At 31.9% G+C, this 72,089-nt stretch overlaps 1 protein-coding gene across 2 annotated transcripts; it reads right to left on the bottom strand.

Annotated features, from left to right (window-relative positions):
• Positions 1-34,484: 34,484 nt before the first annotated feature.
• Positions 34,485-41,375, bottom strand: LOC110860904 (trypsin alpha-3). Of its 2 annotated transcripts, none has more exons than XM_022110023.2 (4): positions 41,217-41,375; positions 39,252-39,528; positions 36,143-36,480; positions 34,485-34,722 (listed from the first exon to the last, which is right to left on the bottom strand). In XM_022110023.2, exons 1-4 carry the CDS (start codon positions 41,260-41,262, stop codon positions 34,634-34,636), a joined length of 750 nt encoding a protein of 249 aa, XP_021965715.1. In that variant the 5' UTR covers positions 41,263-41,375; the 3' UTR covers positions 34,485-34,633. The 2 variants fall into 2 exon arrangements, with proteins under 2 accessions (XP_021965715.1, XP_021965716.1); XM_022110024.2 differs by having other exon boundaries at positions 39,351-39,528.
• Between the last annotated feature and the right edge of the window lie 30,714 nt (positions 41,376-72,089).

Raw genomic sequence — 72,089 nt, 5'->3', positions numbered from 1 at the left:
GGTTAGGAAAACCCTGGGATTTTGCTGTTTAAAACCTGTCCATGGTTTTTGGAATAGTCGTGATTTTTGTAGTAAAATGATTCTGTATGTTGTGTATTAAGTTCTGAAAATAATTTACTTTTCAGTAATTTCGCAGCAAACCAGGTTATTAATTCAATTTTAAAAACTAATGAATTTGTATAACTGTCAGCAATGTCGTGTTGTGCACTTCAATTTTTAAAACCCAACTACCCAGAAATCACCAAAAACCCAAAGAACTAGGGGCCTACATACATATGTACCTGTTCACTTTCATTCATTTGAGTGATTATGGTTTTGAATGATAATGAATGAAAATGAATTTCTAGTCGTTTGAATAAGAACGATTGAAGAATTCCGTCATTTAAGATGAGTGGAAGTGTGTGAATGAAAAGATTTCTCACTCCTTTCATTTTTCACCCTATACTTAATACATGGAGCGATGTAAGAAATGAAGTCAGATGAAGTGATGTGAAATAAATTTAACGAAAATGACTTAAGATTAACGAAAATCTTCAGTTAGAAATCGGGATGAATAACTTGTGAATGAAAACTAAATTTTTGAACAGGTACTGGGACATACCTTGTTTTTGACCAAGAGTTATTAGAACTTAACTTAGAGAGAAATTAGAACTTAAATCATGTTAAATTATAGTTTATTGTTGCTAGATTCGGTTGTGTACGTCTTGAAGTTTAAGTTTTACCGAAATCTGTTAAAATTTCAATGCTTCAGAAATATAAAACCTTAAACGGAACTCTTAATTTGACCAATTACCCACGTATTTTAAAAATATGGAGGGAAAATCGAAAAGCTTGCTAATGTGTTACATTAGTATACATTTACATTTGTTACTAAATTGTTTTCAATTTTAATATTTGTCATTAATGAAAGATTATTTCAGTAAAAAATTAGCCGGGTTATGCGCCGTTTGCGATGATTTGTTAAGGTTAACCAAAATTAGTAGTGTTTAGATGACTTCTACCCCTATTGTAAGTTTTATGGATTAAAAAAAAAACATTCTTTCAGAAACATGGAAGTTTATAAACTTTGTGTCATTATTGCGTTGTAGAGAAGTCAACCAGACGGAATTTCTACGCGTGCCAACTTGATTGACATGGGATGCGGCCTGAAATTCAAATCAAATCCATCCGGTTGATTTCGCCGCACCGCAATAGAAGATTCGCAAATTATGATTTCGCATGCTAATCTTAACAAAATTCTGTTATCCTATTTCAATTTGGTTTTCATGGATCGTTTGTAATTTTTGGAGTATTTAATAAATTGGGCAAGGTAACATTGCGAAATAGAAACATGGAAATTTACATGGTAAATATGTGCAAAAAAAATATATTTGCAAATTTGTAAAGAAATTAAAATGAGTAGATTTAAGTGCGGAAATTAACCGATTTATTTAGTTTTAAAGATCTTTTAAAATGGGGTAAATTTTACAAGTTCAATTAGTTGAATCGCTTTACATATCCTTTTTGAATCATGTTCGGTACTACTATCTAAAATAAAGGATACTTGTAATGTATAATTTTCTCAGAATTCGTGCCTTGGCATCATAACTATTCAATTCTACATTTTGTTGTCAGCAATCTGGTTATAAAATTATTGATAGTTCTTTTGAAAATACAGGCAAAAAACATGGCAAATTCTAAAGAATTTAATAGCAACAAATTCGTCCACTAGAATTAAACTCGTTAACACAAATCTATACATTTTTTAAATCATGTGCACTTCTCAACCCACCTAATATGAATGTTAAAAGGGGTAGATTTTTTGTCTAAACTTGTAATGGCGTCGACGATATTCAAATATTTTTAAAACAATTTACCTAAAAATTGAAATTATGAAGCTGTCTAAACAAATGTGATTGTTTTTCCCCAACCATGGAAAAATTTCTTGGGTTGTTTTACTTTCTGGGGGAAGAATATTTTTGCGAACTTAATTATATATATTGGAAATTAAATTGTAAAGACATACTTTTTTGGTTATGAAATGTATAAATTTTACTTTAATATAGATTTTTTTAAAGTTGTGCTCATTTCATATTAATTGTAGACTACCAAAAATTCTTCGATGATTCTGGATTGGTCGAAAAAAAATTCTGTTTTCACAAAATTTCATATTATTTTATTTGCGGTGGTAACAATCTCTTTTTACTTTACGTTTTACAAATTTGAATTTCATCGAAATTTTTGCTGTCGTTATGCTGTGAAACTTCATTTAGACAGATTTCAAGCAGCGGTGACACGTTTATGACCAGGGTAAGGATAACCCCGGGGTTTTACTTCTAAAACCCCATATCCAGGGGTTTTACCCGGGTTTTTGGAGTAGATCATATGTTGCGTATAAAGTTCTGAAAACAATTTGCTTTTCAGTAATTTCGCAACAAGGCGCTATTAATTATTTTCGCAACAAGGCGCTATTAATTATTTTCGCAACAAGGCGCTATTAATTATTTTCGCAACAAGGCGCTATTAATTATTTTCGCAACAAGGGGCTATTAATTATTTTCGCAACAAGGCGCTTATTAATTATTTTCGCAACAAGGCGCTATTAATTCTTTTCGCAACAAGGGGCTATTAATTATTTTCGCAACAAGGCGCTTATTAATTATTTTCGCAACAAGGCGCTATTAATTATTTTCGCAACAAGGCGCTATTAATTATTTTCGCAACAAGGCGCTATTAATTATTTTCGCAACAAGGCGCTTATTAATTCAATTTTAAAAACTAATCAACTTGTAGGATTGTCATTAGCATATTTTTGTCTTATATTGTGCAATTAAATTTTAAGACCCCGACTACCCCGAATACCCCCAAAAACCGGGTAGCATACCCCGTTTATGCCCAACTTATTTTAAATCTTAATTTTAGTAAAGCTAAAACGCCGCAGGTGATTTAAAAACAAGTTAAATAAAACTTTGTTATGGCTAGGTTCGGATGAGTACAAATTGAAGTTTAAGTTTTACCGAAATCTGTTTAAATTAATTCCTTCAGAAATGTCAAATTTGAAATGGAAATCATAATTTCACTAGTTACCTACATGTCTGAAAAATATGGAGGGAAAATAGAAAACCTTGTAAATGAGTTACATTAGCAGGAAAGATTATTTCTGTAAAAATTTTGCGGGTTATGCGCCGTTTGCAATGTTTTTTTTGTTAAACTCAGCTAAAATTAATAATATTTAGGTCACTTTATTATAATAAGTTTTGTGGGTTAAAAAAACACTTCTACAGAAACATAGAAGTTAATAAAATTTGTGTCGTTAGAAAATTCGCAAAGTATGATTTCGCATGCAAATCTGTATAAAGAATTCTGTTATCCTATTGCAATTTGGTTTCCATGGATCATTTGCACTTGTTGAATATTTAATAAAGAGAACAAGTTTCAAAAGTAATCTTGCGAGATAAAAGGATAGTAAGTTTCTGGGTAAAAGATGATTTGAGTAAGCTAATTGATTATCAGAGAAAGATTTCAATAAAAATTACAGGTTTACGCGCCGTTTTTGATTATTTGATGAATTCAGCTAGATTTAACATTACTGTGTGATTTTTTTCTGGGATTAAAGATTAAGGATTAATTTTATTCCGGGATTAGATTCATCTAGGATTAATTGAATACCGTAAAACCTCTATTTATAGCCGGGGCTAAAATCCAAAACGGAGGGTCACGGACCCGGCTAAAATTAGAGACCGGCTATAATTAGAGACCCGGCTAAATTTTGTTGCTCCAAAAATTTTAGATGTTACAAAATCAAATATAATTCATGTTGACTCAAGTTTGGTTTTCTAATTTAGCAAGATAAGCCATAAGTAACCCATTCTCTTTTAATCTACATCTTGAAACGAAGTCTAGTAGGTTTTTTAAATTTCCTGTCATGATTATATCCATTATTAACCTGAAATTAATAGGAAAAAATTAGTAGTTCAACTTATTCGTTGATTGGCATAATGTGCAACATTTTTCTTTAATGGACTATGAACAGGGACACAGCGGACAAGACAGGTCATAATTAGAGACCCGGCCATAATTGGGGACCCGGCTAAAATTTGGTAATCTTGGTCTCTAGACCCGGCTATATTTGGAGACCGGCTATAATTAGAAGAGGGCTATAAATAGAGGTTTTACGGTAATTCAATTTGCTGGTATTAAGGATTAACTCATAATGCCCTTGAATTCTAGATTAAGGATTAATTAATGCTGATTAATTTTTTATTAAGGATTAGTTAATCTTGATTAATTCATGATTAAGGATTAATGTGACTTTTATTTTCCTGCATTTAATGACTGCAATCAAATTAATTATAATCATGATTAAGGAAGGATAAATAATTTAGCTACGCTTCGACGGGATTATTTGCGTGCAAATTTCGGTTAAATTTCGTTCCTTCAGAAATATAAAATTTGAGATGGAATCCTTAATTTGACTGGTTACGGATATATCTTATTAATTTATGACCATGGAGGGAAAATTACAAAATCTCTGAAACATCTTGTTACTAAATTATTTTCAATCTATGTATTAACTATTGGTCAAAAATTTCAATAAAAATGCAGATTTGTGCGCCGTATTAGATTTTTTTGGTGAGTAAGTGGCATTAATTGCTTTGAATTTAGGTAACATTTGCATGATGTTGACAGAATTACAAACGATTTCTTTCCTTCAGAAACATAAAATTTTAGGTGGAAATTATCGGTTACTGCGATCTTAGGGCGTACTCATTAGAACGTCTTATTTCGCACCGCAGCTCATTTGGCAAACTTGCGAAGATCAAAATTTTCTGTGAGTGGATACGCAAAATATGACTGCAAATCTCGTAATTCTACTGAAAAACACCTATTTTAATGTTATTCCCATAAATTTCTGCAATGTCTCTTGCTGGAGGATGGCTTTGCGAAATAATTTTCCGAAATTAGAACATACCAAATTTCTGGGTAAATTTGGGAAAACAAATCCCATGATTTTCCAGCACAATTTTGCGAAATTTCGCATATCTCTCAAAACTTCGCAAGTTATATTGTTATGCCCATTTTGCGAGATATGCGAAGGTTGACGTGAGTATGCACAGAAACGATTCAGTGAAAGATTACCATAACGGTGGCAGGTTTTAGAGTTTTTGGTAAATTAACTAAATTTAATTGCATTCAGGTGACATTGCAAATACGATGAAGTTATAATGATCCTAAATTTTAAAAAAATCATTCCTTCATATACACAACATTTTAATTGCAAGTCATAATTTATCAGTTACATACTCTAAAATCTGGATTCGTACGAGTAATTTATTTCAGTAGAACATTTTATTTTTGTCTTCTGATTGCAAAACCATATTTTTAAATTAAAATAAAATGAATATTTATTTCTAGTGGAATTTAGCAGCGTCTATTTTTAGGGTAGATTTTACACGTAAAAAATACAATGAAAGTCCTACAATTAATTTATCCCAATTTTAACTTTTCTTTATTTTCACATATTTTTTGTTTGTTAACCTGAATCAAGAATGTGATTACAAATTTCGTTTAAACCCGGATAAATTTACTTCATTTTTAATTCTCACAATTTTTGACAAGATTTTATCTTTCAACTTAGCCTTAGAAAAAAGGATGTAATCTTTAAGTCTTTAATGAAATCAAATACATGGGAATATTTTAACCGGCGTTGGAGAATTTCATTTTCTTTGATCACTCATTTTTTTCGCATAATTCTAATTTGTATTTTTAAAATAATCTGGTAACAAAATCATCACCGCGTATACAATAGTCATTATGTGGCTCTACCACGTTGGTAAAGATGTAACACAGATAATAATTTCCTAGATTTTATAAAAAAAAAGTTTTCATCACGTTTTACTAAATTTCTAGCTAAAACGTGTCAAATTTGAGTTTCACAGAAATTTTTGTTACCGCTCAGTCACATATTTATTATCATCGTGACTGCATGACTGTATTGGGTGAATATTTTGCTACCAAATTATGCATATCGAAATAGATCACTGCATTTAACATTATATAAGTGCCTCATAAAAAATGGATTTACTATCTAAAATTCAACATAATTTGTCGGAGAGATTTATTTCGATAATTATGAAATTTTACCTTGCAATTTAAATCATTAAAAAATGAAATTATATTTCTACTATTTCCATCATATTTTAACCCCAAAATAATATGCAACCGTATGCGTGTCATTTAGGTTTTTTTTGCAGAAGGGTCACTTGCCGAAATGGTTGTACCATATTTTTTTTGACAATTTTATCAATCTCTAAAACCGATCAGATCCGAAATTTGTGCAGTCATAAAGCCAACAGAAAATATTTTCCACTTTTTTTATACAACAGTGACCAAAAACAGATAGTTCCTGCGGATTTGAAATTCGTATTTCACACACTCAAAACAGACAACTTGGTAACAAAAACATCACCGGGTTTTACAGTTTGATATTAAAATTATATCAGTCGGTAAAAATTTGCTACCGATATGGTAAAACTTTAATATCGCGCTATAACTACTTCGTGTTACAGACTAATTAATACCACTTTTTTTAGAGCCGTAGATATATAAGAATACCGTTTTGTATTATTTTAATACTGGATTTCTAATAGTTCACCAAAAAGCTTCGTTTTAAATGGCATGTAAGAAACACAAAAATTAAACTGTTTTTGTCAAATTTCAATTTTTTCGCAAAAAAAACGACAAATTCACTTCCTATTTTACAAAATACTTCAAATTTTCCACCTCAAAATTAAGTAATTTCAACTCGTTCACCTTCACTTTCATCTCCGCCGTAGATTAAGCGATTAGTATGCATAGTGACGAGAAATCCACCGCACTTTCACCAAAACCAGTCACATTCCCTCCCTAATTTACCTCTTCTGAGGGGAATAACAATCATGCAACGTCGTCAAGAGCAATGGGCAGGCTCACATCAAATTATTTCGAATTTCGAATCGGCAAAAATTCACAAATTTATGAGATTCGTCAAATTTTATATATTAAAGAACATCCGGTTCGAGATAGAAATATTAGTAAATTCCCTAAAAAATCATGTGATTTTTGCAATTCAGTAAACTGTTCAAAATTATACAAATTATTTTTTCATTTTTTTCAAATTTCAAAATCAAATTATAAATTTTTCATATTTCGAAGAACATGCCGTTTCACCTTGTTTTTTTAAATAGGAATACGAATAAATTTCAATACAAAGCGTCAAATTTTTGTAATTCGGTAAATTGTAAAGTTTAAGACAAATATATATTTTTTAATTAGTTCGTTTTCAAATTTTAAATTTAGAAATAGAAACTTCTAGATTCGGCGTACGTTACATTGAAACATGTTTATGATAGCTTATCCTCAGATTAGGTATATACGATTTTACCAACTTGGTAGTATTGTAACACCATACTTTTTCCCAAAGCGAATACTTGTATGCAAATAATTTCCACAAGAATTACACAGAAATCGATTCAGGTCACCAGTTTATAAAAAATATTATTATTTATAAGAAATTATAATTATAATATAATAATTATAATTATGTAAGATTATAAGAAACAAAAAATCCTAAATTATTTCCCTAGATCTAGGACTGCCAATGAGTTGAGTTGAGCTGAGTTGAGGGTTAACTCAACTCAACTCAATAACAAAAATCACCGACTCAAACTCAAGTCGAATCAAATTAGTCTCAACTCAAACTCGACTCAACTCAAATGTTAGCGACTCAAACTGAACTCGTATCATATTAGTCGACTCACCTTTTTTAGAGTTAAATATTTATTTAAATAAATACGTTCAAAAGGGGTTAAAAATCTCATTGAACTTTTGATTTTTAAATACACTTTCCGTTGAGAACGATATTGGCACCACCAATTAAAATTCTCATGATTTCCTACAGAAGATTAAAATCTACAAATATAAAATTGTTGTGATAATTTCAATAGGCTATTCAAGAAATCGGTAGGTATATGATGACAATGTATGGGAGGACAGCTTACTATGGGTATTTAACAGTATAATTTGTCATTTTAAAAATCTTTGACAATTGCACATTTTTCCATTTTTTATTTCAACCAGCCCAGCAGTTTCAAGCTTAAGATATTTGAGGAGAAAGTTATTGATGATGATGTGAATGTGAATAATCGAAAAATGTGAATAGTTTTATCACAAATCGCTGACTAGAGATTTAGAAGCTTGCTTTAATCAAGGTTAAAATCTCGAAATGGACAAACTGCCAGTAAAAAGTCGTTAATGAGTTGACTCTTGAGTCAGCTCGAATTCGTTTTCCGTAACTCAACTCAAACTCACTATTTTTCAACTCACTCATTTCAAAGTGAGTCGAGTTACACTCTCGACTCAAACTCAACTCAACTCACTAACTCAATGAGTCAAATGAGTTGAGTCGAACTCATTGGCAGTCCTACTAGATCAAATCTTCTTTATTTCACCAAGTGTATCAAATTTTGTTAAGTTCGTTCAGGCAATTCACGCAATCATTGGTAACTTGGTAAAATCTGTAAACTTGCAAACTTTTATAAAATTTTACACATTTAAGTATTTCTAAAGAAAATTGGCTTACAGATTTTGTAAGCTTACTCTGATCAAGAGAGCCTTATTTTGGAAGTTTGTAAAATTACGAATTTTACAAGGTACCCCTGACTGCATGAATTTCCTCAACATTTGTCAATTTTGAATAAAATTTTTGTTATCTTTCAGTGACAAATATTTACCAGGGTGGTAGAGCAACGCACTAAACGCTATAAAATTTTATTTTTAGAGCAAATAATCACCCTCTGGACATTTTAATCGTCAATTGCCAATAGGAAATGTGTAGGCAAAAATTCACGAAGTTCTTTACCATGAATTTGTTTTTAAATTTCGTCTCAAATCATGTGATTAATCTCGTAGGTTGAAATATTTACAGAATTTACCCCTACTTTTTAAAAAATATGTGAAAGATTTCAATATCTTTCATATAATAACGGAAATATTTACAACCTAAATATGTTTATCACACGAAAAAATATACAATTTTGCAAAAATGCGTATCTAAACTAGTGGTCTCAACGGTTCTCGGTTCTCATAGAACCGAACCGGAACCGATGGCTCGGTTCGGTTCCGGTTTATACGGAGAACCGAACCGAACCGAAACTTTTATTACCGGTTCGGTTCCGGTTCCAAGTCTTTGAGAACCGAACCGGCCGGTTCGGGTTGAACCGAACTTCATACATAAATACATTAGCGAAGTTAATCATATTTTCGAAAAAGTTTTACGAATTTCCCGAAATACACATAGTTTCCAAAATGAAATTTTGACGTGGCCACACCCCCAAAGTTCCCAAAATGAAACTTTGACATGGCCACACCCCCAAAGTTCCCGAAATGAAACTTTGACTTGGTCACACCCCCAATGTTTCCAAAACCAAATTTTGACTTGATGACACGCCCAAAGTTCCCAAAATGAAACTTTTATTTGGTCACACCCCCAATGTTTCCAAAACGAAATTTTGACCTGGTTACATCCCCAATGTTTCCAAAACCAAATTTTGACTTGATGACACCTCCAAAGTTTCCAAAATGAAATTTTCATCCCCAAAGTTTCCTAAAAGAAATTTTTACCCCCAAAGTTTCTAAAATGAAATCTTTACTTGGTCACACCCCAAAGTTTCCAAAATGAAATTTTGACTTGGTTACACCCCCAATGTTTCCAAAATGAAATTTTTACTTGGTCACACCCCAAATGTTTCCAAAATGAAATTTTTACTTGGTCACACCCCAAATGTTTCCAAAATGAAATTTTGACTTGGTTACACCCCCAATGTTTCCAAAATGAAATTTTGACTTGGTTGCACCCCAAACTTGGAATTGTTTTCTAACTTCAATAATATATATATACATAAGTGGTTTTGCTGTTGACATGTATTAGAATTTGCTTGTTTAAATACAGATAAGTTATTGGCTTATATGTGAAATTTCATCAGAAACACGTCAATTAGCATTGTTTGTTGTTTATTGCATATTAATAACACTACCGGTTTGACCCGAACCGCCGGTTCGGTCACGGTTTGGTCCGGTTCCGGTTCGGTTCCAACTAAAAAAAGTTCGGTTCTGTTTCGGTTCTTCAATTCTGGTTCTCGGTTCTAAACCGGTTCTTCCAAGAACCGAACCGAACCGCACCGTTGAGACCACTAATCTAAACGCCATAATTACAAAAAGTAATATTTTAGTTGCCACAAACATTATTAAGATTTGAATCTTTGGTTTGTGAAAATTCCAAGTTATGAAATTATGCTGGAAGTAGATAACTTATGCATTTTATTACAAGTTGCGGGATAGAATTTCCTCAATGCTATTAAGGCCCTACCACATGCGGGTTTTGAGTTTGAAATTTTTCCGTTCTTCCATTATTCAAATTTCAAATAGCGATTTTCAAACCTGTTCATTAATTACAAAATGAAGATTTTAATGTATCTAAAAATCGATAACTTTTAGTTAGGAGGAGGTTAGAATTTTGACCTTTTTTCTTTTTGAGAAAATATTAAATTTTACTATTATTTTTTCTACCTATTTTATATGTATTAAAAAATCCTTGCATCTTTAAAATATTTGCAAATTTGAAACAGAAGTTCGCGAAAAAAATTATGTTTTGCGACCAGTTAAATTTATACTATTCACCAAAGTTCCCGTGTTTCCAATACGAACATGAATTTTGTCTCTATTTCTACACTGCGCATTCCTAAAAATTCCAAATTCTCCCAAAATTTCGATTTTACCGTGAGTCCGCCCTTTATTCCCACTCACTTTCTCCTCTATCTTAACAATGCCGTGCAGAAATTTGGGCACTTTTTGCCCTTAAATTAAAACGAAGCTCATCTCCTCCTACAGACATAGGTTTGTTTGAGTCGTGGAGGAAATTTAAATTATCAATCGAACGAAATCCTGGTGAGGAAAGGGACAAGGTTTTGGTGGCTTTGGGGATTTCGTGATCTATGAGAAGACAGGCTTTCTCTCTTCCCGGATGCTTTCTCCCTCGGAGGAATACTGATCAAGATGAGATGACGAAATCAACTCGGAGAAATGGCTGACTTCAATTATTTATACTTTTCCGGACCCTGCAGAAAAAATGTGGTTGATTCTGTTGCGTACTTTTTTTTAGAAATCTGGTAGGTACTGATTTCTCGGTTACTACCGCCTGGGTATTAAATTTATACCGGTTTGTAAAAATTTGGTATAACTTGAATATCAAGGTATTCACGGTTACTTATCAATACCTCTATGGCAGAGTCAGATATATATATATGAATACCGCTTGGTATTATGTTAATACAGGATTTACACGCGGTGATGATTTTATTACCGGCTTATATTGAGTACGATATATGGAATGGGACCTGTGTAAAAGTAGTGATCGAATTGTGCGACGCCGATTAAAATATTGCCGTGAATTTTAATATTTTAAAGACTTACATTGAACATACATTCATATAGAATATGCAGTGTATTAAGAATGCATAAGCCACGTTGAACAGCCAGGACCAATAACAGACAACGGCGTGGTTTTCGACCCCTCCCACCCATTGACAGCCAATCAGAAAAATTTGTTAATTAAATAATATCAATTACGTATTTTTTAATTTTCGGAGTCCAACTTAATCAAAAATGCAGTAAATTGTAGAGGTTGGATGCCAAAATCGAAGCAAATGTATATTTGTGATTGTTTAAGAAGCTGGAAAAACTGAGAGGTTATGGTGAAAAGGTCGAAAAACCTCGCCGTCGTCTGCCATTGGCTCTCAACATGGCTTATGCTTCCTTATGGAGTTGAGTCTTCTAGGTCTCCTTTAGGAGGCTTATCCACTTTTCTCTGAAAGACTTAAAGGTCTGCATCTTCTCAGTTGAACAAAGATTAATTTTTATGGTGAAATTCAAGCACAGTTAGAAATCTGGTATTGTCACGTAGGTATTGACTTTTCGGGATTAAAGTTGCCACCGTTTGGCATTAAAATTATGTCGACCAGTAAAAATTTGCTATCGATACGGTACAACTTTAAAATCCAATTATTACTACAAGGTATTAATTATCAATACCACTTTGGTTGAACTATATATGAATTCTGGATTTTTAAGCGTGTACTTTTCCCGACGGTGCAGAAAAAATGACTTTGGACATAATTTCATAATTTGAAATTTACCCACAGAAGGGAGTAATGGCGGAACCTTAATTAAATTTTTTACAACTAAATTATTACTCGTAAGAAATATGGCGTCAATATTGCGCAACTTTTTTCAAAATTTTATATTTATGATGAATATAATTTTTATTCTTACAATCTCTTATAAAACAAATAGATGCCCTTGATCTGACAAAGTTTGCAAAAATTTGTGAGCCAATTTGCATCAGAAATATTTGCAAAATTTTGTAGAAGTAAATAGGTAAGTATACAGAATTTACGGATTTTACAATGTTACCAAATCCTGCGTGAATTACCTCCTTTGAATTTCGCAATTATTATTGTTACCTTTCCCGTGGTAACTCTTTACCAGTGTGGTACATGACTTTGTTACCAACTTATTTTGATTATAGTTTCCCGAGATGTTGCAAATTTCTGAAAAAATTGGCAACCTTTGCGAACCCTGCCTGCATCTTGATTGATCTCTCAAAGAAGAGATCACTCGATGGAATCGGGACTGAGGAGCTTGGTGAAAGCAGCGTGACATCCGTCACTTGTATCTCGCTCAGACTTTCACTCTACATTATAAATCCATTCTTCGTTTAAATTAAGCCTTCACGGGATTGGATCCCTTTATCTCCTTAATTAATCTATCCGATTCACTCACTCCGGCAAGATTTGGAAGGGTCTTCAAACTGAAAGGGGGAAAATCAGGGAGAAAATTTATTTAATTATTGTAATACGGGGCAGAGGTCGACGACGACTAATTTTGCGGGGGCGGTGGCGGGGGCTCCAATTTTGGTGATTTTTCGACGGTATCGGCGGCTGATCATCGAAATGTTGAAGGAATATGAAAGTAAGTTGATCGACTTCCAGAATCGTGTACTTTCTTAAATCGCGGACTCCTTAAAATAAATCTTGAAAACTCTAGAAAGTCGTGGAATTGTCAAAATTGTATGCTCGCTATAAATTCGCATACTCGCTAAAATTCCGTGTTTGCAAAAATTGCACAAATTTACTTGTTAGAATTTGATATTCGCACAAATCGTTTACAAAATCACATACTCTATAAAATCGAATATTTGCAAAAATTGTATACTTGCAAAAATTGATAAAATTCAGTACTCGCGAAAATCTTATAGAAATTCGCATACTTGATAAAATCACCTACACGTAAAAATCGCGTACTTACAAAATATTCGCATACTCGTTAAAAGCTGCCTAAATCTCCGACCTATGATTTCTACCCTGACTTTCTCCACGATACGTGTATTTGTTAAACCTTAACCTTCAATCTTTCTCTCGCTCTCTTTATGTCAAACTTTCTCCTTTCTCTCTCCTGATTTGTCATATTTTACGAAAATCAAGACGATTTCTCTCCTCCATTCACTCTTTACTTTCACTCCTTTCACTGTTTACTGACCTCATTAAGTAAGAAGCAAGACGAAGCGGACGCGTCAAGTCGAGACACATCTCGGTTTTGTGTCATCTTGATTATTTCGAGAAGAGAGAAAGTAACCCTTCAACTTTCACCAGACGTGAGACACATTTTCCTCCATATGGTCCAAACTGTCGGTGCTTTGACTTGATGGTTTCTCCTACTAATTATGTTTTACTCTAAATAATCCGGTAACAAAATTGTTACCTGATCGGGACCATAAATTGTTTGGTAACAAAAGTAATCATCTAGTGGTACCTTTGGTAACGATTACCAAAATTGGGAAAGTTTCGGGTGGAATTAGTGGTAGTTTTTCACAGACAAATTTGAATTTTCTGATAATCTCGTTTTTTTTGCACATGCAAATTATTAGCAAATTCTTTGTACCATTTTTTAAACATAAAAATTGTTATTAGGTCGTGACCATAAATTATTATCAAGTGGTAGCTTTCATTTCGGTAACGAAATGTTATTAACAAAACTTTCTTGTAGATTTAGACAAAAAAGTTTAAATTTATGATAATCTCATTTTTGCACATATCTGTAAATAGTTAACAAATTCTCGGTAACAGATTGCTACCACATTGGTCAAAGTTGGGTTGGTAACGATTTTCAAGTTTTTTGTTAATCTCTGAACCCGATTTTTATATTTTTTAGTAATAACTTATCTATTTCGTTTGCAAATTTTAGGTAACAAATTGCCAAGCCACCCGGTAATACTTTTACTACCGCATTATTTCATGTGTATCCCTTCCCGAAATAAACTTGCTTTCACTCTTCTAAATTACGTCAAACTTGCGAAGATCAAAGTTTCCTTTGGAAAGCTTGCAAACATTAAAAATGTTTCGAGTCTAAAAATTCCCTACAAATTTACTTACCTTAAATTTACCTTCATCTTCATCTTCACCATCTGAACGAACTTTGATTTTCTGTCAATTTCTACAAGGAGGGCATCTTCAAAGGGAAAATTACACAGAAATTAATTTACTAATTAAATTTTCATCGGGGAGAAACTTTCTATTTTTGGAGGGAAAATTTGTCTCATTTGCATTTTATTTAGTCATGTCACCAACAAAAAAAAACAAGCAACACTTCAAAAAAGGAAGAAATCTAGGCAAAACGTCAAAGTTGAAGGCATGGACGAAGTTAAATTTGATAATCAATGTTCCCAAAAATTCAATTTTTTAAGAAATTCAAATTCAAATTTTTACAACGCAACAAATCCAGAATGACACATGATGTAACTGAAAAGAATCTATTAACTAATTTTTCTGTACATAAACATTTTTTCCGGTAATTATTGACGTCCATGTAACAATTTAGGGGTCAGGCTAGGCTGAACTCTTCTTCTTTTTATTATTTTGTAAATTTTTCATTAATTTTTCGATGAAAATAACGAAGAAAACACATTTTTATCTCTAAGTTTTGTGCATATGGTCACGGCTTAATTTTTAATAATTTGAATTTTTTTAAATATTTTTTTATCATAATTTTAAGAGTGTAATAATATAGTGTGTAAGTTTCCGGATAAAAAAAAAATAAAAAAAAATTGGCAACATAAAAAAAAAAAAATTATCAAAATATAAGTGCGTTTCTACAATATTTAATTAATTGTACAACTTTAACTCGTGTAAATACAATTAAATTGTTACATTCAAAAAGAAACCTGACGATTTTTTTCAAAAAATTTGTGCAACTTGATTTTGTAAAGATAAGGTGAGTTTTTAGGACAATTTAATTTTAAATTTTCGAACAGTTTTCATATTAGCAAAATTATGATTTTAAAATTATGTAGTACAATAACGAAATAAAATATTAAGTGAATTATTAAAAAAAAAAAAAAAAAAGGAAGAAATCTAGGCAAAACGTCAAAGTTGAAGGCATGGACGAAGTTAAATTTGATAATCAATGTTCCCAAAAATTCAATTTTTTAAGAAATTCAAATTCAAATTTTTACAACGCAACAAATCCAGAATGACACATGATGTAACTGAAAAGAATCTATTAACTAATTTTTCTGTACATAAACATTTTTTCCGGTAATTATTGACGTCCATGTAACACGAAAAAATCTAAAATGCAAACATACCACAGGGAAATATCAACTTTTTTATTTGAGATTTTATAATCGCATGAAATTCTCGTGGAAATTTTTCATTATTATTTCTGTATCTTAATTTCAGTAACGATTTATCAATGAATGGTTATAGTAATTTAATAAAAAAAGTCACAAATCATGCACTAATTTTGCAAATTACTAAAAAAACAAAAACAAGATAGTGACCAATGGACCTGTTAACATCTTTGTATTAATGGTTAAAAAGAAGATTTCTACTTGACGTCGTGATCATCTAAATTTTTTTTAACTTCATACAGTCCTATTAATTGCAAAAATTAAACTTAATATTGTCTTTTTGAACCTTGCGCATCAAAATTTGAAAAAATTAGATTTACTTACAAATTTTATAGGTATATAATATATATTCATTTTACAAATGTAATTGTTCCGGCTTTTACGGGACTTAATTTTGAGGTTGTATATATACAAGCTCAAAATAAGTCCCGAGTAATCCTATAGCATTTCTCGTTGGTGTTTCATAGATTTTTAATCTCAAACTTCTAAAATGTTATGAATTTCATGAGTTTTGAGGTGAATGCAACTTTTAACTCTATAATTAGTTAATTATTAGTGTTACAAAGCCAAAAAAATTGTTAATTTAGTTGCGGTTTTAGGCCTTTTAAGATGGCCTTATAGATTTGTCACGATGTCTGTCTGTCCGTCTGTAGGCACGATAACTCTTTTTAAACAAAAGCTATCGGCTCGAAATTTTGCATACTTCATCTTCGGGCAAAAAGTAAGGTTGAGTTCGTAGATGGGCATGATCGGTCAAGTGGTTAGTCAGTGAGGTCATTTAGGTGGATCAGGTGGACCTCATAAAAATTTAAATGTCATATAAACGTTCCGAAATTGTCGTGGGAGGCTGACACTTGGCGAAGTTAATTATATTTCAAGAAATTATATTCAAATCATTAGGAGTCCGACTTTCAGTGAATAATGCCATCTTAGAAGTTGCTTGGAGTAGGTTTTTTACAGTAAATTTCCTCGGAAATAATTGGACTTTTTTTGTGTCGATAGTTTCCTCGTACCAAAAATTAATTTTACATTTAATTATCAAAAGTTGTACCTGAAAACTAGTGAAATTTGTCATTTTAGAAATAAGCATTTAAAGACATTTCATTTTATTGTATGGATGATGAATCTTAAGATAACTTTAGTTACTGACCAGTACAAAATAATAATTTAGCCGTGTAACCTATACAATTTCATTATTTTGATTTAATCAAATTTAATCTTCTAAATTATTTGATAATCTTTGTAAAATGATTTAAAGACCGAGAAAAATTTATTAAATACAATCGGAATCAATCAAATGCATAAATATTGCAAAATTGTGAGCATAAAATGCGAGTCCGATCTTCATATTTGCTAATCCATTCTTTTTACTATAAATTTCTTCGAAAATTAATTCGCAATTTTTTTTAGATCGATAGTTTTACAGTACTAGAAATTAGCTTTACTTTATAACTATGCAAATTTACATTTTTCTGAAAACTCATGAAATTGATGCCACCTTTGAAATTTTCATTTAAAGACATTGAATTGGGTAAAGTGAGATCAAAATTAACTTAAGATAACAAAAATTGATTTTTGCTTTTCCAAATTTTGTATCAGATTCGAATTTCATAAAAATCTCGTCTTTCCATAAATATTTCTTCTACTAAAAAAATCAATTTGTTCCCTAAGGAAATCTTATCATTTTTTACCACCCCTGAAATTTTGTCACTCATAACTTTCGCCCATAACTTTCACTTTTACTGTCATGACTTGGATCTTACATAAGTGACAAAAACAGCAACAATCACTTATGTAGGTGAAAAATGTCTTCGTTGCATAATCCACACGTGCACGAAGGATGTCATAAATCAAGACAATATTTCAAAACCTGACCAAAAAAATTGAGAGTTGGTCAGTTTTTGGCGAAACCTCCCCTAAAAAAATCGCCATAAATAATCAATTTGGGGAAAAAAATTGCCAATTTTCAGACACGTTCAAAGTATCATTTGACGAAAATAATGGCACCTTCGGTGAAAATTACCATTTTGCGCAAATATCCAAATTACCATTTTGCCCAAATTCTGAGAAATGCATTGCTAGAAATCTGGTACAGTCAAGCAGGTATATTGATTGCGGGGTATTAACGTTGCTACAGCTTGGTATTAAAATTATATCGGTCCGTAAAAATTTGGTACCGATACGGTGAAACTTTACTACCGAGCTATTACTACACCGAATGACTTATTAATACCGGTTTGTTAGAGTCATATATGAATACCGCTTGGTATTATTTTAATACTGGATTTCTAAGAGTGTACCACAAAAATCTGAATATCCTCATTACTTTTGCATCTGCAAATAAAATCTACCTAAAACTGGTCACATCCTTTAGTTTTAGTTTTATTAGAAATAAGTCGCATATTTTTTTGCAGCAGAATTCATATTGATGAATCTGAATTTGCGGCTTAATAACGTCCCTATAGATATTTTTTAGATAATGGTAATACATTAATTAAAGAGATCCTTAGAAAATTTTGTTTTGAGTAGATTAAAATTAACCAAAAAAGTGTCTACGTTTTTTATACTTTTACTTAATTTTTGCAAATTTTGTAATCCAAATTTATCAAAATTTAATCAAAATAAAAATTTAATCAAAATTTTATTATTACCAAGTAACATATTGTTAATTTTTTTAATTAAAAATTATTTATACTTTTCAACTACCTAAACATCAGCATATTTACTTATAACACAAACTCTGAAAATTTCCTAAAAAATTATGTTCCCAGATTGTATATATAAATTCCAAACATTCCTTTATTTAAGTCGGCCAGCATCCATCACAACATCACAATAATAATTTGTTTGACAAACAGAACAAGAAATAAAGTTACGTATGTGGGGAGCATTTGTTTTATTTTATTGGCACAATTTTTTTACGATGGTGTAAAACTTGCGAAAAATAGTGGTCATAAAACATGGAATCCTTTTCCTTTGTTCAGTATTCTCATTTTCTTGCTTGTTCTTCAGGGAGGAACAGACAAAGCAGAAACGTATGGGAAAGGAAGACAGGGTTCGGAAATTTTGATTTTTGAGGATTTCGTATTTTTGCATGTTTTGCAATTTTTTTAAAAGACCGAGTTTTTTGGAATTTGGTTTTTTGGATTGTTTGAAATGTTTGATTTTTGTATTGCCAAAAATTCGGGGTTTGGAAATTTTGTCTTTGTATCTTACAATTTAAAGCAATTTTTATAGCATTTTATGAGATTTTATGACACCCTTATAATTTCAAATTTTACCTAGATTAATACATTTTTAAGAAATGCATGCATGAAAATTAAGAAATTTGAAATTTTGTATTAAAAATGGCGAAAAACATTCAATCTAATTTTACAACTTTATAAAATAACAAAATCTTACCTAATTTTACAAAAAAAAATCAAGTCTTAAATCTGTCAAATTTTATCAAATCATTGGAAATCTATTCATACAAACATTTATTTAACCGATTCTCAATTTCGGTAACAATTTGTCACCGAAGGCTTATTTATGTATTCACCACCTCTCAATTTTTAATCCGGGCTAAAAACCCTGTAGAGCGGAATTTCTTTAAAAACACTTTCTGTTTGAAAGCCTGGGCCGAATTGGATGCAGATGTGGCATGTTCAACTTTACGATTATTTTACGATCGCCTTTTCTCTCCTCGCATCGCATGTGGGAAAGTGGGCAGCTCATCTCGCTCACGATTACTTTCTCCCTGGAGCAAAGGGAAGAGGAGGACCCTGCATAAGGCATGTCATCGATTAGATACAGGTCAAGGCATCATATGGTAACAAAACCACTCCTTGTTACCGAATGGTTGCAAAAATTTCCAGGAAAGTCGAATTTGACACGTTCCCATTAGAAAAATTGAAGCAATTCCCGCAGGCCTTGGTAACTTTGTAAAATCTCTAAATTCCGTAAAATTTATCAACTTTCACAAAAATTTTGCAAATATTTCTACGGAAAATTAGCTCCCAACCTTTTTGTAAACTTGTTATTTTGCAAAACGAGCGGATTTTACTAGATTTATAAATATCTACGCGAAATGCCTTGAATGTATATAATTTAATCTGATTAATAAACTTAACATGAAGTTTTTATTTGCAAATGTTTGTAAAATTACTTTACGGATTTTACAAGGTTGCCAAGGACTGCGTGAATAATTGAATTGACGGTGTAGAATTCAACTCATTTTGCAACCCATTTCATCGAGAAATTATATTTTCATTATGTTTAAACTCAAAATAAATTGGTAAAAAAAACCCTGTACTCGGGAAATCATTTGATTGATTATGATGGTGAATGAAAATGAATTTTCTGCTTTTTGAGTAAAAATGGCTGAAGGATTCAGTCATTTCAGATGAATAACTGTGAATGAAAATTGTTCACTTTTTTAATTTTCCACCCTACGCTTAATGCATGGAGTGAAGTAAGAAATGAAGTCGGATGAAGTGAAATGAAATGAATTTGAACCAAAATGACTGAATGTGAATGAAAATCTTCAGTCAGAAATTGGGATGGCTGACTTTGGAATGAAAACTAACTTTTGAGCATGTGTGGTTAGGAATATCGTAAAAAGTTTGAATCTCTTGGAAGTTATTGTTTCCTTTGGGTGGGACATTTTCACCAATGTGGAAGACTCGTATATGTAGTATCTACACGCGGTAATGATTTGTTACCAAATTCTTGGAATGTAACATAAACTGTCCAAAAATGAATGACACCTTAATTTCCCTCTACGTTATTGTACATGATAAAATATTTTAAATCGGCGTTCGAGTTTACAATTTTTAAAAAAGTTTTCATTTTTGAACAATGAAAATTTCAAATTCTTTAAAAATTTATTACATCCCTTTTGCACGGCGCCATAACAAATTCTGTCCTCTTTACTGGCCCGGCCAATGAAAGTAAATACGAAATTCTTCCGTATAACATAATCCGTGAATTGTGTGACCACTCGAACAGAAAGTTGTGTCAGAAAAGCTTGTGTTCAAATCAAACAAACAAATTTGAAAAATTGCAAAAAGCTGGCGTCCAAAGTATATGGCGACATGTTGCAATTTATTACCGCGTGGTGATAATGTGCAATCGCTTGAAAGCTCCCAGTTCAAAAGTTCGCAAAAAATTGTAGCTTAAAAATTTATTTGCGAACATCTGCAATTTAAAAAAAATTATTTTGCAACCTTGTAGACGAATTTTTTTCAAAATTATTTTGCGATATGAACTCGTAATGAATTATGAAATGAATGCTTTTGGAAGCCTTTTGGAAATTAATTTTGCCACTGATTTTTCTTATTATTCGCAAACGAAATCCTATAATAATTCATCATTTCCTAACACATTGTTCAATTTTTTTAACGATAGTCATACTTTTGGAGTCCAAAAACGTGCACAAATTGCGTGAAAATTTCGCTAAATATTTTTATATTTTCAAGGATTTCTTTACCACGTGATGAATAATTTTTTCCGTCACCGAAACAGTGATGGTTTTGTTACCGAAGGGAAATCAATAAATTGTAAGCGAAGTCACTAATTAAATGTGTCATTCGCTGTGCAGATCGTAAAACAAATTACTAATTGGCAGGCAACAGTTCGTTACCACCGTAAAAGAAAGTAGAAATTCACAGAAAAAGGCCACAGACAAATATCATTAAAAGTCCCTATAATGTTACTAATTGCCCTAGTAGCTCAGAGGTCAGAGCACTTGACATGAATTCAAGGGAGCCGTGGTTCGATTCCCGGCTGGGTAACAATTTTTGGCATTATTCGGGTTTTACGTATTTGATTTACAAATTACTAATTTTAATTACAGAGACGAAAATTTATCCCCTTTTTCATTCTCAAGTGTAGGAAGTAGGAACGATGTTTAATTTTTGTCATAACATTTTTGAAATTCATCAACACCGATTCCAAGTTTTGGTCGAATTTCATATCGTGAAATTAAGATTTAAGATAGGATGCACTGGATACCAAAATCTCTGTAATTTCTTTGCGAGTGATAGCTACTAAATTATAATAAATTCAGCTTTACATTAATATTTACCTGGAATGAAGCTTGAAATTACGTTTTGCACAGATTCCTTGTGCCAAAGTCAAACAAATAATTATGAAAAACTTCCAAAAATGATATGCTCTAGGAAATGTTACCTCCGAATTATCATCGACGGGTGAGTATATGTGATTTTATTATTTATTACCTGCCCGTAATAATTTACTCGCAACGTAAGAAATTCAGGTACTGTTACTGACTTGGTAGTGATTTCCTACCGGATTCGTGATGTTTTTTTACTACTGATTACGGTCAAACCTTGTAGGTGTATTCCCTACACTATTAGAAATCTGGTATATTTGTAGTCAGGCAGGTATTGATTTCTTGGTATTAAAGTTACTACCGCTTGGTATTGAAATTATAATTTGATACCAATATTGTAAAACCTTAATACCCGGTTATTACTGCACCGTATTATTTATCAATACCACTCTGATAGAGTCATATATGAATACCGCCTGGTATTATTTTAATACTGGATAATAAAAATTTTAGTTACATATTTCTTGGTTTTCACACATGTAAATACTTATAAATATTTCCGCTGTTATCTGAAAAATAGGAGAATTATTTGTACGTGTCACCTCATTTGGAAATTTTAATGTGGAGTTTATTCAACACGGAACGCCCGTGATATTTCCGAAAATGGGGAATTTATGAATATTGAATTTATGAATTAATGAATAATGAAATTTATGAATATCAGGTGACAAGCTAAAGGAAGAGCACAGCACGTCTTAAATTTTTATGCAAATATTTATGCAAATATTTTTGAAATTCATCTACGCCGATTCCAAGTTTTGGTCAAATTTCTGATTTCTTACAGATCACAGGTGAATGGTGTCGTCAATCCTAAGATTTTTCTCGATTGAATTACCGAATTGTCAAAATTTAAAAAAAATGTCTATAAATGGTGCATATTTAAAAAAATGTTTACATCATTCGTTTCGAATGTTGACAAAAATCTTACGAATTCTGTCAACATGATAATCGGCGTATTCACGACAACGTCTTATTTCGTATCGCAACGCATTTAGCAAAATTGCGAAGATCAAAATATTTCGGTCGTGAGGGGATTCGCAAATTATGACTTCGCAAATCTAGCCAATCTACTGAAAAATACCTATTCTGGTATTTTATTCATGGATTTCTTTAATTTCTCTTGCTGGCGATTGTGAGGATGAGTTTGCGAAATAATTTTGTGAGATAAGAACATGCCCAATTGTTGGGTAAATTTGCGAAAAAAATCCCACTGTTTTCCAGTCAAATATTTGCGAACTCTCACATATCTCGCACAACTTTTACAAAATAAAGGGATGCCTCTGATCTGTGCAAGTTTATAAAATTTGGATGCTAATTTTCCTTCGAAATATTAGTAAAACTCTGTAAAAGATGTAGAATTTACTTCGCAATGTTACCAAAACCTAAGAAAAATTGCGTTCGAAAATATCGAGGCAATTCACGTACACTCTAAGAAACTCGGTAACTAAGTTCTTACCAGGCGGAGAATCTATGTGACTCTACCGCATGGTAATTTATTTATTATTCAGCGGTAGACATTTTGTTACCAACCCGGTGATAACCCTGGTCGCGAAATTTGAAAATATTCCCAGTTGGTAACTAATTTTTTCCCACTCAATAATAAATAAATTACCATGCGGTAGAGTCACATAGATACCCCGCCTGGTAATAACTTAGTTACCGGGTTTCTTAGAGTGTAGTCCTTAGTAACTTTGTGAAACTATTTTACAAACTTTTGCAAAATAAATGGACGCCCGAACTGAGCAATTTTTCCTAATATTCTCATAGATGTTAGCCAACAATTTGCACAAAAGTATTGCTCTAATTTGTTCCCGCTCACGTGGTAGAGTACGGGAAAATTTAAACAAATTAAGATGGGCCCCTATTGTCCAAATTTGTAGACTAATTGTCATTTGAAATATGGGAAAATTTTGTAAAAAGTTTACAGATTTTACGGATTTTGCAATGGTACCAAGACGTGCGTGAGTGGCCACAATGTTTCCAGCATTCTTACGTATTTTGACAATAAAATTTCCGCAAAATTTTTTATTATTTCAAATCATGCATTCAAATTAGATATTTTTTTACAATTTGTAAAGTTTTGTGGAGACAAGACTTAAATTTTTATTCCGGCCAAATTTATGTTCCGGTGTGTTGTGAGATCCAGTTTCGGTAGTAGGGAACGGATGCGTAAACTCCAGGATATCCAGCAACGGCACAGCAATATCCTAAAAATAAATAGAAATAAAATTAACTTTTAAAAATTGAACCGTCTAAAATTGATATATTTCTCGCAATCTGCAGAATTTTGGATGAACAAAAATCATGTAAATTTTCTGCATGTCGATTTTCATACGTTGCGTTTTACTTGGTATTTCTGTTGTATGAAAGTTTTTCAAAATTGTGAAAATCAATTTTTTCAATAATAAAATTAATTTTGAGATGTTTTCGTCAAATTGAGATATAAATTAAATTAAGTTTAGGAAATTTTAAGAAACACAGATATTACGACCTGTTTAAAATTGAGATAAATTTCGTTACACATAAATCTACGGAATTTTGGATGAGAAAAAATCGTGAAAATTTTCAAGTTGCTTTTATGCATTTCATTTTACTTACTTGATATTTCTGTTTTACGAAACTTCTCGAAAAGTTTAGGGCACCCGTTTGAAAATCATTTCTTGTCGGAATATGTTTCATTTTGATATAGATTTTGAGATATTTTGACGTCAAGTTGAGATTTAAATTAAATTAACTAAACGTAAAGGTTAATAGATTCGTCTACACCGTACATGGATTGCAAGTATAAATTAATCCAAATTTGACATTTCTTATGATACATTTTCGTTTTTTAAGTAGTTAAAATAGTTAAAAATGTAAATGTGTAAAATTGATACAATTTTCGTTACACAGGAATCTGCAGAATTTTGACAGAAAAAATTATCTGAATTTTCCCTACGTCGATTTTCACACGTTGTGACTACCAGATTTGTAACAGTGTATTAAAGTTGCTACCGTTCGGTATTAAAATAATTTTAATACCTAGTAGAAAATTCCTGTATAATTTTATCAAAATTGAAACTTAAATACCGAGCTGTCACTACAAGGTACACTCTTAGAAAACTGGTATTAAATCATTACCGACCGTAGTACATATGTGACTCTACCGGCACTAGCATTAAAATAACGGAAATTACCATTCAGTAATGTTTTGGTAATGAAAAATTTACCACTAAGGAACAATTTACTACCAACCCGGTAAATCTCGGGTTAACTGTTGAGTAGAGTGGACGTGTCCTCTCTCGCTCTATGTAATACGCCTACTTTTTAAGTTAGTCTGAGATCTACCTATGATCTCTATCACTCATTTGTCCTGCCTGGGTGTCTCTGTAGTCAGAGCCGAATGGACCTCTGGGCCACATTCCCAGAGGTGATAGTGGTTTTCCTAGCTCTCCATCCTAGCTAGGTTTTCCCACTATTCCTCTGACTACTCTCTACATTACATTTACGATTACATTCACATTTACATATCTAACTCTGTAATATTTAATGTTGATGAGGGCTGCTGGCCATATATCAATAAATACTATACTATATATACTACGAATGTAGGGGAGAAAGTGAAAGCAATAAAATATGAGCGGATTACATGGCCATGATGTAAGCACTTTATAAGTAAAGCCACTGCTGGAGTGAACAATCTCTTTTCAATATTTTATCGGAGTAAGATAAAGACATTGGATAGTAGAATAAAGCTCTTCGATAGTTTAGTTAGGTCTTTAATCATGTACTGTGCCACTGTATGGGGAGTGCAGCATGTAGATAAATTAAATATCCTTCAAACGAAGTTTTTAAGAAGACTGTTTCAATTACCACAGAAAACTCCAAACTGGTTCCTCTGTATTGAAGCATATGTAAATTCCCTTGAGTGTGTATTAGTCAAAAATATAATGTACTTTAATGCAAGAATTATGAGTAAGACAGAAGATAGCTTAATTCGACAATGTTACACATCGTTAAAATTAAGCAGTACAAATATAAAAATGAAGCATAATTGGTATAAAAATGTGGAAACTTTATTAACCAAATGGGGTGTGAGGGAGGCATTATTTGTACCAAAAAATATGTTAAGAATATATGTATCACGAGTTTTTGATAATGATCTCAACAAAAATGTATCAGCCATGCAGTGTAGCACATCAATGAAAAATTATTGTAAAGTTAGAACGCATTGTAAAAGAGAAGTGTATCTTAACCTGCCAATCAGTTGGAATCAAATCTGTACAATAACTCAATTACGAGCGTGTTTGTCAAAAATCCGTAATGTAAACCTTCTTGAATTGGAGACCTTCTATGATATAATGAACGACCCTATATGTAAATGCTGCTCAATCGAAAAATCCGAAAATTTGTATCACTTCATGTTTGAATGCCCTAGGTACAGCATAATTCGATCTGAATTTCTAAAAGACTATGACCAGCCAAGGGAAAGTAGCAATTATCACAATTTCTTTATAGATTTAAATGAAACTAAAATTAAAAATATTTATTTGTTCGTATGTAAAGCCCTAGACATTAGAAGTAAAATCGTTGGAGTAGGACAAAATTAAAACTGTCAACTGAGACTAATGTTATCTCTAATTTAATTATTTGATTGTAAAGGCGTCCGCTGTATCAATCTGAGGAATAAACTATTTATCTATCTACTACCAACCCGATAAGAGGTTATTACCAAACCAATACCAGCACGGAGTATCTATGTGACTTTACCAGATTTTAAACAGAGTAGTACTTATTAACATTATCATTTTCGTTGCGTAATACATGGACACCACTTGGTATTATTCTAACTTTGGATTTCTAAAGTGTAACGACGAAGTCAGCTTTACATTAATATTTACCTCGAATTATTGCACGTAAGATTGGGGCTTGAAATTATGCTTTGCAAGATTCCTTGTGCCAAAATACAACGAACAATTCTGAAAATTTTGCGCATTCTGTTATAATTAATAATCAATCATTAGTTTATGTCGCAAAGATAATTTACTCCTAAACTACATTTTACAAAAATTCAGGTAAAAATGGTACCTGCTTGAGAATGATTTCCTACGAATTATTTATGATTTTTTTTACTAATTACTGTAAAACTTTGTAGTTGTGCTTGCTAATAAAAATTTCGAAATATTTTTACTTAAGGAGGAATTTTACGAAAGCTTGTAACTACATGAGATTTGTAAGTTTACACACATTTGAGGTGAGTTGACTATGTAAACATTTGCTTAATAATTTTTTGCTAAAAATATGTCTCATAAATGTAACCTTGATTTCAACCGAAAATACAAGTATGAAACATTTGAATTATTTTTGAAAACTTTTGTAAAAGTTCGTAAGTAAAGGTTCGTAAGCCTACAAACCTGACGCAGTTACGAAGGTTACAAACTTTTATATGAGTTCCCTAATTGTTCATATCTCTTGTCAGACATTGAATGTTTATAAAAATTTCCGCAATTATTTGTAAAAACTTTTCTGAATTTTTCTGCAAATATTTTTGAAATCTATTGAGGCCGATTTGTTGTTTTAGTCAAATTTCACATTCTTTAATTACAATTTAAGGTTAAATGGTTATTTTATTCATAAGAAAATTCCCGATTGGATTGTTAATTGTCATAATTGAAAAAAATGTCTACAAATTGTGCACGTTTTTTAAGAAGAAACGTTTACATTCGTTTCGAGGCTTGACAAAAATCTTACGACGTGTGACAATTACCCTAATTTATTACTTTCTTCCTTTAACAGTCTGGTAATAAAAATTGTTACCAACTCGAGTAATAATGGTTAATTATCTTTGAAAATCTTTCAAAATTTCGTTACTATATACATTGAGGCAATTCACGGAGTCATTGAGAACTTGTAAAATTCATGCGTTTTCTAAATTACAATTTCAAATTTTTTTAAAATAAAACGACGGCCTCCGTGAATGGCTGTAATGTTTGTTTCCAACCGTCTTACGTATTTTGACAATAAAATTTCAGCACAATTTTTTATTCTTTAAAATAATCCATTCAAATTATTCTTTTTACAATTTGTACAATTTTGTCGAAACAAGACTTCAATTTTTAGTCCGGCCAGATTTAGGTTCCGGTTCCTAAAACTAAATGAAACTTAAAGACTTCAATTTTTAGTCCGGCCAGATTTAGGTTCCGGTTCCTAAAACTAAATGAAACTTAATTAATTTTTTCGTAAATACTTGTAAAAATCGAACCGTGTAAAATTGTTATATTTCTCGCAATCTTGGCGCAGAACAAAAATCGTGAAGATTTTCGATTTTTATACGTTGCGTTTTACTTGATATTTCTGTCTTATGAAAATTTTCTAAACTTTTGTGTATACGTGTGAAAATCAATTTTTTCGAACAATAAAATAAATTTTGAGATATTTTCGTCAAATTGAGGTATAAATTAAATTCAGCTAAGAAAATTTTAAGAGACACAAATATTACGAACGCAGGATGGGTTCGCAAATATAAATCAACCCAGATTTAATTTCGTTATTTAAGTACTTCAAACTCGATCTGTCTAAAATTCGTGATAAATAGGTCTGCAGAATTTTGAAAGAAAACAAAAATCGTGAAAATTTTCTAATCACTTCCAAAAGGTAGGTTTTACTTACAAGATAAGTTTTATGAAACTTATCAAAAATTTTAGTGTGTACGTTAGCAAATCATTTTTTGGCGGATCGTGTTTCATTTTGAAGTAAATTTTGAGATATTTTGACGTCAAGTTGAGATTTGAATTAAATTAGCAAAAGGTAACAGTTAATAGATTGATTCATTGACTTAATACAATGGTTGCAAATGAAAATTAATCCAGAACTGAAATTTCGCAGTACATTTTTTTCGTTTTATAAGTACTTCAAAATCGACCTGTCTAAAATTGATAGAATTTTCGTCACACAAGAATCTGCAGAAAGAAATCCAGAAAATTTTTCTCACGTCGATTTTCATATGATATTTCTGTTTTATGACACTTGCCTAAAATTTTGCCTGGTTCGTTTTAACATAAATTTTTGTCGAGTAATGTTTTCTGTTTGAAATAAAGTTTGAGATATGTTGACGCCAAGTTGAAGTTTAAACTAAATTAATGCAAAGTAAAGATCTACAGTTGTGTCGATCTCAAGGAACTTTCTTACCAGTTGGTATTTTACAATTTGAAATTAAATCGAATATAAAAAGTAGAAAGTTGAAATGTTAATTATTTTGAACTCGTGGCAAATTCCAAATTTTGATTAAATTTCACCAAAAAAAGCAAACGGCATAAATTTGCGATCACCCAAAAAAGCAAACGGCATACAAAGATCTTTGTAAATTCAGCCTTCGTAAATCTGTAACCCACACTATTAGAAATCCGGTATAGTAACGCAGGTATAGATTTCTCGGTATTGAAGTTGCTATACCGCTTGGTATTAAAATTATACCGGCAGTAAAAATTTTAAACCAATGTTTTAAAATTTGAATAATACCGGGTTATTATTAAAATAATACACGGTATTATTTATTAATACCACGCTGGTAAAGTCATATATGAATACCGCATGTTTTTGTTTCGGAAGCTGATCTTCGTAAACTTACGTTGTTACAGATTTGCAAAGGCTGACGCAAAATGCCTCTATGACCCCACAATAATTTCTATATTTTTAAAAATAATCATTTTGCCATTTTTTAAAAACATTTTTCAGAAATGCATAGACATACGATTTCAACGATTTTAACTTATTTGCGACATTTCAATTGAATAACAAATTCTAAAATTAGCCGATTTAAAACTACATTTCAAAAATTCATGCAATTAAAAATGTTTTTGTAAATTTTAAATCTTATAAATTTAAATTACTTCCAAAGAGAGTGATAACCAAAACGGTATGCTATCTATATTTTTAAATTATTTATAAACTTTAGAAAATAATAATTGCGGCGTGTAACGTGCGCAATAAATTAAAATTGCTATCTATATTTTTAAATTATTTATAAACTTTAGAAAATAATAATTGCGGCGTGTAACGTGCGCAATAAATTAAAATTGTTGTAAATATCGCTAAAAAATTACTCAATTCTTTTTTTCGAATTTACGTGACAAACTTTTTACTTTCATCTAATTTTATAGTCTGAAAATCTAAATTTTGTGAGTGATAAACCTTCAAAAAAATTTGAAAATAAACAACCACCTTATTAACTATCTACAAGGTAAAGTTATCGAATCTTCATGTTTCAAGTCAATTGTGCACAAAATTTAAAAAATTATTAATTGAGACGTATAAAACTTTCAATGAATTAGAAAATCTTATACCTGTATATTTTTTAGAAATGCCGATTAATAATTACACAAATAAATAATTTTCGAATTTATGTCAAGTAAGGGACACAATTTTAATAAAATTATACTCAAGTTTAACACTTTCAAATCTATGTCCTTATTCTACTACCAGTTACAACTTTCGACGGAATCGGTGTGGAAATGCAACAAATTATAAAATGATACATTTTTAAAGAAATATCGTTTAAAAATCATTCATAAAAATTTATTCTCGATTAAACTAGCATAATTTTCATACTTTATTACTTTCACATAATTTACACCCTGGGCGTACTCACGACGATATTTTGGAAAGTCTAACAAATTTGCGAAGCTTAACAAATTTATGTCATGAGACTAAATATGACTTCTAAAATCTCACAAAGCTGCTTATAAGAACATTGATTTTGATGTTTTGCCTACACTTTGTCCATGTGCTCACGGCTAATGTTGAGGATGGGTGTGCGAAATAATTTTGCTAAATAGAAATATGCCCAATGTCAAGGTAAATTTGGAGAAAAAATCCAACATTTTTCCAGTAAAAATTTTGTAAAATCCCACAATCTTCGCAAGACTTGTCAAGTTAGATGCTAAATTTGCGAAATATGCAAAGTTTGACGTTAGTGCGCTCTATTAAAACCTCAATTTTTCGATGTTCTCAGACTACGAAAAATTCTAAAATTACAAAGTTGGGCGGGCATCTTAAAAATTCAAACCGTAAAAATATCTAACAAAGTCTCCCGCTTAAAAATTACAGCTTTTTCCCAACTTCTTCAATTTTTTTTCAAAATTATTTTGCAATGTCAATGTTTAATGTGAATGTTTAGCATAAAGAATGTTTCAGGACCTATTGCAAATTAATTTTGCTCAATTTTGCACGAAATTATTTATAATTTCGAACGAATCCTCTCATCATTCCTTAACACATTGTTCAGTATCAAACTTTTAGAAAATGCATGGAGTCCAAAAACGTGTACAAATTATGAGAAAATTTCATCAAAGATGTTTACATTTTTATGAAGTTTTTACCACGTGATTATTAATTTTTCGCCGTCACCGAAACAGTGACGATTTTGTTATCGAAGGGAAATCAATAAATTGTAAACCAAGCCAATAATAATAAATGTGTCATTTGTATGTATGAAGTTTCGCTGTACAGACTGTGCAGCAGCACAGTTCGTAATTACTAATTTTAATTAGAAAGACGAAAAATCGTCATCTTTTAAAAATGTATGAAATTCTTCAACGCCGTTTCCAAGTTTTGGTGGATTTTAGCATTTGCAAATTACAAGTGAAGATAAAGTTCGTGGGAACGCACTGTCTGTGTACTACGTATTACGTAGGTGATCCAAGGTTTTTGCAATTAGGGGGTTGCTGGAGATGAATTCGATGCTACTACAGTTTATTCAACTAAAAAATAATTTTTTAAAAAATTAAAAAATCCGGACTTCCGCTCGATTTTTAATTTGGTAATCTTGACAAAGTAAAAAATAGAGCGTAAATTTTACGAATTCTCAAAGTCCGGATTTTTTATTTAAATCGAATAAACTGACACAACCTGTAGTATTTAGCATCGAATTAATCTCCAAAGCAACCCAAGTGCAAAAACCTTGTAGCAAATATCTTTGTAATTGATGGGTAAATACTTAACTGTAATAAATACACTGTTAGAAATCTGGTAAAGTCGGGCAGGCATTGATCTCTCGGTATTAAAGTTACTACCGCATGGTATTAAAATTATTCATGGACGTAAAAATTTACCATCGATATGGTAAAACTTTAATACCGATATATTACTACGCGGTATTACTTATCAATCATACATTGGTTGGTAGAGTCATATACGAATACCGCTTGGTATTAATTTAATATACTGGATTTCTCAGACTGTAACGCCGATGTCAGATTTACATTAATATTTACCTCGAATAATTGCACCACAGATTTAGATTAAGCGTTGTACAGATTATTTGTGCCAAAATCAAACAAACAATTGTCAAAAATCTAACAAAAATTGTATTCGAAATAATAGCCTGCTACATATAATTATTAATTTTACTTCGTGATAATTTACTCCCAAAGTACGTACAAAGTGTAAAAAATTGGCTAATAGTACCGGCTTGGTGATGATTTCCTCCCTGATTCGTTGTTATGGTTTTTTTATAATTACGATCAAACTTTGCAGGTGTGTTCACTAACTCGTACAAATAATAAAAATTTGAAACGATTTTTTTTATTTTTTTTTAAATATTTTTATTTTTACATATTTCAGGTTTTTTATTCAAACTGTAAATATCTGTGAATATTTCGGCTACTGTTCAAAAAATATGTAGTCGAATTAGTTGTGCGTTACACCTCATTTGCATATTTTGACGTAGAGTTTATTCAACATGGAAAGCCTGCATCGTTGAAAATAGGCATAATAAGAAATGAGGTTACAGGCATGGTTACAAGCATTTTTTTGCAAATATTTTTGAAATTCATCGAGGCCGATTTCAAGTTTTGGTCAAATTTCACATGCTAAAGTTACTACTTTAGGTAAATTGTGGCATCAATGTTGCGATTTTTCTCGATTGAAGTGCCAAATTGTGAAAATTGAAAAAATGATCATATTTTCAAGAATACCTAAATGTTTACATTCGTTTCGAACGTTGAAAAAATTCATTGCTAAATACATTACTAGGGTTGCCCCGGGTACCGGGTAGCTACCCGGTACCCGGCATACCCGGCCTGTTTTAGGATGCCCGGTACCCGGCCGGGTATACTTAAGTACCCGGTCTACCCGGCCGGGTAATTTAAATATTCAATTTTCTTACTTAAAATGTGAAACCCTACAAAAAAACATAATCCGTTGGATTACATTTTTATACTTGGTATAAAATAATATATTTGGAAATAATGGGTGCAACCTTGGCCAACGCTTATTTGGAAATTATCAACTTACAAATTTTAAAATTTGTATGAACTTTGAGCGCACTCACGTTAATGAATTATCAATCAGGTTCATTTTCATTTATGAAATAAATGAAAGAATAAATAAATGTATCATTAGCCTGAGAACTTGAAATTTTTACATATGTCTATTGGACAAAAATATAGGAAACAAGTTCAAAGATAGGCTACATCAGTCACCTACACTCTAAGAAACCCGGTAACTAAGTTATTACCAGGCGGAGTATCTATGTGACTCTACCGCATGGTAATTAATTTATTATTGAGTGGTAGACATTTTGTTACCAACTGGTAATATTTTCAAATTTCGCGACCAGGGTTATTACCAGTTTGGAAACAAAAACCACTCAATAATAAATTAATTACCATGCAGTAGAGTCACATAGATACTCCGCCTGGTAATAACTCATCCTTAGTTACCAGGTTTCTTAGAGTGTAGCTGACCTTGTGGGGGTCGTGTTGGACTGGGGGAGCAAAGTATTACCCTAGTGAGTAAAACCAGAGAAGGCGACCCATACCAATTTTTACAAAATGTTACTTTCATCTTAAATTTGGTGTGGAGGTTAAAAATGAAGTATGCAGTGTAGAAATTTAACTTGTAATTTTTAAAACTTATAAAATTGTAGCAAATTCTTGAAGAAGTAGAAAAATTCCCGTTATTTTGAATATATAAATATTACCCGGTACCCGGCCGGGTAGCCGGGTACCCGGTAGAAATTTTAGGCCGAGTACCGGGTAGCCGGGTACCGGGTAGTACCACTACCTGGGGCAACCCTATATTACATTTTACACTCTAATTATTTTTAACAGTTTGGTACAGAGCCTAATCACACAACTTTTTCCCAGAACATGCAATCTTGATGAAAACTTGAAACTATTTTATAAAATCACTCAAGGGGAGAGAAACAACTGGCAGTTGAAAAAAATGTACTTTTTCACCCTAAAAATACAAAAAAAACTCAAAAAATGTATTTTGGGCGTATGTAACTGTACAACAATTTTTTTATTGTAGTACCAACTCGACAAACTCGAGTAATAATGTTTAATTATACTCGCTCCAATTCACGCAATCATTGATAACTTGTAAAATTCGTTAGTTTCGTAAAATCAGTATGTAAACTTTTACAAAATAAAAGGACGCCCTTGATCTGAGTAAGTCTACACAAATTTGGAAGCTAATTTTTCTCAGAAATATTTGTAAAATTTTGTAAATATTGGTTAGTTTACGGGTTTCTTATATTTACGAAGGACATATTTTATAAAAGTTTGTAAGTTTACAGAATTTACGGATTTTAGAATGTTATAAAGATATCCATGAATGGTCAAAATGTATGTTTTCAGCATTCTTATATATTTTGAGAATAAATTTTCGGCATAATTTATTACTATTTTAAATAATCAATTCGAATTAGATATTTTTTTACAATTTGTACAATTTTGTCGAAACAAATTCGACTTAAATTTTTAATCCGGTCAAATTTATGTTCCGGTGTGTTGCGAGATCCAGTTTCGGTAGTAGGGAACGGATGCGTAGACTCCAGGATATCCAGCAACGGCACAACCATATCCTAATAAAAATAAATTGAGATTGATTAATTTGTTCGTAAATAGTTCATGAAAATAGAGCCATCTAAAATTTATATATTTTGCGGAATCTGCAGAACTTTGACAGAAAAAACATGAACATTTTCCGCGAGCCGACTCTTACACATTGCATTTTAAATGGTGTTCTGTTTTATTAAAGTTATAGAAAAATTAACGTTGGAAAATCAAATCAATTTTTCTCGAATGATGTTTACTTTTTGTAATGAATTTTGAGATATTTTGACGTCGAGACGAGGTCCAAATTAAATTAAGGAAGTTTCACACGAAACACAGATCCAACAATCTTCTCAAATAGATAAATGGTTGCAAATGTAAATCAATCCAAATTTGATATTTCTTACAACATATTTGCGTCTTTAAGTAATTCAAAAAATTCAAAAATTGATTTTTGTCACAGGAATTTGCAGAACTTTGGCGAAAAAAACAAAAAATTTTCACAAGTCAATTTTCATACGTTGTGATATGTCGTTCTTACAGAACTTTTCGAACATTTTAGCATGTACGTTTCAAAATAATTTTTTTTGTCGGATGATATTTACTTTTTGAATAAATTTTGAGAGATTTTCACGTCAAGGTGAGATTTAAATTAAATTAAGGAAATTCAAAAAATTTATAGGTCAATCTTCGGAGAAGTATTTTTGCACAAGTTCATATTTTATCAATTATAAAATATGAAAATCATTAATTATAATTTCAAATTAAATTATAGTTCTAAAAAGTTCCTCAATTTGTGTGCGTGTCACTGCTGCAAGGCTCTGTCGCGGTGGTGACGCCATAAATAGCGTAAATTTACGTAAATTTACGAAAACTCGAGGCTTTCACAGCTTTGTAAATATACGCGTCGTTTTCTTTCGTAAAAATGAATTTGAAGTAAGGATAATTCAATTCAATGCTATTTTACAAAAGGTAAATGGCGAATTAAAAAAACTTTACGAAACTACTTTGTGAATTGGCGAATATTGCGGCATTTCACGTCAGCTTTCGTAACTCCGTAACCTCGTAAACTTACGAACTTCTGATAAAACTTGGGAACATCTCGCTTACGAAGTTACAAAACCTTATGCAGATAAACGAAATGTTTCTTGTTCGTAAGTTGATCTTCGTAAGCTTATCTGGTTCCAGGTTTGACGTGAAATGCCTCCATGACTCCACAATATTTTCTATGTTTTTTAAAAACAACTATTCTGCCATTTTTTTCAAAAACATTTTTCAGAGATGTATAAACACGATTTTAACTAATTCTTGAATTTTCTTGTAAAAATTGAAACAACAAAAGATGGAAGATAAAAGCATGGTTGACGTGAACTGCTCAATTAAAAAAATAAAATGAATATTGTAAACATTTACAAGACCCTCACTAAAAAAATTTTTTCAGAAACTTACCCCAAGAAACAATCCCCACCAACGTGGTTCCCGAGTGAAGGGGGCCACCAGAATCTCCTTGGCACGAGTCGCGCCCTCCCGTTCCGGCGCAAATCATACCGGGAACAATCTGTGATCCGTAGGCTTGTTGGCACGTCGCCGTGTTGACGAAGGGGACCGTGACCTTGAGAAGAAGGGCGGAAAGGGAGCCACCCTGCGAGGTCGTGCCCCACCCGCAAACGACCAAATTTCCAGAAACCCCGGCACCCGAAGCGGGCAAGTTGGCGGCGCGGACGTACGTGCCAAAAGTGAAGGGGGACGAGAGACGCATGAGGGCGATGTCGTTAGCGTATGTGCTTCTGCAAATTGGAAAAAATTTGGTTTATTTTTTTAAACGATAAGGAAATTTAAAATAATGTGTATTTCGAAAAAAATAATCAATTTAAAACTAAATTACGAATTTTTGCGATCAAAAATCTTTTTCTTACAGTACATATTTTTTTAGGAAGCATAAGAAAAATTGAAATCACGTGTCAATTTCGAAAAATTAAGAGATTTGAAATTAAATTACGAATTTGTGTAATTAAAATCTTATTTTCAGTAATTTTTTTAGAAATGGACAAATCAAATAAGGCGTCCATTTCGAAAAATTAAGCGAACTAAATTATGAATTTGTGCCATCATAAAAAATTTTTACAGTTTGAAGACTAAATTTCTTCTTGATTTAAATTAATTTCTAAATTTTTGAAATTTTAATCCTTGTCAAGTAAGGGAAAAAATATACGATTTTTGAACGAAATTTCAGGAATTAATAATCGCACTGTGTAACATCCACAACAAATTAGAAGATCATACATTTCGCTAGAAATACTCGATTTGTTCGAATTTACATAAAAAAATTAATATAATGTTCATATTTTTAATTTTCACTGAAACTTTATACTCTGAAAATCTCATTCTTTTCTGTATCCTAAACCTGCACAAAAATTTTGAAATTCAATTCCTAGGAGGAAATTAATGAATCTATAGTTTTTGATAGAATACAACATTTCAAAAATTAATATTTCCGGTACCTAACACTTGCAACAAATTAGAAAATCGTGTATTTTTTTGAAGTATGGATTACAAATTATTAAATTTTGAAAATTTACGTCAACAAATATATTTTTCGTTTTTACTTAAGGCTCTGTACCAACTTTAAACACCCAAATATATTTTTGACCTTAGTTACCCAATTAATTTTAAAATTATATGAAACCTCCCCCCCCCCTCCCCCTGGAAAAATGGGGGAAGCAAATTTGGAAAAATTAAGAAGTCAAAAGTGAGTGAAAAATAAATAAGAACTAGACCCAAACTTGCTTTTTACCTTCGGATTACCTTATGAACACCAATATTTTGATGAATTCAAAGTTTCAAAATTCGAAAATTCGAGTTTTTTTTCAATACATAAATCTTATATACTACCTGACAACTAGCCGGGTGCAACTTTTCAAAAGACGTTCCTGTCGGTATTAGCGTATTTTGCACGAAATTTTGAATTAGAAGTTGTGGTCAACACTATAGCCGAGGTGGATTAATCAATGAGAGAGTCCAAAACACTTCCTAAATTTTACTATTTTTAAAAGAAGAGAGCGTAATTGGGTCAGTGCAAAGTTTTCTGCAATAAAAACTGTCGACCACCATTTTTCTGGATCTATGACCCATTATACCATCTGCGCCACACTATTCTCCACCGCTATGAACAAGAATTATGAAAGTACCCCAAAAATTGTGAACGTCTTTTGAAATTTTTCAAACATTAATGGCAGTTTTATTTTTTTCGCAAAGTTGGTGGTACTGGGTGGCATCATATTTTCATTAAAAAATATGTTGATAAATTTACCACCAACGACTTTTTTCCAAAACTTGCTATCACCAGGGTATTCCGACCTGGGTTTTAATGGGTTGGGTTTTATTGGGTTTTAATGGGTTTTAATGGGTTGTAAATGAATAAAACCCAGTGGGTTTTACCATGTTAAGTGGGTTTTATTTGGGTTTTAATGGGTTTTATTGGGTTTTAATCGAGTTTTACCTTAAAACTACATTCTAAAAGTTAAATACATCTCCTATACGTTAGAAGACGTTATCTCAATTCATTCTAAAGCAGTTTATTTCATTACTATTCTAATATATGAAAATTCGGAACAATTCAATAATTGACTCCATCCTTTAGCATCACAGATTTCAAGTGTTATAAAACAAAATAATTTCCGAATAGATACAAATTCCTAATTATTTTTGTTAAGTTATTACTTAAAACTAATAAAACCCTATAAAACCCATTTAAACCCAACAAAACCCATTAAAACCCATTAAAACCCAAATAAAACCCAATTAACATGGTAAAACCCATTAAAACCCATGGGTTTTATAATTTTTGATTAAAACCCTGGGTTTTTCCGAACCCTGGCTATCACGCTTCAGTCCCAAGAAATTTGGGTAGTAAGGGTACTTGAATACCTTGGTGAATTACTGGTACAGAGCCTTAATTTGATAATCTGAAAATGTATTTTTTTTCTGTACCCTCGTAAACATACATCAAATTTTGAAATTAAATGACCAACTTATTATATAGGATGGGGAATATTTGCGATCTACATATATTTTGCAATGGGATACAAAATTTCATGAATTAAAAATTCTGGTGTGTAAAATTTGCAGTAAATTATATTTTTTCAATGTCCATTAATAATTACACAAAAAAATGGTTATTGAATTTTGTCAGTGAAGGAAAGGACATGAAAATTGATGATGATGCACCGCCCAGATCTATGCCCTAATTTGAGTAAGAATTTCAAACATTTGCAATAATCGGTGTCTAAATCGTGCTAACTCGCTCGCTCGCTTAAAAATTGCTGGTTTTGTCCAACTTTCTCATATTTTCGGTTGAAAACTTAACAGTTAACTTTCGCGTAATTTATACGAAAATCTCAATTTTTCGATGTTCTTAAACTACGAAAAATTCTCAAATTACAAAGTTGGCCGATATTTTAAAAACTGCAAACCGTGAAAACTTCTCACAAAATCTTGACTTCTATTTCTAAATTTCTTTCTATTTGAAAATTCCCGCTATTTTTGTGCCTCAAATTACGGATTATAGCTTGGATGCTTAATAATCTGCGCGACCGTTCTGGACTGTTCCGAGCCTTGGTTGGTGTTCAAGTTATGCTCCCCGCCGATAATGGTGTACCGGTTGGCGGCATAATCCGCGCAATGGGCCGCGGTCACAATCCAGTTGGCGTTAACGATTGATCCTCCACAAATATGGGAACCAACTTGGATCGTAACGATCCATGGAAATTCCCCCCGCGTGGCTTCCGTCCCTCCAACGATACGTTCTGGTGGCTGTTGTCGCAGGGCTGGGCCGGCTGTGGAGAGAAATTTTGAAAAATTTGAAAAAAAACAAATAGAAAATAAATTTACAAAAATTAGGATTTAAATTTTTGTGCCTTTTTTGCCCTGCACTGCATAAAACCAAAGTGCAGGGAATATGCGCTACCTGGCGGGTAACCCTTTGTATTACATTTGATTCTAATTATTTCCCGCTAAATGGCGCTTATTTCTTGCATTTATTGCTCTAAAAATTCATTTCTTGCACTAATTTCTTGCAATAATTAATTTCTTGGTGGGTTTTTCACGGTAAATTCATTGTTCTTGGTAAGAGTAAATTACCAATTAGTAATTTAAAGAAAAATCTACAAATCTTAAAATGTTACTGAAAATTTATGGCCAAATGATCGCATAGAGAGAAACGATTAATCTAGTATATATTTTTTGCATGACAAAAATAAGAAAAACTACAAACGGCTTATGTGTTTTACTCATTTTACAAAATGTCTTTTCACAAAGAAAATTAATTGCTACAACGGTTTTAGATATAGTTTTAATAGTTTTCAGGGTTTAGAACGAGTGCGAGTTTGGTTTGACGTCGTATTAATATTATTTTTTAAATTTGTAACCAAAACGTTTCCAAAGATTCCAAATTTAGTTTATAGGATTATTATTATAATCGTTTGGTACAAATGGATACATATGTAAATTAAAATATGTACTCAACCTTCAGTTTTGTAACCTGGCAAATTTTGAAAGTTTACGATTTACGACGTTATTAAATTGTACTCTTTGCAAAATGAAATTTTTCTGGTTGCGGATTACTCTGGGTAGCATTATAAAATCATAAAAGTTGCAATATTCCCTAAATTTCCTGCCTTTTCCCGATGAAAATTACATTCTCTACGCATTTACAATCTTATTTTTATTTTTTTTTAATTGTTGAAATATTTCTAAATGTGCAAATTTTACATATGTGTAATCGAAATTTGTGAAGTTTACAAAATTGCAAAATTCCCAAAATTTCATAACTTCTCTCTATATAAAAATTCCTTTCCTAGTTTTCCTAGTTTCCTAGTTTCCTAGTTTCCTAGTTTCCTAGGCAGGCAGTGGTGGCCGAGTGGTCATCACACTGTGCTTCAAGCCGAATGGAGGTTCTGGGTTCAATTCCCAGTACTGGCAGAGAGTTTTTTCCCTTGTGGTTTTCCTCTCTGACTTGTTGCACAGGTCTGTGCGGTGTCCATTGCACTACGGGCACCATAGTTAGGAACCTGTGACCATCTATTTCTCACTTATGTGAGGTTTGGTTCACTTGTAATTCAAATGTAATGGCTAAAATTGGGAATCAATAAAGACGACCTTTTTTTTTTTTTCTTGCTCACCCAAAATCTTATTTTTTTTTATTCCAAAATTAAGCATATATTTCTAAACTTATGAGGTTTACTTGGTTAAAAATATCTGAATTTCCAGTAGTTTTAAAATTTCCTAACTTCTCGTCAAAATTTCTATTAACCGTGCCTGGGAGAGTGAATTTCTTAAAAATGATGTTTAGGGCTCATTTTTGGAGAGAATGGAAAACGGATCGGTAATTTTGTGGGGACTGGGTTTCTCCACAGAATTACCGATCCGTTTTCCATTCTGTCCAAAAATGAGCCCTAAACATCATTTTTAAGAAATTATTTTTGTGCCTGGCTCCCAGGCAGCCTTAATTTTTTTTCTTACTCACCCAAAACCACGCCCACAACTCCCAAAATTACCAGAGCTACTTTCATCTTTCCTTTATTTTTGAAGTATAAAACTGGATCTCCAAACTTTTCACTGTGTCTCAAAATCTCGTTTCGACTCGTATTTTATACCCCTCATCACTCAATCACCTTATCAATCAATGAAAGCTCGTGTCACCCTTGTGATATGCACTCATCATCGCCTTATCGTCGCCACTCGCTCATCGCCACATAATTGTCCTGTCAATAATAAACACGTACGAGTCTATTATTTGTGAAGGTTGTCATCATATTATGATCAACAAGTAGAGAAAAAGTTGGGAAAATACGGAAAAAATGGGAATTTTGCACGCGTTACGTTTCACCAATGAAAAACAGATCCTACTTCCGCTCAACTTGGAAAATGGTGACGGTATCGAAGCCACGGCTGGATGGCTTATCCATTTCATGGATGGATAAGCGTGATGCTTGGATAAGCTGGCATGGGTAAGTTGGCATTCCGATGCTGCAACGGTATCGTGATTAGAATTGTATTTATGCCCATATATGCCGAGCGAATTTGGGCATTTATGACATCCATTTAGGGCATCTTTGCCAAGCACTTAAAAAAAGTATGGCACTACAAAATTAGACGAATGTTAAACCTGTGATATTTTCCGTAATGCAAAAAAATTCCTAAATTCTAGCACGTTTTTTCATACCGTGAGTATTATACAAGTCTAATTTCACCAAAAAATATAATGCTTACTACTTCAAAAAAATTAACCCCGCAGGCTTTTCTCTTGGCATCTAAATTAAAAAAATTGATTTAACAAATATCCGAAATTAATACTAACGGTGTATAAAATATACATTTAATTTTGTAGATTAGTTCCCTATTTCTTGCCGTATTATATTTCATGTAAAGCGTGCTAAATAAACAATATTATGTCATCTCATATTAGATGCAGACGCATTTCTACAATTTTGCAAGGAAAAATGAGAATTTTAAGGAGAGAGAAAATTCGAAAAAAAATTTAATTGGCTGAAGTTAGGAAATTTTCAAAATTCTGTAGTTTTGTGAACCATCCAGTTATAATAGTAATCCCCTGCTGAAAAACCTTGTTAATATTTTCATTATAAGTTCAAAAATTTTTTTTAGTACAGCGTCAAACTCATACTAAATATTTACCTAACCACAACTTTAAAAACTTACTACTTATATAAGAGACAACGAGAACTTATTTTTTATTATGAAATACATTTGATAAAATAAGTCAATTTCTAAGGTTTCAAACATTTCAAGTCCAATATTTTTTGAAAATTTAAAAATTTAAAAGAATTTTTGATGGATTTCAAAAGCAGGGAAAAAATTATGAAATTAAAATTTCACTATGCTTATAACTTTTAGTAATTCAGATAAGTCTTTCGGATGAATCATGCTCGCGAATCTTTGAATTCGCTTTAAACTTCGAAAAAACTTCTAGAATTTTGAAAGCCCGAGGTTTTGGCTGGAAATGAGTGTAAAATTCGCCCCTCGGGCTCAAATTTAGAAAATGTGTAAAATTTAAAAAAAACTGATATCCTTATTTTTTGTGGTGCACAAAATAAAATGTGTCCACCTAAATCTGAGTTTTACATTGAAAGACCTGCATTGTGAGTGAATCATGCCAGAATTAAGCTTACTTTTGGTACCAATTTGTCACCAAATGTTTATAATAATTCAAAGAGAAAAAAATTGCACAAAGTTAGTAATGTATATAACAAACCTCTACCCAACAGTTGAAAAATCTTAGAAAATTTTAATCCCAACTTCTTAAAATTTTACTAATACGGCGTCAAAACTTTACTGAATATCAAATTGCAAAATTGAATCTAAAAAACCAAATCGATAAGTCAGCAATTCGTCACCAGCGTATGAAACAAAATAAAAATCTATTCTTATTTTTTATAGTAATATTTTCATGGAATGAAGCAATATTTTGTACTATACATTTTTCTCTCTAAAAATTTGTGTCAATTAGGGTGTCTGTTCGTTAATTTTTGTAATTTCTCAATTGTAATTTCTCAATGTCAATTTGTGCGTTCGCTTAATTAAATTGAATGAATTTTAGTTATTATTTAAGTAAATATGCTTACGTTAATTATACACATGAATATTTACAGCAATATTTAATTTTATGCAATAATTCAGTGTTAATTTAGTTAGAATGCAATTATATATAAAATCGTGTAAATATTGTACGTCCAAAAATTCGTTTGCGCATGCACCATTTTTCCAAGATTTTCAAATAATTCTGATAAACAGGATGCTTACTTTAATTCGAGTAATAATAATTCTATGAAACGTTATCCCACACCGGATCAATTAAATTGATTTTATTTACATACCAAAAAACTACTGCGTCCTTATCCAACATAACTATAAACCTTGTTCAATCACTTGACTTGATAAGTAAAAGGTTATGCATGAAGGATGTATGCAAACTCATTTCGTAGCCAATTCACACGTGCCTTGGTAAAATTGTAATATCCGTAAATTTCGTAAACTCACAAATATTTCTGAAAAAAATAGCTTACAATTTGTCGTAAACTTATTCAGAATTCAAATCAAGGAGGTCTATTTATTTTGTACAAATTTGTAACATGGTTTTACAAAACGTACGGATTTTACAAATTTTCCGACAAATTACCTAATTGTATTGTATAATTTGCATGCCAAATATATATTTTACCAAAATTTTGCACATTATTCATATAATCCAGATCTAGTTTTTTGATTGGACAAGCTGGCCTGGCAGAATTTCGCATTTCGAAATCGTATTAGTGAATTCCATATGTGATTGGTAATAGTTTATTTCAGAGTGGTAAATTTTGTATTACCGTAACATTAGTACATGGTAATACCCGTTATTACCAGTTCGGGTAGTCATATATGAACTCCACATACGATGGATTTAACACCAAACTCCAAGAAACCCGGTAACTAAGTTATTACCAGGCGGAGTATCTATGTGACTCTACCGCATGGTAATTTATTTATTATTGAGTGGTATACATTTTGTTACCAAACCGGTAATAACCCCGGTCGCGAAATTTGAAAATATTACATAATAGTTGACAACTAATTTTCTTAGAGTCAAGTTTCCTAAAAGTGTGCAAATCCTGCCTGCACGGCACCTTAATTTGAGTGGATTACACGACAATAAAATATAAATTATGTATGTATGCCCAATTAATTAGGTATTCGCCGTGGTCATGTCATGTCTGTCACGCAGAATAACAATAATTGCTTATCACTCGTGATAAATAAGTGAAGTGGTAGTGACTATTTATTTATTAATGCTCAGTTATAATTTATTTAGTTCACTCCAAGTTTTGCACACGATCCGCTCAAATTAATACTTCTTAATCAAAAGTGTAACAAAATAAATATGAAGTTATCAAAAAATTGTCAAGTTTCGAGTGGATGATTTCATTGTCGTTTATTTTAAGATCATGTATTTTTCGCGTGTTAAATATTTCTAGTATTACATAAGGCTTTTTTTTCCTGATTTACGCTGATCTTTGTAACCCAGTAAAATCCGCAAAATTTCGATAATTTTACAAAAACTATGAGAGCGTATTGATAAGGTTGATGATATATTTACATCTCGAAAAAAACAATTAAGGCCATTCACATGTAGTAAGTTTGTAAAATCCATAAACTTACACACTTTTACAAATATTTCTGAAGGTAATTAGCTCATAAATTTTTGTAAACTTGCTCAGATCAAGTGCGTCTCTATATTTTGTAAAAGTTTGTAAAGTTATTTTACAAAATTTACGGCTTCTATAAAGTTACCAAAAACAGCGCAATAATTTTTAAATTATTGTAAATAAATTGCGTATAATTTTTGAATTGGAATAAGATTGCAGTTGTATGTAGAATGTAATCGATTTGCTAAACTATTTTCATGAAAACTGGAGTAAACAAGTACAACTATGAACAAGTACAAATATGGTTCTTAGCAAGAATTTATCCTTATTTCTTAAGTATGCAAATGTTAAATACAACTTTTCTCTACCTGTAACACTTTCACTTGCAAGTTATGCACTCAGAATGGAATCACATTTTGCAACAAAGTAGGGCAATTCACGTCAACCTTTGTAAGTTCGTAACCACTTAAATTCACTGACTTTTGGCGCAATGTAGGAACATGTTGAAGGCAATTTTTGCAGTCAAACTTGGCTTACCTTACGGAAATGAAAGGTATGTTTTTCGTTCGTAAGCTGATCTTCGTAAGTTTACACGACGGTAGTTTACGGACTTATGAAGACTGACGTGAATTGTCCCAGTATTGTGTTATGTGTCAAAGTATAAGGCAATTAACAAAATGATCTGACTTGGTCTTTGTTATCTAATAATTTAGTTTTCAGAGTTATGTAAATTGTCGAAAGAGTTGGGCGTCTTGAAAGTTTTAATTACATTTTTTCATTACAATTTACGTACTAGATTGAATTTTCAGGTATCTTAACTTTTATTATTAATTTACCAAATTCGGGAAACCAGTTTTTCATTGAATTACTTTAATCGCTCACTACAATTAAAATTTAAAATTAGTAATGTTTAATTGAACTAATTGAAACCATCCAGAAGACTTTTCTAAAATTATTTGATAAAATAAAAAATGTAAATTTACGATAGTTTTTTAACCGGATGTTGCCTCGATATAATTAATCTTTGCAATGATTAATGTGAAATAACGCCGACATAAATTTTTAATCTCACTCTACCTCTGGTCAGTATCTTTAAATACAAATTTGTAAATGGCATCAATTTCATGAGTTTTGCCATAAATGCAACTTTTCATACTTTAACGCAAAGTTGAATTATGTTAAGCAAAACTAACAATTTGAAAAAAACATTGCTAATTCACTCGCCAATTTTTCTCAACATACAAAAATCAATTCACTATTTTTTTCAAATCGATAGTTGTACAGTACCAGCGCAATTACCTTTGCAGTAAAGTATGGAAAGTTGCGTTTATGGCAAAACTCTTCAAATTAATGCCATTTTAGAAATTTGAATTTAAACACATTGAATAACGTAGGGATGAAGGAATTTAATAAATATTAATGTAAAGTTAATTTTTAATTTCTATAAAACTATCGATTTGAAAAAATTGGAGAATTAATCTTCTAGGAAATTTATTGTGCACACTATATTTAGCAATTTGAAGATGTTATGTATGTCAACAATTTTCCAATATTCATGCATCTGATTGATTCAGGTTGTTTTCATTAAATGTTTCCCAGCGTAATCATTTCACAAAGTTTTACAAATTAGAAGCCTAGATTTGATTAAATAAAAATTATGGAATGGTAAAGGTTGCACGGTAAAATCATTATTAAAAAGTTATTAAGAATGAATTGTGATTTAGATGGTTTACCGAGTCTAGATTATTTCAAGGTTCTAACCCCAAATTTCTAACATGGCATCAATGTCATGAATTTGCAGGCAAATGCAACTTTTAATATTTAAATGTAAAGTCAATTTATGTTATTTATAAAAAAAATTATCGATTTGAAAAATTATTATTAATTCACTCGCCATTTTTCCACAGCGAACTTGGTTTATAATACCAAGAATTGATTTTACATTAAAGTATGGAAAGTTGCATCAAAGTATGGCAAAACTAATGACGTAATTAATGCCATTTTAAATATTTAAAAGATTTTGAATACGACCTTAAAGTTAAATACAGGATCTTAATAAATTTGTATTCCTATTTTTTTCAAATGGATGGTTTTTTAGTGCCAAAAATTAACTTTACATTAAAGTATGAAAAGTTGCAATTATCCCATGAAATTTTTACCATTATTTTAGAAATTAGAATTTACATTGAGAAATTACATTGAGTGAGAAACAAGAGGTATCTTAATAACTTTTCGCACCTCATCACCTCAAAAATTATACTTTAGCCATGCAACCTTTACAATTTCATTATTTTTATTTAATCAAAGCTAGTCTTCGAAATAATTTTCTTAACTCTGTGACATGAGTTATTTGTAAAAACCACGAAAAATTTGCTGAATACAATCTGAATCAATTGGATCCAATGCATAAATGCGTATGTGATTTTCAAATTGGTAATTCATTTTTTTAAATAAATGTCCTCGAAAATTAATTCTCTATATTTTTTAGATCGATATCTTTGCTTGTATCAAAAATTAACTCAACATTGAAGTACGAAAAGAATCTTTTCGTACGTTTTGAGATATATGCATCTTTTCAAAAGATGCATTTATCTCAAAACTTTTGAACTTGATGTCATTTAATAAAAGGTCATTGAATTGGGTAGGGTGAGATTAAAAATCTATCCTATAACAAATTGTCATCCAATGTAACCTTAATATATATTTTTTAATTTTCAATTTCATGGTTTACAAATTGTAATTATTTACCGTCGTTTATTCAATTGTGTAAAATGAACAGTTAACACTTTAATTCTCAGATTACTACACCGGGGAATAGATTGGCGTAGCTTGAGATTAAAAATCTATGCCTTATCAAATCGTCATTTCATGTAACCTTTAAGTTTTATCTGACTCGTTATATTTACTTTCCTCTTCGAAATACTTATGCTACAGCAACAAAGACATTTTTTCTTTCACTGGGAAGGAACGCAGCAGCAAGAACAAAAAAATCGAAATGTTTGTGTAAAAGATTAACACAGGATTTTCTTCTGCGCCGTGAGATACTTTCTCCTTCGGATCTTTGAGATGGCACCGTGCATGAAAAATGTCGACTATAAGTTCCCATTTTATTATAACTTTCACTTTTACTGTACCAAATATACCAAATTTTGTCAAGTAGCGTTGCGGCAATTCAAGAAGGGCTTGTTAACATTGTAAAATTCGTCAATTCTGTAAACTTACAAACTTTTATCAAATTTTACAAATATTTCTGAGGAAAATTAGCTTCCATATTTCTGTAAATTTACACAGATCAAGGAAGTTCTTTTTCTTTTGTAAAAGTTTGTAAAACTATTTTACCAAACTTACGGATTTTACAAAGTTACGAAGCACTGCGTGAATTGTGATTTATTCAATTTCTCTAAGCTAAAATGTTAAATTTGAGGAACTTTTGGGGTACATTGCGGTCCCTAATCGTTACCAACGTGGTAACGCCACGGTAACAATTATTTGGCCAACTTATTTGATTTTACCCTTTAAAAAATCTATCACAACCGTTATGCATTGTCCCATTTACTTAAACTAAACCAAATTAATTGATGACACTACATCTTCTTCTTCTCGCCTCGAAGCCTGTCCACCTGTCCGACCGGATTTTCTGGGAGGGATAAAAATCTAAAAATACCTACTTCCTCCGCCTACAACATTCTCGAATGAATTGATTTTCATCCTTACCAAATTACGAAAATCCAATGTTTTCCAGGAAACCTAACCTTATAACCAAGGTATGTAGTAAATAAACAATGAATTAGGCAATTAACGTAGTCCACGTAAGTCCTGACACTTAGTAACTTTGTAAAATCCGTAAATTTTGTAAAATAGTTTTACAGCCTTTACTAAATAAAGAGACGCCCTTGATCTGAGCAGGTTTACGAAAATTTGTACGCAAATTTTCCTTGAAAATATTTGTATACTTCTGCAAAAGTTTGGAAGTTTACGGAATTCACGGATTTTACAAAGTTACCAAGGACTGCGTGAATGATTTCTTTTATATTTACATATATTTATTTTTAGAATCTCTAATGTGCTGTTTAATTTAAATCTGTGCTTAAAAATAAACATTACAATTTAATCGCAGCTACATTATCAAATAAATATACGTTAGGCAGCATCGATTTGCATCTGTTTCCAATTTTTATTTAAAATGTTTGCACGTAATATCTCTACGGCGTTAGACCTTTACTAAATTTCAAAACCACATTTTAAATAAGGAAAAAATTGCAAAGCATAAAGTAATATTTATTGTATAGGATTTAGCATGGGCATTCTGTTGCCCCCACATTTCAATCCAAATATTTGTGAAGTTTAGCCTTTACACTCAGTTTGCGAGGCATTATCACAGCAGCGGTTATGCGCGCCTTAATTCTGTAAGTAACGTACCTTTTGATAAGTCACACCGCACGATAAGTCACACCGCTTGCTCCAGTAGTTGGTAAGTTAGTCTCCTCGATAAGTCACCCTCCTCGGTGTCACGGGGCAATATGCACTTTTGTTCTCCTTCTTAATTTGTGATTAAATGGCTCCTCGTCTTGATAGGTTACTTCTTCGAGTAAATAATTCCGCATTTAGTCCAGGAATAGACAGCAAGAATTTTTGATAATTCAAAAATGATAAATTCAGAATTCGTTTTCTTCGTCTGGTGTTTGTTACGTCTACTACATGTGATCATAGTTACAAATGTTTTAAATTGCATAAATTGCATAACGCAGTTTGTATGCATTTTTCTACATGACACTTTTTGACATTGAGGGTATTCACGCACCCTTTGGTAACTACGTAAACAGCGTAAAATCCGTAAACTTACAAACGTTTACAAACAGCTTCCCGTGAATTCACTTTCGCAATTATTTTCGTAAAAATTTATCTGATAATTGAAACAAAATGCCGATCATTTCCAGAAAACGGAAATTAATGGAAGAAATTTGTGGAGCTGCATTTATTGATATAATAAATACCACGAACAGTGAAGGCTGTTCCTATAAAAATTTCGAAATTCAACCTTCCTAAATTCTAATCCTAATCACACTAAATCTTAGCTGAATATATAACTTCTTAGAAATCGGTATGGGTACCCCTTCCTCATTGCCCGTCTGGTTATTTTTTGTTCATCTTTATTTTCATATTTTTTCATGAGAAGCTAATAAGTATCACCGTTCCGAATTTCAGCTTTTTGAGACAAGTTATGAAAATCGGTATGGGTCACCCCAACGGGTCCCGGATGTGAAAATTTTACCAATTTCACTTCATATTCTTCCATTAGGGGCCTTTAGCAGCCTCTATACGAAATTTCAGCTCGATTGAATGATTTTGAAAAATCGGTATGGGTCACCCCTTCGGGTACCTCCAGATGAAAAATTTTCCAATTTCACTTCATATTCTTTCATTAGGAGCCATTAGCAACCTCTATGCCAAATTTCTGTATCGAACAATTTGTTTTCTTCCCCAAATTGAGTTTACAAAATTAAAAGACGCCTGTGAGCTGCGTAAGTTTACAAAAGTTTGTAAACTGATTTTCCTTGACAATTTTTGTAAAAGTTTGTAAACGTTTGTAAGTTTACGGATTTTACGCTGTTTACGTAGTTACGAAGGAGGGCGTGAATTGCCTCATTGTCGCAAATAAATGCATTAAACGAGAATATGCAAGTCATTGCAAGTATATCGTTTGACTCATTCAGTCATAGTAAGTATTACAGGGCGAGTTACTTCCAACGTTACTACGGTTTATTTTATTTTCCATCAAGTTTCGAACCGTCAGCAAAATTGGGCTAATTCATTAATTTCTAATTCCTATGATTCAATCAATTTTCAAATTTTGTCCGAATTAAGTAAACGACTTCCTATAAAAAATTTGGCAACTTTCTCACTTTCTTTTCCAATTCCTACTAAATAATTCTTCACATTTGTCGAGTCGGAAAAGTAGGAGCGAGCTTATAGCCAAATAAGTACGTGAAAGTGTAAAAATCCGATCTTCAATTTGATTTCCTTTCCCCAAACCACCAAACCAAACTACTTACTAGAAATCAACTACATACACAAACTAATCTCTTCGAGAGGAGAAAAAAAATCCAACCAGTCCATCAATCTAACACCCAACGCACACAAATCCCTAACAAGGGAGATTTCCCAGCGTATGCCTTCGGATTTTGAGTAATCTGGTGTCACTTTGCAAAAGACCCTGACGCAATTCACACAGGCCTTGGAAACTTTGGAAAATTCGGAAATTGTGTAAGCTTACATAATTTTATAGATATTTCTAAGGAAAATTAGCTCCCAATTTTTTGTAAATTTACTCAGGTAAAGGGTGTCTCTATATTTTGTCAACAACTTAGGTGTCAGGTTAGGCTGAATCTTCTTATTTCCTTATCATGTAAAGCCATTTCTTTCAGTTTTTCGTGAATGAATGAAATGAAAATTGTATCTCTAAGTTTTCGGCATATTTTAAATCATGCAGCCCTAATTATAGCATTATAGCAGCATTTGTATGATGATTTTTTTAGACTAGTTGTGTTTAGAATTCTCATTGTATGAATTAATTTAAATATATGTAATAAAGGGTTGAAATTCCCTAAATTTATTTGAATCAAAAAACAAATATTTTGTAAAAGTTTGTAAAATTATTTCATAAAATTTATAAAGTTGACAAGGACTGTGTGAATTGCGTCAGTATCTCCCAATGCGAAGGTTTGACATTTTCATCCGAAGGGGAGAAAACGCATCGGTAAATTTGGAAAGTGTAAAATTTATTATTTTCTTAAGCTTGAAATTCATGAAAAATATTCAAGCAAGCGATTGTGAGAAATTTTGGAGCTAAATTTGAATTATTTTTTTATGTTAATTAGCAGAGTAAACAACTAGGGCATGTAATCTCGATATTTCGAGATCTCGAAATATCGATATTTCGATATTGCAATATCGAATTTTCCATATCGAAATATCGAAATTTCGATATTACAATATCGAAATTTCGATATTACAATATCGAATTTGACTTGGCCACTAAATACACCCAAAAAAATTTCTATAATTGAATTTTGACCTAGTTACACCCTACAGGTTTTCAAACTCTACTTTTGACTTTATTACACTTCACCCCCAAAGTTTTCACAAATGAATTTTCACTTGGCTACACCCCCAAAGTTCCCAAAATGAAATTTTGATTTGGTTACACCCCCAAAGTCCCTAAAATGAAGTTTCAACTTGGTTGCACCCCCAAAGTTTCCGAAATGAAATTTCAACTTGGTTACACCCCCAAAGTTTCCGAAATGAAATTTCAACTTGGTTACACCCTCTAAAGTTTCCAAAATTGAAATTTGAAATGGTTACATCCCCAAAGTTCCCAGTATTGTAATTTTGGTTGGTTACACACCCAAAGTTTCCGCAATTTAATTTTTAATTGGTTACACCCCCAAAATTCCTTGAATTGTAATTTGAATTTGTTACACCCCCAACGTTCCCCGAATTGAAATTTGGGTTGGCTACACCTCCAAAGCTTCCAAAATTAAATTTTGAATTGGTTAACCCCCAAAGTTCCCAATAGTGGTTTTTCGCCTGGTTACACCCATAAAGTTTCTAAAATTGATATTTGCTTTAGTTACACCCCCAAAGATTCCAAAAATTGAATTCTTGGCACACCCGAAAAGATTAAATTAATGAAAGTAATTCATAAATTGCAATATTTCTATTTCGATATTTGAATATCGAAATATCGATATTTCGATATTCAAATATCGTAATATCGAAATATCGAAAACGATATCGATATTACATGCCCTATAAACAACGTAGAAAAGACATCTAAATAAATTTAAATAAACAAGCTAACATGTGAAAAGTATAGAATTGGTGTCTAAATCTACCATTTTTAGTATGTTAATCTCAATCGGATGAGAGTAAATTTTACCTTTACTTAAAAAAACAATTTGCCAGAAATATTTGCATCCTAAGAGGAGAAAACTTGCAGTATTTGCGGATAGCGTAAAATTTGTTAACTTTGCGGCGCGTTTTCTCCTCTTCAGATGCAAATATCTCTGCTAAACGTGCACTCTCAATAATTTTTTGACGTAATTGTTACCGGCAACTCTATCGCGCGGGTAATAATTTATTACCGAAGAGTAACATCAGCAGAGCCTAAATCCTGCTCAGCCCCCAATGTCAACGCTCAAGTAATAAAAATATTACTGGTACCGGAGACAATTTGTTATCAGAAGACAATCTGTTACTATAGTGTTACCACACGGTAGAATTGCATAGTATCACCGCCGGTAACAATTTTGGTAAAAAATTATTGAGAGTGTGCCTGTTTCAAACTAATTAAATTTGCAATCGATTGACACTAATTTGGCCAAAATCGGAAAGCATACACTGGGAGACCTCATTCTAAGTCGGTCCCCTTCTTAAAAATCCAAGCCGATTATGTTACACACGGGCGAGAAGCAAGTTGTTTGTAGGGATTTTTTTTGTAAATGCTTTCCCCACAAAACTTTCACTTAGGGCAAAGTCCAGTCCAAGTCCAAGTCGAGTTTGTAAGGAGAAAAGTTGAGGAAAGTATTTTTCTAATTTTTTGGCCAGATGGATTTCTTTCTATAAGAAATGAATTTCGAATCATTAGTGGAATGAATTTTTATTTCACGTTCGATTTTAAAAGTTTGTTTAATTTGTTAATTTGCATTTCTAATCAAGTTTCTAACCTAATTTGTAATAAAAAATGGCTTCATTTGATACACATTCTCGTTGAAATTAAAAATTTATTTTCTCTGCGTTAATAACAGTAGATCCAGATTTAAAAACCAATTTCAATAAAATTATGACTTTCTTCGTAAGCAAATTTTTACGTGGTGCTTGACTTTTAAATTGACGTTACATCACAACCCATTTATGTAGCAAATATTATTGAGAGATTAAAACATGCCAATTTTCAGGGTAAATTTATTTACTTGTGTAAAGTTCATTTTTTCACTAAATACTTTTGCAAAATTTCATATATTAGGGTCTCCCAAGTCTCGTGTAAAAAAGATCTAAAAAAGCGAAAAGCTAAAAAATCTGAAATCCGCTTTTTTCGCTCAATACTTGACTGTCCCGATTTTTTATCGCTTGAATACTCAGGAGCAGAGAATGGGTGGTCAGGAAACTTTCGAGTTTCTTTTAAAATTTAAATTTGCTTCATGTTGGATATGATGAAACAACTATCTAAGATCATGAAAATCCAAAAATTACCAAAATGGGATGAAAATAGGATTTTTGGCAAAGGTTTGAATGCGGTAGTTTTAGTGGTTACAATGCTTTTCAGGGGGTGTGGCGGGCGCAGGTGGGGCAATGGAATAAAATCCTCCTTCACTTTTCACACACTCACCTGATATTGCAATATATTCCATAGGACATCAAAATCGGATGATGTCCCCTTAAACATGTCTCTGAGAGACTGATTTTTCACTCAAAGTAGTAAAAAGAGCGAAAAAATCATCTTAAAGTAGATTTTATTTTTGAGCAGAAAAAGCGGAAAAAAGATCGGAATCGCATGCGCAATGCGGTTTACGAAAAGAGCGAAAAAATCGTGAGCGGAAAAAGCGATTTTTTTTTACAAAGTTGGGACACCCTATTAACGCCAGAAGCTAGATTTAAATTTTCTGCTCAACTGGACATAATTTTATCCAGATTTTCTGTGGTCATTACGATATTTCTGGTAGAATTATGTACATATGTGTTCCTATCTCTGGGTTCTATTTCCACTTTTTTCCTGAAAATAGAGGGAAGAAAATCCCCAAAAAAATCCTATGGTTCTTAAAAACGGTCTCAAGAAAGATAAAAATTTCTGCAAAAGTAAAAAAAAATATTCTAAAATATTCTAAAAGTGGTTAAAAAATTCCCGGAAACTTTAAAAACATTTTCGCAGTATATCTGATGTAACTTCCCCGTTTTATTTTCGCCACCCGATTTCCCGACAAACGCGTTTGCACGTTTTCACCTCAAATCGGAATTTTGCATCTTTATACACAGTCATACAAACTCGTTCTAGGAAATACCCTAAAATTTTGGAGAAAATTAGTTTTCCTATTTAAAATATGTCCAATACCATGTTTTCTTATTATCTAATTAGAAAATAGAGAGAAGGAATTTAATCCAAATTTGAAATCGGCGTAGAGGAGTACAAAAATGTAACCAAATTAAGTAAATTTCATAAGGTTTTTTTTCTAAAAAAGCTAAATAGATATTTCTAAATGATTATATGAATCCGTTCAATTCACATACCAAATTACGAAGAAATCCTTAACAGAAAATGCTAAACCAATTTCATAAATTGTGAATTCATCAAATTCATATTTTATTAGCGGTAACTAATAAAATATAAATTTTCCCATAAAAAACTAAGTAAATTTTCACCTTCCCCCATCTAAAAAACGTAACAATTTCAATTTACCCACGCTCATCACCTTAACTTCTCATCTGGCCTTCTCCCAGTTTACATTCAATTTACATTCTTTTCACTTTCACCTCTTAATTAAAAGTCAACTCGTCCCGTCTGCCGTAATAAAAATCGGGTCGCATATAAAATTTCTTCCTTACATAGAACGCAAAATATATCCACTTTCACCTTAATAAAAATTAAGGTGAATAGAGACCAGTGTTTCACGCGAAAAAAGAATACCTGCAAGAAATTGTGAATTTTTTTACTTTTTGGCATAATTTCTCGCGCTCATGAAAAAAAAACAAGAATTTTTTTTACATGCATAATTTCTTTCACAGGGGAAACAAACGCTTGAAAAAGCTCCATCTAGCTGATAATCCCTATAATTCAGGATAGTACAAAAAGTGAACCGCTAGGTGACGCCAATTTTTTGCAACTTTTTGCAGTGCATTGCAAAAAATGTGAATAAATCAAATGCCGAACATTCCTTACCTAACAATATACACATAAAATAAAAGCCTTAAGTCACTTTACATAATTTCTGCTGCATAACTACCACTTCGCATAACGTTCATTTTGCATAATTATCAATTCTATAAAACCAAATTTGGCATAAACGTACATTGCATAAAATGAGTTGGTGACAAAACCATTACCGCGTGTACTTGCTATGACGCTGTACCTACCACGTTTGTAACGATTTGTCACCAAATGATAACAATAATTCCTTCCAAACTCAAATTACTACTCGTTATATAAAAATTGATGAAAACGTAGTGAACATTTTAAAAATTATTGTCACCTTTCGGTATTAAATATATTTACCAACGTGCCTGCCTACTTACAAAGTGAGGTGTAATCGTCTTATTCGATTGCAAATTTAAAATTGTGTGATCCAAAGTCAATACAACCAACTCTTCTTCAGGAAGTTTGTGCGATGGTCAGAATTTGTCAAAATATATGAGGTCAAATTTGAAAAACGACCAATTTTTACCAGGCGGAGGAAGCAAACTCAACTTTAATTCTCTAAAAATCGCATATTTTTCAACCTTGCCCTAAAATATTTTGACAAATTCCCACCATCGCACAAACTTCCTCAAGAAACGTTACTTGTATTGAACCCCACAATTTTAAAATTTCCACCAATTCGAAGAGTTACACTTAACACCATCGCATTGTCACTACCTACCGGATTTTGTTACCAACTTATTCCTCATGTAAATATATACTAAAAATATATCCACTTTCACCTTAATAAAAATCAAGGTGACTAAGCTCTCCTCCTTTCACTTTCACCTCACCTTGCCAACCCAACTTTCTTTCTTTCCCTACTTTCCCTACTTTCTCCTAGAAGAAACTCCCCTCGACAAAGAAAGAAGAAAGCGGTTTAAGTATTACGAATGCTAATTGTCTCGTCAGATTGGGCAATAGCTTACACTTTCTCCTGCTTTCTCTCCGACTTTAACTTGGACAGTATTGTGCCCTGTCCTGTCCTAAGGATTCCTTAATCCAATTTGAACAACTTAGAAGCTCAACTCAACTCTCTCGCTCTCCTTTTTTGTGCAGGGAAGAAAGAAAAATGACAAAAGAAGAAGTTTCATCCGCGAGAGAGATATTTCATATTTTGGGGAAAAAAGGAGACCAAAAGTTTCAGGTGGGTCCATTTCGTCGTTCGTGTGCTTTTGACTCAAAGTGAAAGGTCTTTGCTGTGTCAAAAGAGAGAGGAACTTTAAAGGAGAGAAAGTGTACAAGGAGAATATTTTGCAGGAGGAATAATATAATGGAGGTAAAATTGCGCACTTTTCATTCAGTACTTTCACCATATTCTACAAGTGAAAGGTGGGAAAATGGGGTTAAGGAGGGGCGAAGTGATAATCAAATTGTCTCCAAGGTATTACTTTACAGTAGGACCGAATTGGTAAAGATTCGTTACCGTAAAGACAGTAAATATAAATTTAAGCAATTTTATATGTAGGTATGTACACTCTTAGAAATTCAGTATTAAAATAAAACCAAGTGGTATTCACATATCACTCTACCAAAATGCTACTGATAAGTTATATCGTTTAGTAATAGCTCGGTATTATGTTTTTACCATATCGGTAACTACTTAATTTTTATGGACCGGTATAACTTTAATATACCAATCGGTAACAACTTTAATACCGAGAAATCAATACCTGCCTGACTATACCAGATTTCTAACAGTGTATCAAAATTTTTCTATACAAATTACATGACAAACCTGAATTTCTTTTCTAATTATTTGTAAACTAATCATTACCAACTTGGTAAAGAAATTGGTATAGACATTTTATTCCCTCCTTATTTAGAGTCATGCCTTAGATAACTTTCACCGTCTACTTTCTCCCCATCCTTTTGACACACACAATCAAATTTTGTTTCCGAGAAGGCTGGCGTTTCTGTCATTACTTGGAAAGAAGAAAGTTCGGTCGACACACACCTTTCTCTTTTTTTCTCCTCTTTTCACACACACATGGTACTTGTCGCCTGTCTTCTTTGTCAGACTTGGCTGGCATTAACCTTCATTTCGTTTTATTTTATTTCATCTCCGCTCTCCTCACGAGGAAGAAAGTTGACCCGGAATAAAAGAGAAATGGGCAGCTTAACTAATGCAATTCGACACAATCGATAATGGATACTTTCTCTTTTACGCAGAAAGAAAGAAAGAAAGCTGTAACAGAAAAGAAGAAGAAGACTGAAAGTGACGTGAAATAGCGGTTCTTTTCCTATGTAGTTATAAACATCGGTTTGTCCGTCCTACGGACAGTCACAACTTTTTGATTCTCGTTTAAAGATTTGGAAATATATTTTTTTTAGTTCAATAGGTTAACTTATTGGCGACAGATATATTTATGAAGTAACGTTTTTATTATTTAATTTTTCAAGTTCATCAAAAATTTTGGAATTTTGTTTTTCTAATTTTTTAAATGTGTTTGTTAGCCTTCCCGGCGTGCTATTTGAGTGAGTTGGGATTTGGAATAACGATTTGTTGTAAATTTATTGTAATGGATTTATCGTCGACGCCTTCCAAAATTTTATTGTTATTATTTTTTATTTTATAATTATTTTTTAAATTATTTTTTAATTTTATTTTTTAATTTTATTTTTTAATTTTATTTTTATAATTTTAAAGTTCTGTTGTCAGATATGGACGCGTAATTTTGTAACTTTGTGACCTTGTAGGTTGGAAAGTAATAATTATGACTTTCGCTACTGCATTATATTTGTTTTCTTCATATTTCCGCTCTAGTTACGCTAACGCTTTCTTTCTGTACTAACTTTTTCCGAGCTAAAACCAGTTCCTAACCTACTTTCGCTCTCATACTATATTAATTAATTACTTAATTAATTACGGGATTAAATGGTGGCACGGTCAACAAGCAACTTTCACTCCGGGAAAAGTAAGAAAAAGCAAATCTGCGCTGTCTTATTTTATTCGAGATAAAAAAATCTGGGCACGATTTCATCTTCATTTTTATTCTGGTTGACTTTTTTTGGTCAAACAGTGTTCCCTTCTTTGCTCGACATCAGGGTTCAGAAAAATCCAGGATTTTAATTAAAAAGTAACGATCCAGGGGATTTAATGGGTTTTATTATGTTTTAAATGACACACTCAGCAAAAAATTTTTGCCAATATTGCAAATCCAATTCCAGTCATATATAAATTCTCCTCGTTAGAATTTGTATCGGTTCGTAAATAATTTTTTTTTCTATCGCTTGAAACCTGTGATGGTACACATTCTTTGATTTATGGTTTTCAAAACTTACAATATTAATGAAATAAACTGCGTATATAGCTTTCATACAACAACTTCGTCTAACGTACGAGAAATGTTTTTAACTTTTAGAATATATTTTTAAGGTAAACCCAGGTAAAATCCAGTAATACCCACTAAAAACCATTAAAACCCTTATAAAACCCGTTTAACATTGTAAAACAAGATGTATTGTATTAATTAAAAACCCATTAAAACCAAGAAACCCCTTTAAACCCAAGTAAAACCCAATGGGTTCTATTCAATAATAGCCCATTAACAACATATTAAAACCAAAAAAACCTAACCCGATAAAAAACCCTGGGTCGGAATACCCTGCTTGGGAGAGACAGACAAGACCAGCAGCAGCAGTTTGAGATGACGTGGGACACGTATTTTCCTCCCTCCGACTTTCTCTCACCACAATTAATAACTTTCACTCCGAGGGAAAAAGATACACAGACAGACAGAGAGCAGAAACTCTGATCAAATTATGGAATTCTCGACGCACTTTTTTCCATTCCTCTTGGGAACATATGTAATCAATTTGTACGTTCCGTTTTCATGACAATGTCAACATTAGGCATTTCTTCATTTGGTAATTTAATTCTTGCCGTCGTGTTTGTACGTCATGTATTTATCATTTAGGGTAAATAATGTGGTAACAAAATTGTTAAAGAATGTGACAAAAACTTTATCGAATTGGTGATAAAAGTAAAATGTTAGCACACTCAAAATAAAAATTTGTCGAATCAACACCGCCGGTGTCAGTATATGACTTAACCGCCTTGGTTACAATGTTGAATCCGAGTTTTGATGATTTTGATACCGGTAGTTATAATGTTATGACCGGACGGAAAAAATTCACTACTACTCGGAATCACAATTGTAACCAAGGCGGTTAAGTCATATATTGACACCGTTTTGTTTTGAGTGCACGGTTAAAAATCCGATAGATTCACATATTTATATATATACTCCGTACACTCTTAGAAATCCAGTATCAAAATAATACCAAACGGTATTAATATATGGCTCTACCAAACTGGTATGGATACGTTATACCTTGTAGTAATAGCTCGGTATTAAAGTTTTACCATATCCGTAGCAAATTGATACGGTTCGGTATAATTTTAATACGAAAGGGTTAGCAACTTTAATACAGGGAAATCATTGCCTGACTATAACAGATTTCTAACAGTGTACTGGCATTGATTTGGTAATAACTTCCGACCGAAGTGGTAGTAGTTTGTTTCTCAGGGTAAATTTTTTTATTGAAACAACATTACTGAATCGTAATGTTTGTTATTATCGTGCCGGTAAAGTTATACAAAGGTTTTTTTAAGTGTAAATTTGAAATTATTTAAGCACGAGGAGGCTTGAGTAAGATTGATTTCTTAGATCCAAGTGATTTGTTTATAAAATTTTGAAAAAAAATATTGAAATTTTTACAATAATAATTTGTTCGTCTTTTCTACACATTTCTTAATAATTCGGGAGGAGGTGAATTTATTTTAACATACATGACATGTCATTATTCAAGATGAAATTTAGTTCGAATTTCTAATCGGCGTCGACGAATTTCAAAATTATTAGGAGAAAAAAAATATATTTCTCTCGAGAGATACTTTTAACCTAGGTTTTTTTAATTTAATGCAAATCTTAATTTAAAGTTGGCATCGGCGTCATTCGGCGTTGACAAATTTCAAGAAACATTTACTTAAAAAATTGAAGCAAATATAAATTTCTATGATTTGAAATTTGAATGTATAATTATGTATTTTACCCCTAGGATGCAAATCGTTAATATTTGGATTACTAAATTTTATAAAATTTTTGTAATGGACTTGATAGAAATTTCTGGAAAAAAAATTCCCAAGAAACTTTTAATATTGAAAAAGTGGTGAAAATTCAATGAAAATTTGTGGCACTTTTATAAAATCTTATTAAAAACTGGGTCTCGTGAGAAATCTAACTTGACCAAAGAGTAAGCAAAATTTAGTCCGTATTTAAAATCGGCGTCCACCAATGTCAAAACTTTTTCAATAAAAAATTCATTAATTGTTATAAGTTAGAAAATGGTGAATTTTTATTTCTATAAAAACATTTATAAATTTTTGCGATAGTCTTGAATAAAAGATAATTTTCAAGGAATTAATGAAAGATTATAATAAAAATTGCAGATTTTTACGCCGTATTCGATTTTTTTGGGTAAATTAACTTGGAATAATTGTGTTGAGGTCACATTGTTGTGTAGTCTTAAATGATTTAAAAAATGATGATGAATTTTTATTCATATGAAGAAATTTTTACGCTCGTTGATCACATCATCAATCATGCAAAGCGATGTCATCATTCATCAAAATTGTCACCGTTTCGATAGTCTTGAATAAAAGATAATTTTCAAGATGCACAAAAAACTTGAAAACGTGAAAACAATTAATCCATGAAATATTTTTAGAATATGTATTTTTTTAACACGTTTTTTTACCACACAAATATCAAATCCAAACAGATGACTTACCATTAGTCGATTAGGAACCTGAATTGAAATTGTTAAGTATATTCTAGATTTAAAATCGACCCGATAACTTTCAAACTATTTATCTAAAATTTATTTGTCTTTAACATATTTGGGAACATTGCTTTAATAATAATAATAATAATAATAATAAAGATTTATTTGTTCACGCAAAATCAGTCCATCACATTTTTAGCAAAATAAGATCAAACCCCATCAAGTGGGAAATACTTGACCTTATACATTTCTACAACATATCATGCTTTATATTTCATAGTATTTTCATCACATAATTTAATAATATAATTCAGTACAAATCGAGTAATTAGTTATAATTTTAATAATTAATAATAATTTAACAATAATTTTAACTTTAAGCTTATAACACGCTTTTCTACCAAATTATGTAAAAATAATTCGCACTAAACGACCTAAATTTAAATTATGTATTGTAAAATTTCATCTAAATTTGGAATCGGCGTCAATACGAGTAAATTTCAAAAATATTTATAACTAATAAATTTGTAAATTTCTAAAATATTACATAAACAATGAAAATTTTACTCAAAAAATAAAACAAAAATCCAACTTATCCCCTCTAAAATTTCTACTTATGTCTCACACCTTATCTTTCCCTCTCTTCATATATTTAACCAACATAAATTCTTTTGTCCACTTGTCCTGAAAACTTTGTATTCTTGCTAAAGTCTAAAATTTCCTTAGTTTTAGAAATACATTCCCCACAAATTTGAAAATGTGAAAAACGTTTTCGAAATTTCATACTAATTAAATTTTTTATCGATTGACACCAGTTTGGTCCAAATCTGTGCGCATACGTTGGGAGACCTCCATTGTCAGTGAAATTGTTTATGCGAAATTAGAAATATATATTTGCAAAGTCATATATGCAAGTGATTCAAATGTCATTTGGTATACAAGGAGAGAGCGAAAATTATATACAAATACATGCCGGTGACAAGTTTATTACCGACTCATTGGGTAAAATTCCAGTAAATTTGAGGGTCTCATTTAATGGACCAGACTTTTAATTGAAATCACATAACAAAATATATTGAATTTCCATAACTTGAATTTCCAGTACTTTTTGTACGATGGAACCATCCCTATAACTGAATCCGTCAGACACGTATTTTCATAACTTTTATATTCATTTATATGCAAACACCCATTAGGAGAAATGTTCAAGAAAATAACACCATCCTAAACAACTGATTCATTTAAAATGGACAAAATTTTTCACACATTTATGTATAACGACGGCTAATCTAGTGATTTTGAAGATAAGGGTATGCCACCACCCCCCAAAAGGCGTCGACAAGCTAAAAATAACGGTGACAAGTTTATTACCGACTCATTGTGTAAAATTCCAGTAAATTTGATACGTCGTATTTGATTTTATGGCTAGTTCAGTCATCGTCTTGCGGCTGAAGCTAACGTCGTTCACTGACGCATTTTTTCCACGTTATAGTGCTTGCCCCGAACCGGTTGTTGCACCATTTTATCTTGAATACGATCATTAAAGACTGTTGAGTTTAAAAAAAACTCGAAAACGTGAAAAAATTAGTGTAGAAAATATTTGTGGGATATACTTTTACAACGTCATTTACCAAGTTAAACCTGACTTGAAATTACCAATGGAAAATTTATTTTAAATTTCTAATCGGCGTCGAAAAATTCGAAGAGTAAAATATGGTTTTCTAAAATATTTACGTTTTTTTTAATTTTAAAACTATTTATTATCAATAAACCACTAGATTGTGGAGTTCGTGTCATTATCAGTTCCCGACTACTGTTCTCGAAATCTTTGAAATATACAATTTTTATAATATTCTAAAGAAAAATCACTCCGTACAAATTTGTATTTTTTAAAAAGCAGCAGACCCTGCTTGAAGGAATAAACAAATTTAAAGTGTGGCAAAAATTAAAGAATTTGAAATCTAAATCTAAAGCATGCATAATCCAATTTTGATTATGCATGCTTTCGATTTTGCTATATACTATTCTGAGTTACTTATTAGGGGTTGAGAAAGAGTACATGACTGTACTTTGCGATTGTAAACGCAGCGGGAAAATCAAATATTAGCCAGATTTGAACTCCATCAAAATTATTATTATAGGGATATTATGAATCGCCATAAAACATCATTTCTGCCGATTACACCCGGCGGTAACAAGTTTATTGCCAACTTATTTTAAACGTATAATTTCAGTAAAGGTTTCACGTCACATTTGATTTTGATATAAAAGGGTCTCCCAAGTTTGTAAAAAAGATCTGAAAAAGCGAAAAGCTAAAAAATCTGAAATCCGCTTTTTTCGCTCAATACTTGACTGTCCCGATTTTTTATCGCTTGAATACTCAGGAGCAGAGAATGGGTGGTCAGGAAACTTTCGAGTTTCTTTTAAAATTTAAATTTGCTTCATGTTGGATATGATAAAACAACTATCTAAGATCATGTAAATCCAAAAATTACCAAAATAGGATGAAAATAGGATTTTTGGCAAAGGTTTGAATGCGGTAGTTTTAGTGGTTGCAATGCTTTTCAGGGGGTGTGGCGGGCGCAGGTGGGGCAATGGAATAAAATCCTCCCTCACTTTTCATACACTCACCTGATATTGCAATATATTCCATAGGGCATCAAAATCGGGCGATGTCCCCTTAAACATGTCTCTGAGAGACTGATTTTTCGCTCACAAAGTAGTATAAGCTATGCGGTAAAACCGCTGAAAACTCTATTTTTTCAATAATATATTATGGGCAAATTAGAAAGAGAGAAAAAGTACAAAACAAGATGCAGTACCCATTATTTGAAACTAATATTTCGGGGAGAAAATAGGAGCAAATGAGAGGTCACTTTGCCCGACGACTGGTACAGATGGCGAATGCGAATTTGGCAAATTCCGGCCCTCTGATATGCTCCTATTTTCTCCCCGAAATATTAGTTTCAAATAATGGGTACTGCATCTTGTTTTGTACTTTTTCTCTCTTTCTAATTTGCCCATAATATATTATTGAAAAAATAGAGTTTTCAGCGGTTTTACCGCATAGCTTATTTAATTCTTTTCATCTTATCTGATTTATGCCAGCCTTGTGTATGCCAAAAATTAAATTAAAGTTAAATATTTCTAAGGTAGTACACGTAACCTTATGAAAAATTAAAATTTCAAACCGTTTAAAAAATCGCGCCATAACTCAGAAACCATGACCGAATTCAAAAAAGTATGTCCTCTGAGGGTCATAAGTTGGACCCTCTCCTACATAATTTTCTTAAGGTCCAAGTCTCTAAAACGTAACGCTTTGGCTGTAGGTCCGCGAACAAATTGACACTTTTAATCACGAAAAATCACACAAATTCGAACTTTGCTCCAAACTGAAGCCTTAATCAAAAAAAAGTTTCAAACTAACGTTGTAGCTGAAGTACTTCTGGACATATTTGTAATTGCATGTATGTCTCTATCATGCACCCAACCCATTTGGGGTAGCTTTTAAGATTTTTGGCGCGAAAAAACGTATTAACGTTGATATCTTTGGTATGGTTCGAGATACTGTAATTCTGAGAAATGTCATTTTAAAGCTCGGTGAGATGTATCCAACGCCGCTTAGTTGAAACCTGTAGGTCAAAACGTTTCGCCATACGAGCGCCCGACATTCTCCATAAGAATTAGGAACAACATACTATATGTTTCTCATATAGCGCGAACTGCCTCACAATGCCCCACATTGCAAGACAGTTGCACTTCATGGGGAAAAAATAGAAAAAAGAGCGAAAAAATCATCTTAAAGTAGATTTTATTTTTGAGCAGAAAAAGCGGAAAAAAGATCGGAATCGCATGCGCAGTGCGGTTTACGAAAAGAGCGAAAAAATCGTGAGCGGAAAAAGCGATTTTTCTTACAAAGTTGGGACACCCTAAAGTATAGCGAGATTTTATAATATGTAGATCGCCAGTTGTTCTTTGTTCATGCAGGCTAGTGAAGTCAAGTTTTACTGAATTCTGGTTAAGTTTATAAAAAATCAAAATTTCCCTAAAAAATGACACTTTTCTTTTACACCTTGTTTTCCCCTTCATACCTTTAAAGAACATAAATTCTCTTGTCCACCTGTCACCTGTCCCAAAGACTTTCTATTTTCGCTAAAGTCTAAAATACCTGAGTTTTATAAATACATTTCTAATAAATTTGAAATTGTGAAAAAGTGATCTTGAAAATATTTTTAGACAATGTTTTTACAAACTTTTTTTTACCAAACAAAACATACCTCAAATCCAAAACCCGCAACCATCCGTGGTGGCCTGACTTGAAATAATTCATGGTGAAATTTAATCTGAATTTACAATCGGCGTCAATACATTTCAGAACCATATATAACTTAAATTATGTTCAATAATAAACAACAACTGAAAATTTTACGTAAAATTTAAAAAAATTCTACTTTCCCCTCGAAAGTTTCCACTTTTCTGTCACACATATTCATATCTTTAGCCAAAATAAATTCGCTTGTCCACTTAATATTTTCGTTAAAGTAAAAACTTAGTTTTAAAAATATATTTCTCAAAAACTTTGGAAATGTAAAAAAATAGTCTTGAAAATGTCTTACGAACTATTTTTTTTTTAAATACCACTTCTTTCTACCACTCAGACATTAGATCAAATACAGAAATAACCTGAATGTAAATTAAGTATTGATAAATTTTATCTTATTTTCAAATCGGCGTCGATACGAGTAAATTTATAATTTTTGAATTTATACGTTTCTGCAATATTATACAAAAAAATCGATTCTTATAATTAAAATAATCTAACTTTCCCCTTTGGTCTCACACCTTGAATTTCTCTTTATTTCTTCAAAAACCAACATAAATTCTATTGAATAAATTTTCCAAAAATTTTCTATTTTCGCTAAAGTCTAAAATTTCCTTAGTTTTAGAAATACATTCCCCACAAATTTGAAAATGTGAAAAACGTTTTTGGAAATTAATTTTGGATCATTTTTATAACTCGTTTTTTTCCAAATTTCCGTAGGATTAGGTTTTACATACAAATACAGTTCCCACAGATTATGAAATGTGAAAATTTGTCTGAAAAACATTTTGAGAACATTTCTTATAACATGTTTGTTACCACACAAACATCAAATCCCAACGCAAGATACACAATCTACAAGATTTGAAATTATCCTTGTTGAAAGTTAACTTAAATCTCCAATCGGCGTCGATACATTTCAGAAATATTTATACTTTAATTTGTTTTGAAATATTACACAGAAAAATGTAAATTTTACCTGAAATTAAACAAATCCAACTTTCCCCTCGAAAATTTTCACTTTTCTCTCACACATAGTTTTAGATATCTCAGCCAAACTTGCGCCTTGCAGTCAAGGAAAGAGGGTAAGATTTAGCCGAAGAAGAGCTAAATTTAGCTCCGGCTTTACTTAGCCCGTCTGGAGCTAGATTTAGCTCCAAAAGCTAAATCTAGCTCCTCAGCTCAATTTTAGTCAGAAAAAGAGCTAAATTTAGCTGATCCTCGGCTAAATTTAGCTTGGTCAGACTTTGAATAGACCGACCGCCTTTATTATGCACTGACGGTTGCTTTTGTCAATCTAGGTCAATTAAGCAGGTTTCACTTAACAAATAAGCAATGGCCCAGCTTTGTGTGATCTGGCCCACCGAGGTTACAAAGACTTAAAAGTGAAGGTTATTTTAAATTCATAGTTATAGATTGAATAATTTAAATTTGGCGGAAGATTTGGAGCAAAATTCACCCTTCGGAGCTAAATTTAGCTCCGGATCGGCTAAATAAAGCCGGAGCTAAATTTAGCTCTTCTTCGGCTAAATCTTACCCTCTTTCCTTGACTGCCTTGGAAGATAGTTCCATTTGCATATTTCATACTAATTAAATTTGTGATTGATTAACACCAGTTTGATCTACATTTTGTACAGTTTGATCTACAGTTTGATCTACGCATACGTGGTGAGACCTGCATTGTCAGCGAAATTATTTATTCGAAATTAGAAATATATATTTGCAAAAATATTGCTGCAAGTGATTAAAATGTCATTTGGTATATATACATAATACTCCTGAACCATAACCTCCATCAAAACTTTGAACACATTTCGGCCCGCATTCTCATCTTCCCCTGCAAAAATTCTCCTTGGCAAACCTTGGGCACGTTCTCGTACCTACAATTTCAACGAACGTGGTTAAAGTGAGGTGAACATGCTAGCGGGGAAGCAGGTTGAGTGGGAGGGGACAAGAGAAGGAACCGGGGTAAATGTGTTCAAAGTTTTGATGGAGGTTATGGTTCAGGGGCCACTCCCAGAGCCCCGGCTTAAATATCAGCTTAAGCTAATCTTTATTTGAGCGCGGTTTAAGTCCGTTTTTTGGACCGTCCCAGAGCCCTGATCGGATTATTTTTGGATTGGCTCAACTCAACTTTTGGTTTAAACCAGTCTCAACTTTTCATGAGACTAAATCCTGCCCGACCATAGCTCCAAAATCATTTTCTCCTTGTTAAAACGACCTGCCCATTCCAAATTCATTATCAATAACAAAAATGATCTCCACTATCAAACCTTATTCTGTCAACGTAAGTAATTATAATTTACCTTCTGTCTTTAACAATAACAATTATATATACATGTTTCTCCCCCACAGGTTGCAACCTGACCACCGTGATCAATCTCACATTCACGTCATTCATCTCACATTCAGTCACGTCAATCTGCTAGACAAGTAAGTCGATTAAAAAAAATTAATGGTCTTCACTCATAATTAATGGTGGTGACACATTTGTTTAGATGCAGTACGCAATTGGGGCCAGTGAAAAGCATGCAGAAAATAGTTCTTTATAAGAAATTAATTGTTACAGTAGCTGAAGAAGCAGCCTTATCATGGGTGGACTGAGAACGTGGTGAATTATTTAATTATATTATTATCGTCTTCATGTCGGTGCAATTATCGCGAGGGAATATATTAGTATATAATAAATTGTTCTTCATTAACGATTGCATCATACAAATGAGTTCTCAAGCTTTCTTTATTTGCATTCAAAACAACATGTACTCAAACATGGGACTGACTTAGATAAATCTAGTCGTTATTCATAGATAGGAAGTGGCCCGTTCGTGACCTGTGACCAATGATTGATGTATGTAGAGCCCATACTTGAAAACATAAATCAACACTTTCGTCACCTCGATAGGTCAATAGAGGTCTATCTGTAAAAAAATGAATGAAAGGAGAGTGAGTCACGGCCAAATCTTATGTCAGGACCACAATTTCTAACCTGTCGGAAATTTGAAAGAAGGATCACGTAGATCAATACCACCGGGAATGCAATTTAGGAGCTAAAATTGATTCGCGTGCTTATGAAGTGGCGATAACAGCTGTAGCGATCAGTCCTAGTAAACAAGTTTCAATAATAATAATAATGAGAATTCGAAAACTGATAACATCTTAAATAAAATGATAAAATCGATACTTCCAATTACTAATTTTTCTTACAAACGTGCGCCTCATTTTTTCACTGCTTATTAAATTGCCCTTGTAGCGTATAGTTGTGGTATTTCCAAAATGCACCAGTAAGAAACGTAGGACTGTAGAAACAAGGGACCGTCGTAATTATTTTCCCTTCAAGATAATGATAAAGTTTGATAAGCTCTCTTGCGCTCCAAGCTGGCGCACCACCCTAGCACACTATAATGTTCCCTTATATCACGTTCACTTAGTCTCTCAAATGTTTGCCTTCTTTTATATACTGCAATAATTTGCAAGTCAAGGCCCGGTGGAGACTCAAGGACGAATCACTTGTTCGTCACTCGGAGGAATTAGCTTGTAATTTTAGTTGAGTATGCTATAGCATACTCAAATAAAATGTTAAAAAATAGTTCCAAGTAAAATTGAAGTATTTACTTGTGAGCTAACAGGTGAGAGAAAGAGAGAGATTTGGACTTACGACTACTAAATAGCAGTCGCAGCATTTTTGGCTTAGTTTTGGTCGTAAGTTTTTCTCTGGACACGATTTCAATCCGTGTCCAGTGCCCCGGCTCAATTTCGGATCAGATTAGATTTTAAGCGGATTTTAACAATGGAAAAAGTTTAAACTTTTTTCTGGCACGGAAAAAAATCGGATTATGTTTAAGTCGATTTTTTTGGCTTAAGCGGGGCTCTGAGAGTGGCCCCAGGAGTATTAGGAAGAGCGAAAATTATACACAAACACACGCTGCAGCGTGTGTTTGTGTCTAAACTTTAAACTGGTCACCAGCGCGCTGGTGACCAGTTTATTACCGACTTATTGTGTAAAATTCCAGTCAATACGTCGTATTTAATTTTATGGCAAGTTTAGCTACGGTTTATTCTTCAAAGATCTTATGTAATCATCAAAGACCAATGAATTTTAGATTTTGTTTTAGTTTTGTTCCGTCGGAAATATAAAATTTGAGATTGAACTCGTAATTTGGCCAGTTATCAGTCTTTTTATTTATCAATATGCTGGGAAAATCAAAAAAGGTCGGAAATTGAGAGACATTTTGTTACTAACTTATTTTTTCAACCTAGATAATATGTTTTAATTATTGGTGAAAGATTTAAATACAAATTGAAGGTTTTTATGCCGTATCAGATTTTTTTGGTAAATTAGCTGGAGTTAATTATGTTTAGATGCGATTCTCTTTTGCTTTGTTTTATTAAAAAATCTTCATTCAGAAATTTTAATTGGAAATCATAATTATTCAGTTGCTGCGATCTCGATAAAATCTGGATACGACTAAAGAAAGTAAAAGGACGGGATAAAATGTATTATATGTCGTATAATACATATCGTTATATTATATGTAATCGTTATATTATATGTCGGACGATACGGTGTTGTTTTTTCTTAGCTAATTTTATGTACATACATAATATGTATGTAAACTGCATATTATGCAGTTTACTTATACGAAGGTATTTACTAGATTCAAAAGAAAAGGCCATCAAGCAATTGAAAAAAGTTCACAAAAAATAAATATATCGACTCTAGTGACAAAGACAAACCCAGGCCCAAAATTATCAGAGACTGAGGTGAATACTTTAGAAGTCCCTAGCACTTATTTGTACTGCGAAGGTAAGCAAAAGAGAATTAATTATTGTAAAAATAAAGTAAATGAATTTGTAATAAATAAACAATTGAAATTTAAGTAAAACAATATGTGTAAATGAATGTGTATTAATTTCATACGTATCATTAGCAAACAATTAGCACTAAACTCGCACTAGATTAGTACTAAATTCGCATCAAATTAATACATATTAATTATCACCGAATTCGCATCAAATTCGTACATTCTTGTTTGTGTAAATTTTGTACATATTTTGTACAAATAAAGTTGTATTGACAATATTTTGGTATGAATTTTGTATATGCGACTTGTACAAAATTAGTACGAATCAGCTTCACATTTTAACGGTGAATATGCATTAATCCATTGGTACAAATTTACTACATTATCTGCAGATTTTGGTTCGTCGGGCAGTAATCTAAATTTATTAGAGAATTGGTAAAATTTATTCCGTATTTAAAACCGGCGTCCACCAATTTCAAAAGTTCTTCAATAAAAAAGTCAGTTACTGTATTTTTCGATTTAAAAATGATAAATTTTTATTCTACAAAAATATTTATAAATTTTTACGCTCGTTGGTTACATCATCAATCAAAATGCTGTCGTCATTCCTCAAAATTGTCACCCATTTTGATTGTCACCCATTGTCACCCATTTTGAGTCTTGAATTTATTAGAAAAATAAAACTGATTTTTTTGTACTAATTTGTCAATTCCTTAAATTTGTTATATTTCGGCAACTTTTTCCGCATGTCTTTTCAAAATTACCCATTAATTCTTTTACAGTTTTTTAGTATTTTCCTATGTACATGAAAATTTCATGATGAAATTGTTGAGTTAACTGGAATTAATTGCATTTAGGTGTCATCCACATGGTCTTGACCGAATTAAAAAGAATTACGGAAACTTCATAAACTCAAAATTTCAATTGGAAATCATAATTTATCATTTACTGCGATCTCGATAAAATCTGGATTCGCCGCAAGAGAGTAAAGTAAAACGACGAGATAAAATTTATTTACTTGATTTTAATGAAATACTTTATAAGTTTTGTTAAACCCTCACTGAAATTATTTATTTAAAGCTTGACAAATTTGTAACATCATATATTTACAAAAACTTTGTTGCAAGTATTTAAAATGGCATGGGTTATTTTTGAAAAATATAAATTAACTTAATTGACAAGATTTTCTAGAACCGCACAAATTTTACAAGTTCAACGGACTTTATCTACAACGTTTTGAAGATTGCCTTCAGTATATTGCATAATATCATTTACTCGAAAATCATGATTTGGCTTCCCAACTATTCAATTATATAGAAAAGTTTACTGTAAAATT

The sequence above is a fragment of the Folsomia candida genome, unplaced genomic scaffold (genome assembly GCF_002217175.1).
Source record: "Folsomia candida strain VU population unplaced genomic scaffold, ASM221717v1 Fcan01_Sc035, whole genome shotgun sequence".
NCBI classification, from domain to species: domain Eukaryota; kingdom Metazoa; phylum Arthropoda; class Collembola; order Entomobryomorpha; family Isotomidae; genus Folsomia; species Folsomia candida.
This window is presented reverse-complemented; position numbering and strand designations above follow the sequence as displayed.

Bases quoted from the DNA above. Each gene is read 5' to 3' on its own strand.
- LOC110860904 (XM_022110023.2), bottom strand. From the start codon at position 41,262: ATGAAAGTAGCTCTGGTAATTTTGGGAGTTGTGGGCGTGGTTTTGG. The intron at 36,481-39,251 runs GTAATTTGAGGC...TCCAATTTGCAG, and splicing joins AAGCATCCAAGCTATAATCC to AAGCACATACGCTAACGACA. The intron at 34,723-36,142 runs GTAAGTTTCTGA...TATTTTTATTAG, and splicing joins GGTGGGGATTGTTTCTTGGG to GATATGGTTGTGCCGTTGCT.